Genomic DNA, 61,430 nt, shown 5'->3' with positions numbered 1-61,430 from the left:
ATAAATAGATCTTTTTTTTTTCTTCCCGAGACAGGATTTCTCTGTGTAGCCCTGGCTGTTATGGAACTCACTCTGTAGACCAGGATGGCCTTGAACTCAGAAATCCACCTGCCTCTGCCTCCCGAGTGCTGGGGTTAAAGGTGTGTGCCACCACTGCCTGGCTGAAATAAATAAAACAAAACAAAAACCCCATGATGGTTCAGGCCTTTAACCCTGGCACTAAGGAAATAGGAAATCTATGAGTTCCAGAACAGCCGGAGGTACTCAGTAATACCTTGTTCCGAACGTGTAGCCCTGGCTGTCCTAGAATTCTCTCTGTCGACCAAGCTGGCCTTGAACTCACAGATCACAAGCTAAAAAAATGCCAACCCCCCTGTTAATGACTCCTGCATGCTGGGATAAAAAGTGTATACCACCACTATCTGGCTTAGATGTGTTTTTTAAAATATTATTTATTTTTATGTATATGGGTCTGTTACCTGCATATATGTCTCTATGCTACATGCATGCAGTGTCCAAGAAGGACAGAATAGAAGTCCTGGTACTGGAGTTACAAACTGTTATTAGTCACCATGGGGGGTGCTCCTAACCACTGAACCATCTGTTTCTTCCTGTTCCTTCCTGTTCCTCTCCCCGCCCTCCCCTCTCTCTCCCTCCCCACCCCCTACTCTCTCTCTCTGACACAGGGTCTCATTGTGTAGCCTTGGCTGTCCTGGAACTCACTATGTAGACCTTGCTAGCCTAAACAGGAGAGATCTGCCTGCCTCCGCCTGCAGAATGCTGGAATGACGGTGGTGAACCACCGCTGCCAGCCTAGCCTTTAATACTGGTCTTTTGGATTTCTGTCTGGGTCTGTGTAAGAACACATTATCGAGTTTCCTTGCCTTCAGGGTTGTTGTCTCATCCCACCCACTGTCGGTGATTTTCCAAGATGATCATCTGAACCTGTCACTTTCAATTAAAAACCCTGCTGTGGCTTTCTCTTGTCCGCCAGATGAAGCCCAAACTGCTCCCGTTACGAAAGCCCCTTATGATTCTGTGTACAGCCTTCTCCATCTTCACTCCACAGACAAGGTCTTCCTCTTCACATTCCTCAGAGCCTTAGGCTGCAACACTTGAGCTATATCCCCAGCCACTTCCCCCATCCCTGCCCCCACCCAACCCCTGACATTTAACCTGAAGCTGTTCTAAACTGCAGACATTTGACAGATTGCGAACAGGTTAGACTTGAAATGTCAGTTTTTTAGCCTGTAAATCTGTAAGCCTACAGTGACTAAGAAGTCACGAACACGGAGCTCCAGGCTGGCCAATGTTACTCAGTGAATCCCTGTCTCACACAAAGAAAACGCCACTCAGACATCATTTTTGTAAAGCCTTTTCCAGCAAATCTTTCTAAAGTAGTAGATGCCCTCTCCACATCCCTTACTGGCCATTGTTATTTTATTTACATTTATACATTTACTGTCTTCTCCCTGTATTTCTTTTGATTTTCCTTGTGCTTCAATATTTGTAGCCAGGCAAGCATTCTACCATCTAAACTGAGATAGGGTTTCATCTTCAGCCCCACTTTTTAAATGTTTTCTTTGAGCCGGGTGTAGTGGTGCACGCCTTTATTCCTAGCACTTGGAGGCAGAGGCAGGTGAACCTCCAAGCATTTGAGAACAGCCAGACTATGTAGAGAGACCCTGTCTAAAATTAATTAAGTTTGCTTATGAGCTGGGGTGTCAGAGTGTTGCCCCAACAGACCAAACTTGCTTTTGTTTTTGTTTTTGTTTTTTTCGAGACAGGGTTTCTCTGTATAGTCCTGGCTGTCCTGGAACTCACTTTGTAGACCAGGCTGGCCTCGAACTCAGAAATCCGCCTGCCTCTGCCTCCCGAGTGCTGGGATTAAAGGCGTGCGCCACCACGCCCGGCCAAACTTGCTTTTTTATTTTTAGCCCAGCGAACACATGAAGCTGCACCTTAGCTTCTTGAGAAAATACGGTTCTAGGTTAGCACCCCACATCTGGACTGACCCACCCCACATCTGGACTGGCCCACCCGACTACCTGCAGTCCTTCCTTTCTGTGTGGGTCTTGGGATGTAGCTCAGTGGTAGAGTGCTTGCCCTAGATGAGATTCACAGCACCATAAGTAAAAGAGAAAAGGTTCTGTGGGCATCAGCAAGGATCACACATAACTGTCCCCAAACTTAAGACAATAAATTATCATCTCCAAGTTTCTGTGGGTCAGGAGTCTGGAGTTGCTTAGGTGAATGGCTCTGGCTCAGGTCTCTCAGGATATTGGATATGATCCACACGGCTGCTGGCAAGCGGCACCAGCTCTTTGCCCCGGTGTGCTGTTCCTGGGTTATTTCCTGATGATGCCCCATGGCTTTCCGCCAGAGCAGGTGCTCCAAAAGAGAGCACAAGCATGAAAGAACCTCAAAAGACACAGAGGGCAGTTTCACAATATCCTATTAGTTACAGTGACCTAGCAGAGGAGAGCCAGGCACAGGACACAAGCCTGTGATCACAGCTCATGGAAGATCCAGGTAGGAGGATTATGAGGTACAGGCTGGCCTGGACAACCTAGAGACTGTCATGCAATAAAGTAAAAAAAAAGTAGGGATGTGGTTGCATGGTCTTGACAATAGTTCCTTCTTTTTTTTTTTTTTTTTTTTTTTTTTTTTGATTTTTTCGAGACAGGGTTTCTCTGTATAGCCCTGGCTGTCCTGGCACTCACTTTGTAGACCAGGCTGGCCTCGAACTCAGAAATCCACCTGCCTCTGCCTCCCGAGTGCTGGGACTAAAGGCGTGCACCACCACGCCCGGCTACAATAGTTCCTTCTACTGTGGAACAGGCCATCCCCTCAGGACGTACTCTGTCCCCTTAGTTTGAGCTCACGCATCCCTCCTGAGTGGTGGTGCCAGGTTCATTTACTGCCAACACTCACAACGCAGAGGCACGTAGAACTCAAGAGTTCAAGGCCAGCTTGAACAAAGCTCTACAAAGCTGGGGTATGGCTTCAAGCTGGAGGTTCAGTGGGTTCAGATGGGTGCATGTTTCCTGAGGACCCCGGTTTCATTTCTTGCATCCACATCTGGTGGCACACAACCACCCGGCCTCTGTGCATGCACATGGTGGGAATAAACTCACTCAGGCACGCAGACATACACATAAGTAAGAATCAATCTTTTAGGGCTGGAGAGATGGTTAAGAGCACTGACTGCTCTTCCAGAGGTCCTGAGTTCAAGTCCCAGCAACCACATGGTGGCTCACAATCACCTACAATGAGCTCTGACGCCAGCTTCTGGTGCGTCTGAAAACAGCTACTATGTGCTTATATATAATAGATAAATAAATCTAAAAAAAGAAAAAGGATCAATCTATTAGCCAAGTATGATGACACATGCCTTTAATCCCAGCACTCTGGGATCTCTGAGTTTGAGGCCAGCCTGGTCTACAGAGTGAGTTCCAGGACAACCAGAGCTACACAGAAAAACCCTATCTCAACAAAACAAAACAAAACACAAAATAAGGCTAGAGACAAAGCTGGGCGGTGGTGGCGCACCATTAATCCTTGCACCTTTAATCCCAGCACTTGGGAGGCAGAGGCAGGTAGATTTTTGAGTTCGAGGCTAGCCTGGTCTACAGAGTGAGTTCCAGGACAGCCAGGCCTATACAGAGAAACTCTGTCTCGGAAAAAAATAAAACCAAACCAAAACAAAACAAAAAAGAGCTAGAGACAGCTTAGTGGCAGAGTGTTTGCCTAGCATATCTAAGGCCCTTACTTCAATCCTCATGTGTACAGAAAAAATTGGGAAATTAAAAAAAAAAAAAAAAACCCAGAACCTACCACAGCTGCCAAACTGGCTCTGGGAGTCTGGGTCCTTGCTGAGAAGCCCGGTAATGGGCCGAGTTCAATCATTGAGCCAGAACCCGTATGTTGGAAAGAGAGGATGAACTCCAGAAAGCTGTCTTCTGACCCCCCCCTCACAGAGCATATACGCACAACATACAAATAATAAGTAAATATACTATAAATAAAAATAAAAATAAACAAACCAAAAACATGAAAACAATCTGCCAGTAAATACGAGAGTCACTAGATGGCGCTCTTCCCTCTGGGGATATTGGGCCTCTGCGCAGGTTACTCAAAAAAAAAAAAAAAAAAAAAGAGTGAGTGGTTGGATCCTTGTGTGCTGGAACCTTGCTGTGTTCTTAAAGGGAGGCAAAAGAAATGTAAGGCCCAGGAGTTTACAGGGCAGCCGGGAAGGATGTAGCAACAGGCTCCAAGGAAAAATGTAACAATGTTTCTTGCTTTTCTGTCCCTTAAAGATTTCCACAGATGCCGGGCAGTGGTGGCGCACGCCTTTAATCCCAGCACTGGGGAGGCAAAGGCAGGCGGATTGCTGAGTTCGAGGCCAGCCTGGTCTACAAAGTGAGTTCCAGGATAGCCAGGGCTATACAGAGAAACCCTATCTCGAAAAACAAACAAATAAATAAATGCAGGGCTGGTTACAAATCACAAAAGGGGCCAAGTGGTGCCTTTAATTCCAGCACTCAGAGGTAGAGGCGGGAGGATCTCTGTGAGTTCGAGGCCATCCAGGGCTACACACAGAAACTGGTGGCGCACACCTTAAAGCCCAAAACTGGAGGCAGAGACAGGCGTATTTCTGAGTTCCAGGCCAGTCTGGTCTACAGAGTGAGTTCCAGGACAGCCAGAAACAAAAAACAAAACAAAAGAACACACCCTTCCCCCAAAGGAATCACGGATCACAGTTGTCTGTAACTCCAATTCTAGGAGATCCCATGCCCTCTTCTGGCCTCTACAGATAACCAGATACATACAGACAGTTTTTGCTTTTTGAGAGAGTGTTTCTCTGTTTAGGCTAGCCTGAACTCAGAGATCTGCCTGCCTCCGCCTCCAGTAGTGTGTGCTACCATGCCTGGCAAGAGACTGTCAGGTCCCCTGGAAGTAGAGTTACAGATGGCTGTGAGTCACCATGTGGATGTTGGGAACCAAACCTGGGTCCTCTGGAAGAGTTGTCAGTGTTCTTAACTGCTGAACCACCCCTTTGCTTCTTTAAAAAAAAAAATCATTATTTATAGTCAATTTTGTATAAGTCTGTGAACACAGAGCTGGCCTACAGAGGCCAGGAGAGGGCATCCGATCTCTTGAAGCAGGGATCAGAGGAGGTTGTGAGCTGCCTGACAGATTCCGGAAACTAAACTCCATTCGTCTGAAAGGCAAGCAAGCAGTCTGAACCATCTCTCCAGGCCCTCCTCATTTTCCCAGCCTCGAGAGAGGGTCTTATGCTGTAGCTCAGTCTGGCCTCGTATTTCCTACCCTCGGGTCTCCTCTATCTCTAAGTGCTCAGATTAAGGACATGTTGCAGTAAGCCCAGCCTTCCTAGAGACCTTTAACACCGTTATTGTTGCTTTCTTAAGCTCTTTGCCTGCTGACTCCAATGCCTTCAGCATTTGTGGATCTCCTTCTTTTGGCTTGTCTTTCTCTTCCAGACAGGTTACAGTTAACTGCTGTTGTTAGTTTATGCTTTTTAAAATTTAATTATAAATAAATGCAGGTGTCTATGTGTGGGTTTGTGCACATGAGTCCAATGCTCATGGAAGCAAGCAGAGGTCATTGGATCTCCTGGACCTGGAGTTATAGGCTTGTGAGCTCTGACGTGGGTGCTGGCCACTGAAGTCAGGTCCTCTGCAAGAGCAACGAGGGCCTTTAACCACTGAGCCACCTCTCCACTCCTGAAGTTTACTGTTTTGCTGGACATCTTACGTCCACATGCTACACTGGATGTGGGAGAAAGAGCATCTTGTTTTATGAAAGCTTTGAGTTTTATTGTAGACAAGAGCTATGTCACTGTTAGATCGTCTCAGCTTCTCCAAGCCTTGGTCTTGATGCTCATTTCCATATTTGGAGTCCTAGAAAGAAGAGGAATAGGAAGGAAAATGCTTTTAAAGAACCACTACCCAGGGCTGGAGAGATGGCTCTGTTGTTGGGAGCACTGACTGCTCTACCGAAGGTCCTGAGTTCAAATCCCAGCAACCACATGGTGGCTCACAACCATCTGTAATGAGATCTGATGCCCTCTTCTGGGGTGTGTCTGAAGACAGCGACAGTGTACTCATATACATAATAGATAAATAAATAAATAAAAATAGTTTTTTAAAAGAAAGATAAAATGGGAAAAAGCACCCATATATAGCTGCGCATCCACAGGGAACTAACAGAGAAAATAGCATCTACCTTGGAGCTGGGAAACAGAAGAACTCCATCTTCGAAGGGAAACAAGTCAGGGCAGGAGGCAGAGCAGGGTGTTTCAGTAGGAGGCTGTGGTGGGCTATGACCCGGAGATGGGGACTGGGGGAGGGGGCTGTGGGCCTGGTGAGAGAGACTGCAGTTACTATGGCTGTACACCATTGCCAAAACATTTGGAGCCAGGGAATAATGGCACACACCTTTAATCCCAGCACTCAGGAGGCAGAGACAAACAGATCTCTGTGAGTGTGAGGCCAGCCTGGTCTGTTGAGTGAGTTTTAGGACAGCCAGGGCTGTTACACAGAGAAACCATGTCTCAAACAAAAAACAAAACAAAAAACAAAACACCTGACTTGGTTTTTAAGACCAGGTCTCATGTGGCCCAGATTGGCCTTAAGCTCAATCTGCAGCCTCGGCTGTCCTTGAGGTCTTATCTCCCTGTGCCTGTGCTCTGGAACTGAGCGCTGCTTACACCTATGCCCCGCCAACCGTGGCTGGAGTGTGTTTGCAATGAGTCACGTTAAGTACATTAGAGGAGCAATCTACAGCAGGGAGGGAAGGTTCAGGATGAAATTGGAGAAATCATGAGGCCAGAATGGTGCTTTCTGTGTCCAGGAGGACAATGCACCGTGCATGGTGAATTGAAGAACACAGCAGTGCCCTATGGGCTAGGGCCAGGCATAAAGGGCCAGTGCGGAACAGGCGTGACCTTTCTGACATTCGTTACTGAGAACAAAGCGTCCTAATTACTTTTCCATTGCTGTAATAAATACCTAGACAAAACAACTTGAAGGAGAAAGAATTTACTTTGGCTTACAGTGCTGGGGAACTGGGTAGACACCATCCATTCTGTTTTGGAGAACTTGGTGACAGAAGCAGAAATTAAGAAGTGGGACCAGGCTATAAACCCATAAGGCCCATGCCCAGTGACACACTTCCTCCAGCAAGGTTCTCCCACAGGAAGGTTCCACAACCTTCCGGAACAGCCCTGGCAGCTGGGGACCAAGTGTTCAAACACACGAGCCCATAGAGGACGTGTCACACTTAAACTACAGCATTAACCCCACAGCTTTCCATTCTCAGTTGTAGACACTCCTGCAATGGTGCTTCCAGGAGAAGAACTGGACAGCTAGAGAGGGAACGCATACGCAGAAAATAAATCTTTTTAGAAATCTTTTTCAAATGCTGGTATGCTTCTCTGAGGTCACTTAAGGTGAGGCAGCATTGGGGAAGAGCATCAGGATGTGTGGCCTCCCTTCCCCCAGCCTGGAACCTGCTTGCTCAAGGGTGGAGCTACCTGCTCATTCATCCTGCCACGCCTACTGCTGGACCCTGCCTTTGCTGCCTGGAGGCACACACGTGTTCGTCCTGCTACTGGACCCTGAGTTACTTGGCGGGATATTGGGTTCCCTCCCCCTTCCTTTATAACTGAGTGTCTGAAAATAGTAAAATTGAGCTTTGATCAGGATGTTGTCTTAGCTCCATTCTTTCTTCCACCCCGTCTAGATTCCTCTCTTTTCAGCGAACTGCCATTCTCAGTTGAACCGTTCGTGTTGTGGACTGCGGGCAGGCCGCAACAGTTGGCGCCAGAACTGGGACCTGAAGAATGGCAGAGGGATGCTAAGAGAAACGACTGCTGTGTGGAGCTCCACAAGAAAGGAAAGGATCTTCGTATCGGAGCATCGGAGCAACGAACAGGTACACATGCTAGCGCTAGCCTAAAATTTCAGTTTTGTAAAGTGTTGCTGAGGATGCGGTAGGATACGAATCAAGTTTGAATCAGTGCTAACCCAACACTGTTTCTGCTTGGGTCAGCAGCTCGTTAATCGGAACTAGATACGGAGACAGGCGGTGTGCCGCAGCTTTTTAGAAAGCTGCTTAGGTGGAAGAAGGAAGGGTTTAAAGTCATGGATCAGGCGGTTGTTTTTAGTTTTCAGGAGTTGTTTCAGGCCAGAGGAGTAAGGCTTGAAGTACAATTAGTAAGAAATTTTTTAGATAAGATAGATAGCTGTTGTCCATGGTTCAAGGAAGAAGAAACGATAGATTGTGGAACCTGGGAGAAAGTTGGTGAGGCCTTGAATATCGCTCAGACAGATAATTTTACCCTAGGTCTCTGGGTGCTTGTAAATGATGCTATAAAAGATGCAACTTTTCCAGGGCTAAATTGCCCTCAGGCGGAGCTTGCAGTATCTCAGGAGGAGTGCCTATCAGAGAAGGCCTCCTCAGAAAAAGATCTTCTTAACTCAAAAATTGATAAATGTGGAAACTCTGATGATGGACTGAATTTTAACAAAAATCACTCAGATAGAGGAATTGCCCATTACCTTAATGAGAATTGGTCCTCTTGCGAATCTCCCGCTTCACCTATAGTCACCACTTCGGGAGGTGCTACTCATAGGGACACACAGCTAAGCGAGTTAGAGTTTGAGATTAAGCTTCAGAGGCTGAGTCTCTTAAGATATTTCTAGTTTAGATAATGATTAATGTGGTTCCTATCCTAAATAGTAAAATTTAAGATAAGATATAAAGCAATGCCTCTTTATTAAAGCGTTAAAGCTTGCTTTAATAGGTATTCATAGGTATTAATTGATATCCAAACTTCGTAATATGATAGTAATGCTTCTAATATTGATTTTAACAGTGATAAATTGTTTTAAACATAGGTTTTGCTTTCCCAAAGTTGTAGATATTATCCTAACCTTGCACAAAAACTTAAAAATTATGGTTAAAACTGCCATTGTTCCATTGACTGCAGCTTGCAGTTTGATTGCAAATTTAAGATTAATGCTCAGATTAAAAAGTATTTTACCTTTGAGTCAATACAGGGCTCTGGGCAGCCCCAGAGCGGCTTGTGGCCCTTTCTTTTGTTTTGCAAACAATGCCTAAAAAAGTTTTTCCCTGTGTTCAAGAAAATTTCTTTTTAACAGTGTTACAGATCTATTCAGATGTTTAAAATAATGCTTAAATTCAAAGATTTTTGCTTCTAGTAAACTGGTAATCACTAGAAAATTTTGCCTCTACGTATGGCTAATATAGCTTTACATTATGTAAGAAAAAATGTTTATTGTTTCTGCTTCTTTACAAGAAGCCAAAAGTTTTAATCTTTTAGTATATATTGTTTCCTAAGTGGAAAGTATTTTATTAACTAATGCTTCTCAAGGGAAGTTTACCTTAAATCCTTGCTCTCACCCAAAAGATTCAGAGACAGTATCCTTTTATTATTTAGTGTTTTAGTTTACTACAAAAGGTTTTACAAAAAATAAAGAAAGCTTTTATAATTGTTGTTAATTGGTAATTAAAAATTAGTTGTGCCCAAGACAATTCTTCGGCCAGAAAAAACATTATTGTAAAGTCATTTTTCTCATCCTCCCAGCCAATCGTTGGCCCACGTGGGCCCAACTAGCTGCTGTGGGGCAAAGTCTTAAGACACACAGTTGCCCCTGTTCCCAACACAAATAATCTGGTTGTGTGCTGTAGATGGTGTTTTAAAATGCTGAACAATCAAACCTTAATTTATATATTAATAGTCAATGCTATATCTCTGAGCTCATAATTACTTAAAATTGTTCGTCCCTCAGATATTATTTATTCTCAAATTTACAATTGCTTATACATATTTCTAGTTAATAAATAAATAAATTATGCACGTGTGACTCTTAATAACTTTTCAAGCTTGCTAGTTACAACCGTTCCTTAAAAAAAAAAAAATGATTGAAAGTGCAATTAGTCACTGCCCCTTTACAGCCAAATATTTAAATGTTTTGTCCAACAAGTTATTAATTCAAAAGGTTAGATATTGTAAAATTTTAAACTTTAACCTTTTAAAAGACAAAAGAGAAAAATTGTATCCCCATATATACTATTTAGTGCATTTACATGCACACTATTTAAAACATACCTTTATTTTCAAAATTTGAGATTAAAATGTCAAATTTAATAAATGCTTTTTAGTATTTTAAAAGGGTCTACTTATTGGCTTATAGATTGATCCTAAAACAGCTACCTTATTAGGAAAGGGAAAAACAGGTTCTCTCCACAGAACTCTACAGAAGCATATTGGTAATTCGTGTGCTGCGCTGACAGGTAAGTTAACTCAGTGTCCTGATTAAAAGGACTAAAAGATTAAATTCATGTTTTAGATCCATCCTTGCTTGTCATTTTTCCAGTTTAGACTAGCTTCTAGCCTTTTAACTTTATGGCAATAGTACATCAGAGACTGTATATTCAGACTTAGTAAAATTAGTCATTTAATAGAGTCATAATGATTTTTCACTCTTCTTCAGTGTGACCAGCCATTCTAACTCAATCTTAGACTGGTCTAATATTCAGTTCAATTATTAGAGATTCCTATATTCTAAATTATCTAGCAAAGTTAATTCAGAGCATTTCCCCCAAGGTCACCAAAGGCTCATCTTGCCTTCACCTTATTTGTCCTAAACTTTTTGCAAACTGACATTAAAGGTCAGTCTGCAGCGGAACGCCACTGGCACCCAGTTACTTCTAATTCTTATGCATTGGTAAAATGGAAGGACGCCCTGACTAATAAATGGAAGGGTCCGAATCCAGTTCTAATCTGGGGAAGAGGCTCGGTTTGTGTTTTTTCACGAGATGAAGATGGAGCACGGTGGCTACCAGAGAGATTAATTCGTCAGGTAAACACAGATTCTGTCTCTTCTCGTAAGTATCATTCTAAAGACTAAAATTCCTCTTGTGCTTAGAATTCAGCTGGGAGTGGAAGCTCCGAGAAACTGTTTTCCTCTGAGCCAATTCCCCTACAGGAGGCCAGAGATTAGCTTTAGTTTTACAATTTGCATCTAAATAAAGTACCTTGACTTCTCCAAACAGAAAATTTACATTGCTACCCTCTCATTGTTTAGATTTCTTTCTTTTCTCAAGCAGGTCAATCTACATTCTCCGGTTCTCTGCCCCTAAGAGCAAACAGGTGGTACTGCTAATCTCCCTTCCAAGGACATCCCAGCATGTGGCTTTCACTCTAAGATAAGATTTAGATTTACCAGGAGAGCTAGGGAAGTAGAAATTTCATATATTTACAGAGATTAGTTCTTATTTTGATAGAGATGGGCTTAGTCCCTTAGCTGGCCTCTGGCTTTTCACCCTTGCTGTTACTGCAAGGTGTCCTTAGTTCCTCAGGCTAGGGAATAACAGGGATGAGGAGAAAAGACCTCCAGCTCCTATTTTAACCACAATCCATGGTGTTAATACTGACATAATTCTTGTCTAGGCCTTGCTAAATCTGAGGTTGACAAGTCTCATATAGAGACCGCGCATAACTCAGAATTGCGATACTGATTCATAATCATATGAATACAGTATGGGTACCGCTTGGCGCAGGAGATTACTGCGGAGGGAAGGTCCAGCTTGACCGTTTCTGAGTTCCCTGTGCGACACACCTGATTTGAAAGAGGTTGGTATCTGATTCCAGCTAAAAACCAAAAATACCTAAGGCTCTGCCTCCCCTCCCCAAAAGATACCAAGAGCCACAGATGTGAGTTGTTATAACACTCACGGGAGGAATCAGGTCAATGTCCACCCAAGTCAAGGTTAAAGGCCCACTCATCTATGGATGAAAAAAAAAATCATTTGATCACCTCTGTTAAGCATTGCCTATTTAAACTTAATTAATAGGGGGGAGAGAGGTTGGAGACCTTACTGTCGAAAGGGCAAGCCCTTCACTGCCTCCCACCCAAATAAAAAAAGCCAACTGGCCTTGTACTAAAGAGCTGGTCTTACCCCTTCTCCCTGTTTCCCTGGCTGTCATCCAAAATTGCAGAGGATTATCAGCTCAGTGTTATTCTAAATTTGTTTAGTTAAACTCAGCCAGGGTTCCAATGCCCTACTTAAATTGCAAACAGGTAGTTACCTATTCAGCACTAATTAGCATTATAAAGTCAGAGCCTATTCTGTTAGTGGTTTACTAGGATAATAAAGACAGTCTTAGCCAAATACAGTTTACCATTAGAAAAGTTAGGGAATCCCACGGAAACAGGTTTTTTCTTTAGCCCTAAGAACTCAGGCAGAACTATTGAACATAAATAATTTTTCTGTCTCAGGCCAGCCTTTTTTTGTTTGTTTGTTTGTTTGTTTTGTTAACTAATGGGAGGAGATGTGGCCTCCCTTCCCCCAGCCTGGAACCTGCTTGCTCAAGGGTGGAGCTACCTGCTCATTCGTCCTGCCACGCCTACTGCTGGACCCTGCCTTTGCTGCCTGGAGGCACACACGTGTTCGTCCTGCTACTGGACCCTGAGTTACTTGGCGGGATATTGGGTTCCCTCCCCCTTCCTTTATAACTGAGTGTCTGAAAATAGTAAAATTGAGCTTTGATCAGGATGTTGTCTTAGCTCCATTCTTTCTTCCGCCCCGTCTAGATTCCTCTCTTTTCAGCGAACTGCCATTCTCAGTTGAATCGTGTTGTGGACTGTGGGCAGGCCGCAACAAGGATGAATCCAAGCCTAGGAGACCATGCCTGTCATCCCACAGATGAGGAGGGGAGGGGGCGGATACTCGGAGGGCAATCTGATTGACACAGTGGTGTGAGGCCACCTGAGTGATGCAGAGAGACCTATCCCAGCTATCCCAAGTAAAACGGAGCATCATTGAGAGGCCCATGTACATTTTATTCATTTAAAAGATTGATCTTGATACCCGGGCAGATCCAAAAAGGCCTCCTCCCAGATGCCTGAAGGGCAGGCAGCCTGTTTCCACCTGTGTCTCTCAGATGTGCCCAGACCACCGGCGTCTGGAGGAGGAGCAGCCGAGGCTAAGCTGTTGCTGTTTGCCAGGACATTGCTGTGGAGGGAAGGGGTGTCCCAGGACAAAGGACTACAGAGCTGAGACAATGCCCCTGTGTGTGTCCCCATCCAGTGGGCTTCAGACAACTCCGGGGGACATTTTTGTTGGGTTGCTGTACACCCACAAATAGCTACTTAAAAAGAAAGAAAGAAAAAAAAGGATGATTTGAGGGCTATTTAGAACAGGCATTTAAAAAACTAGAAACTACACAGATGTGCCTGCTGTGCCTTGCAATAGACTCTGTCTTGTTCCCTTCGCCTCCGGTCTCTCCCACACTGGCCCATTCTGCACATTGTGGCTGGACTTAGAAGCTCTGATCTAGACAGTGGCGTCTGTTGTCCCTAGCCAAGCACTTTTGTTTATTTAAGATTTTATTTTTATTGTTAAGTAATCTCTCCCATGTGTGTGTCCCCATGCCTTCAGAGGCCAGAGACATCAGATTGCTGGAAACTGAGGTCGCAGGCGGTTATGAGCACCTGACGTGGTTCTGGAAATCACACTCAGGGCCTCTGGAAGAACACCGTGGACTGTGAACCATTGAGACCTCTCCCCAGTCCAACACTTTCTTTTTCAAAGCAGGATTTCTCTGCTGTAGTAGAAATCCTGTAGACCAGGCTGGGTTCAAACTCAGAAATCCGCCTGCCTCTGCTTCCCAAGTGCCAGGATTAAAGGCGTGCGCCACCACGCCCGGCCGGCTCTCTGTTACTTTTTAAATAATGAAGCACTGATGGTCCTCCCCACTGGAGCCTCCCTCTTCTTCTTCTCTTAGGTTTTTGCTAAGTGGAAATATCTCTATCCTGCATTTCTCTCTCTCTCTCTCTCTCTCTCTCTCTCTCTCTCTCTCTCTCTCTCTCTCTCTCTCTCTCTCTTCCTCTCCTCCCATTCTCTCCCAGGACTCACTCTTTGATGACAGTTTTCATTCTTCCTTTCCTTGTTATTTCTACCTGGGCACCTTTCCTGAGACCTCCTGCGCCCAAGGACGAGAGAGAGAGAGAGAGAGAGAGAGAGAGAGAGAGAGAGAGAGAGAGAGAGAGAGAGAGAGAAGAGAGAGAGTACGTGCTAGAGCTTGAAGGTTTCAGGCCACGGCTGTTTTACTCTGGTGTTGATTTTGCACCCAGGAAACTGAGCAAGAAAGTGAGAAACAGCAGGTGAATCTCGCACCCCCAGCTCCCAGGGTTTGCTCCGCTTTTCTTTCTGCCGTCATTGATGTGACCAGTGCAATTTACAAATGTACTTGCTCCATTCCTCAGAGGTGACACCACAGTAGAGCAGGGAGAGCAAGTGGTGCTGGGCACACACACAGAGACAGACACACACAGAGACAGACACACTCCCAACACACACACACACAGAGTCAATAATAGGACTTTTGGAAGAATACATAAGACAGGCTGGGGATGGGGCTCAGCTGGTAGGGAGGGGCCCTGGGCTCACTGCACAGAAAGTAAGTGTGGTGGCCCACACGTGCAGGCCTGTAGTCCTAGCAGTCGGAGGTAGAGGCAGAAGGATCTGAAATTCCGCCATCCTCAACCTCATTGTCTTAAATGTAAAAAGAAAAGGAAAGAAAAGGCGTCTGGGGAGAAGGCTCAGTGGATTAAGCGAGTTTGTGATGCAGGCACAAGGTCCTGCGCTCAGATGTGCAGTGCCCACGTAAAAAGGCTGGGCATGGTGGCTCACACTTGGAACCTCAGCCCTGGGGGAGGATGGAGGCCAGAGGCTCTCTGGAGCCTATGGGCCACCATCCCAGCCAAAAGAAAAGTGGGCTCTAGACAGTGAGAGATCCCGCCTCAAAGAGGACAGAGAAAGTCAACGGTCTCACGTCAGGACACTTGGCCTCCGTGCACATCTTGGTGGGTGTACGTACACACTTGCACACAGGTATATGTATAGACATGGAAGAAGAAAAGAAAAGAGAAAAAAAAGTCATGGCCGAACTGGGGGTCGGTCTTTTTTTTTATAATAATACATGTCCACATCAGACCTTTTGTTTCCAGAATCAACATACATAAGAGATTTTATGTCAGTGGCTAAGTGGGATGACGGTAATGGCGAGGAGCAGTGTCCTCCCTGTGCCCTCCGTCGGCCTCAGCTTGTGGCTGTTCCCCCTCTGACTTCGAGGAGCACCGGGACGACCGGTGCTTCCGGCCACAAAGACCCTAAGTCTTGTCTGTCAACTTGATTGCATTTAGAGTCTCTATCTTTTGTTTTTAAAAGCAAGGCACAGGATAGCAAATGATTTATGGTTTTGTCTGTAAAAATCTTTCAAGTCAATACTAAAAGAGGAAGAAGAACGAAATAAAAGAGTGGATTAAAAGCCTGAAAGGTAATTTTATAAGAATGATACTCAAGTGGCCACCAAAAAAATGGGGGTGGGAGGCCCCAAGATTTATCACGGAATACAGGTAAAAGCCACCGTGAGAGCTCATTGCACACACATCAGATGACTAAAAACTCGAGATTCTCAAAACAGCCAGCGCTGTGGAATGTACAGAGAAACTAGATCCATTTGATTTATTTTGTTATCATTGACCCAGTCTTATGTATCTTTTTAAATTTATTTTTACTTTATGTGCATTAGTGTTTTGCCTGCATGTATGTCTGTATTAGGGTGTTGGATCCCCTGCAACTGGAGTTACAGACAGTTGTGAGCTGCCATGTGGTTGTGGGGAATTGAACTGGGGTCCTCTGGAAGAGCGGCTAGTACTCTTAACCACTGGGCCATCTCTCCAGTCTCAGAGACTTGTGTATTTTAGGCTGGCCTGAAACTTGCTAGTTGAAGATGAACTTCTGACCCACCTGCCACCACTTCCAACTGTTGGGGTTTCAGGTTGTACCACCACACCAGGTTTCATGGGGTGCTGGGGTTGGAACCCTGGGCTTCATGCCTATTACGCAAGCACTCTGCCAAGTGAGCTATATCCCCAGCCAACAACCCTGTAATCCTCCTGCCTCAGCTTCCTGAGTGCTGGAATTGTAGGTTTGCAGTGCATGTTCAGATGGGAACTGGAGAAGGTCTGAGTGGCTGTTGGGTACACGTGGCCAGTGGTGTGTCAGGCACATGGTGGGAACATAGTTCATGGTAACTGTCACTGCTGGTGACTTGAGGTGTACACTGATATGTCGTACAACCCCAGTAGTTCCAGGTCCTTGACATCCCAGAGCCTTTGGTGTTTAGCTTCAGGCTACAAAACTTCATATTGTCACATTTGAATAACTCAGCAAGTTTCCTACCTCATAGAAACATTTAGCGTTGGCTTAGTATGTAGCCCAGGCTAGCCTCAAACGTGCAATCTTTCTGCTACCTCATAGAAACATCTAGCGTTGGGTCAGTATGTAGCCCAGGCTAGCCTCAAACGTGCAATCTTTCTGCTACCTCATAGAAACATCTAGCGTTGGGTCAGTATGTAGCCCAGGCTAGCCTCAAATGTACAATCTTTCTGTATCAGACCTTTAATTCTGGGACTATAAGCATGGGGCACCACACCCAGTTCAACAAGAGTCTTTTGAAAAGGCATTTGTTTGTTTGTTTGCTTGCTTGCTTTTAAAAAAAAAAGATTTGCTAATCTTTATGTATATTGCTACGTATGTCTGCAAGGGTGTTGGATCCTCTGGAACTGGAGTTGCAGACAGTTGTCAGCTGCTATGTGGGTGCTGGGAATTGAACTCAGGTCCTCTGGAAGAACAGCCAGTGCTCTTAAGCACCCAGCCATCTCTCCAGCCTGTTTGTTGATTCCTCTGTGCAGCCCTGGTCTGGCACTCACAGAGATCTGCTGGCCTCTACTGGGATTAAAAGCCATGCACTATCAGTGCCTGGCAGAAATGGTGTTTGTTAACACTACATGTAATTGAAATGAATAACACATACTGGATTTAAACATGTAATATCTTTCATTGATCCCATGGCCACTTGAAATAGAACCTGCCCCAGTATGAGAGGGAAATAAATGGGGCTGTACCATCCCCGGGTGAAATTGGGGGCCCTGTCTTCCTGTACTGAGGAGCCCCCTCAACTTGGACAGAGCCACAATGGGAGCCTTCCTGGGTTATCTTCATTACTGAGACGCAGAACAGTAAAGTTGTCTCGCTTGCTCCCGCCCTGACTGTCCTGCCCACCTCTCTCCTCCATTCCCAAGCATTAATTAGCAAGGGAAAACCTTCTGTGGGCAGGAGAGGTTCGTTTAAGGCTGGAACATTTGGGCTGATTTTTTTTTTCCAGTACTTGGAATGGAGAGACGGGCCTTGAGGAGCCGTGTCTCCGGTGGCACAAGGGCTTTGCTTACTTGTTTCTGTTTTGCTTTTGAAAGCAGAGCGTGTTCAGGGAAGCATTATCTATCAGGGCTTGTCCAGGGCTTCAGTGGGAAGCAAGTGAAGCGGGACACTGGGAGCACAGGTGGGTCAGAGAACGCCATCTTGGCTATGGTCATGAGAGTCAACAGGAGGCCACCAAAATAGCCTTTCTCCTACTTGCACCTGGGAAGCCAGATCCCTGTCTCCACACAGGACAGGGACAAGACTGCTTTGCTGTGCATCCATTCTCAGAGCAGCTGACATCTTTTGGGAAGGGTGGAAGTGAGAAGATACAATGGAAAGGTATCTGCCAAGTCGGGGCCGGCCCTACTTTGAGCCCTGGCTCTGTCTCCCCAGGCACGTGACTCTCAGCAGGTCCCTCCTCTTTGTGAACTGGAACCTCTCATCTGAGAGTGGAAAGAAAGATGACCTCCCAGACTCACAGAGAGAATGAAATTCTGAGATAACTTAGTAGATGCCCTCCCGGTGCCTGGAGAGTGGTGGGTATTTAAGACAGAAGGGGAAGATGACCACTGAGCCACGGTGAGAGTTTCCTAGGATTTTCCCACAGCCCCACAGCTACCCAAGGAGGCTTCTTTTGTTTTGTTTGTTTGTTTTGGTTTTTTTTTTTTTTTTTTTTTTTTTTTTTGGTTTTTCGAGACAGGGTTTCTCTTTATAGCTCTGGCTGTCCTGGAGCTCACTTTGTAGACCAGGCTGGCCTCGAACTCAGAAATCCGCCTGCCTCTGCCTCCCGAGTGCTGAGATTAAAGGCGTGCGCCACCACGCCCGGCTGTTTGTTTGTTTTTGTTTGTTGAGAGAGGATTTCTGTAGCCCAGGATGCTCCTGAGTTTTCTGTGTAGTCAAGGATGACCTTAAACTCTTGATGCTCCTATGAAGCTCTGTCTGCCTCTAAGTGCTGGATTGTAAGTGGGAGCCACCATGTCTGGGCTGAATCACTTAAGTATTTTTATCTCTCACTCTGTGTGTGAGTGTGTGTGTGTGTGTTTTGGCAGTGGTGCACACCTTTAATTCCAGCACTCAAGAGATAGAGACAAGTGGATCTCTGTTGATTCAAAGCCAGCCTACAGAGTTTCAAGCCAGTCAGGGCTACATAGTAAGACCTCGTTGTTTCCCTAAGACACACAAAAAAAGTTGTGTGTGTTTGTGTGTGTGTTGCATGTGTGTGGCATATGTTCCCTTATGAGCAAACCAGGTCAGATGAGGATGTCAGGTGATCTACTCTCTTCTCTTTCTTACACTTCTTTCTTTCTTCTTTCTTTCTTTCTTTCTTTCTTTCTTTCTTTCTTTCTTTCTCTCTCTCTCTCTCTCTCTCTCTCTCTCTCTCTCTCTTTCTTTCTTTCTTTCTTTCTTTCTTTCTTTTTTTTGAGACAGGGTTTCTCTGTGTAGCCCTGGCTGTCCTGGAACTCACTTTGTAGACCAGGTTGGCCTCAAACTCAGAAATCCGCCTGCCTCTGCCTCCCAAGTGCTGGGATTAAAGGCGTGCGCCACCACTGCCTGGCTGGCTGTAAATCTTTTTTTTTTTTTTTTAAAGATTTATTTATTTATATGTAAGTACACTGTAGCTATCCTCATATACTCCAGAAGAGGGCATCAGATTTTGTTACGGATGGTTGTGAACCACCATGTGGTTGCTGGGATTTGAACTTGGGACCTTTGGAAGAGCAGTTGGCACTCTTAACCACTGAGCCATCTCGCCAGCCCCTGGATGTAAATCTTAATCCTAAAATGTTTGTCCTTGTTTGTGGACTGTCTTCTGGCCCAGGGTCAGGGGTTGGCTGTCACAGAGAATCAGTTGATGGTGTTGTGCTTTGACTCTGCAAGGTGACAAAGAAGAATGCAGGAAATACAAGGTTTAATGGGTTCAAAATACTCGTCCCCAGAGGCGAGAGGACTGCCAGGGAAGCTTAGCAACCAAATAAAAGGGAGCCAGGAAATGGAGGGTCAGGGTAGTCTGCCTGGGGCAGCAGAAGGAGCCCAGAGCAGCTACCACACAGCCCAGGACCATGGGCAATGTAACAATTCTTATCCTAGAGCTAGCCTATGCTTCTCATCCTTGAGCTAGCCTCGGCTTCTCATCCTTTTTTTTTTTTTTTAAGATTTATATATTTATTTAATGTATATGACTACCCTGTAGCTGTCTTCAGACACATCAGAAGAGGGCATTGAATCCCATTACAGATGGTTGTGAGCCACCATGTGGTTGCTGGGACTTGAACTCAGGACCTCTGGAAGAGCAGTGAGTGCTCTTAACTGCTGAGCCATCTCACCAGCCCTCTGCTTCTCATCCTAGAGCTAGCCTCTGCTCCTCGGGGTACATCTTCTTTCTATTAATTCAGTAGAAGTTTTGAAGAATACTGATATATATATATATGTATATGTGTGTATTTTTTTTTTAAAGAGAAGCATCTCTGTATATGGTTAAAGCTGGTCCTGCAATCCCAGTGTTCCTGCTTTTACTGAGCACTGCCATGACAGGTACAGGCCACCTCATCCAGCCTCTGTACCCTTTGTTAAAGGGGGAGAGCGCTGACTGGCCATCAGGAGCTGGCTAGTGGCCATCTAGTACTGGATCAGTTAGATGCTATCAAGTTGGTTTTGTGGCTAGTTAGTCCAAGTTAGTTTCCCTGCATCTGGCTATGGGATTGAGGAAGCTGTGGACATGCCCTTAAGCTGAGATGCTCCCAGTGGCTCCCTGGGGAACACTCTCATTAACACTCCCTGACCCTGAGCAGAAGACTCAGATATCTGTCTGTCTATCAAGCTGTCTAGCTGTCGCGCTTGTGAGACAACAACCAGACTCACACCAGTTTCCCCAGCTCGGTGCTTCTTGTCAGGTAACAGAAGAAATGTCCTCAGAGCTTTGGTTGAGTGGCAGCAGGGACGTGGACATAGCTGGGGTGGCCAGAGCACAGGTGAGGGTGGCTTCAAGCTGCAGGGGCTGTATGAAGGGTGCCTCAGTTTACCCAACCAGAAAGAACTTGGTGAAGCTGCCAGCAGAGCAGACTTTCAGGTCATCAAAGTTCTTTGCAGAGAGGCAAGGATGGTGCTAAGGCAGGGTCACCGAGTCTCCACATGGACATTGGCAGGGTCGAAGGTTACAGTAGCAGGCTGCTGGCTGCCATTGCTGTTGGGGTCCAGGGCAGGAGGGACAGGTGGCTTTGGGCTCTTGGGCTCCAGCTCCCGCCTGGTCCTCATTCTCCTGTAACGAACGAGACGGTGAAGAATGGGCTCTGTAACCGTGGCTCATCATAAGGTCACACTGTTCAATTGCCACTGTTACAATTGGGAAGGCCCTTCAACATCAGCTTGGCTCACTGGGATAGTCTGTTTCAATTCAACCGCTAAACTGCAATCTGTCCCTGACAGTGAATGGAATCCGAGCATGGCCGCATTCAAGGCTAAGGGAAGCCGTTCAAGGTTTGCAGCATGAGTATGCATGCTAAATGTTTTGCTAAGAATATTTCAGAACATCTTATTATAATCGAGAAGAGAACTGACTTAAAATGTCTACAATCCCAGGACTTTTAAGGCTGAGGCAGGAACATTTGAGGCCAGCTTGGGCTACCTGGGAAGATGCCGTCTCAAACAAACTGGCAAACTGAGTATTCTATCTTCATTCTATATACCATAAAATTCAGTAGTTAACAATAATGAGTCCTGATGTGATATTTCATCCACTGATAGATCCTAACTCCTTAGGGGACACTGGAATTCAATGCTGCTTCCTTGTTTCCTATAGGTTCAAATGGTAACACCGCCAAGGGCTTTAAAAATAATACTTAACGCTACTATTGTTGTTGGCTTGGAGACAGGGCTTTATGTAGCCCAGGCTGGCCTCAAATTCATCCTGTACACTTCTGGTCCTCCTGCCTTTATCTCCTGAGTGCCACCATACTTGATTTATACGGTACTGGGAATCAAACCGAGGCCTTCACGGATGCTAGGCAAGAGCCCCACCTTCCAAACCTCATCCCCTGCCCCTGTTATTGTCACATGCTATGGTGGGAATATTTTCTTTGAAACCGCATGGTTTGGGTTTGAACCTCAGCTCTGACAAAGAGTTTGGGGGGCAGGGTCACCCATGGCAGGTGAGCTAACAACCTACAGGTGGAATGGGTGGGAGATCTGTGTATGGGGGAGGAGAACTGGCGAGTTCTGGGCCTCCGGTACCTGTTGTACATCTTCAGCAGGATCAGCACCAAGGTGACAATGATGATGACAACCACCACGATGGCAGCCACGATGGCTCCAGAGCCTGCAGAGAAGAGGGAACCGAAAGTGGGAGAAGCTCTTATCAGACACGTAGGAGTCCCCAGGAACCGCACGAGTCTGCATGGGGATCCCAGGGCTCCTGTGGGCATGGTGGACAGAGACAGGAGGACCCCCAGAAGCCTGCAGGTCCCCTAGCCTGGCGTATGCTGGGGTACAGTGGGGAAAATAACAAAGAGACCCTGTTACGGGCAAGGTAGGTAGAAGGGCAGGGCTGGTATTGAGGGTGTTCTCTGGCCTCTGAGTGTGTGTCACAGGGCACTCTTACACCAGTATGGACACACACAAGCAAATTCGTGCGTGCGCATGTGCGCGCGCACACACACACACACACACACACACACACACACACACACACCCCAGAAAAGGTAAATGAATTCAAATACAAAATAAGAGAGAACAGAGATGGTGAAGACAGGAGTTGACATACAGATTGGGGGCTCCCAGTCCACCCTTGTCATGCATGGCCTGGATCCGAGTGTCTGCCTAAATCTCACAGAGTGATGATGGTTTGTTCTCTGGCTATTGGACTGAGTTACTGATCATTGGCCCTGATCTAATCAGATTTAGCTATTGAATTTATAGTTTGAAGGCACTATTTCGAGGTGACAAGAACTGTATGGGAGAGGGGCCTGGTGAGAGGAAGGGGCACTAGGGCCCTTGAAGGTCATCTTATCATGTTTCTCTATCTCTGCCTCCCGCATCATGAGTGGGAGGCTCACCATGCTGTCTCTGTCCAATGCTACCTCAGCTCGGGCCCACAGCGGAGGAGCCAGTGATGGCCTCGAACTCCTGACTCTCCCCCTCTGTCTCTAAAGGGCTGGGATTTTCAGGTATGTGCCATGGAGCCTGCCTGACTCCTCCTTTCAGCACAGCTCTAAACATCTGCAGAACAGATCAGTACACCGTCCTCCCCTCTTTTTAAAGATTTATTTACTTATTTTATGTATGTGAGTACACTGTAGCTGTACAGATGGTTGTGAGCCTTCATGTGGTTGTTGGGAATTGAATTTTTAGGACCTCTGCTTGCTCCGGTCAACCCTGCTTGCTCAGTCCCTGCTTGCTCCAGCCCAAAGATTTCTTTATTATTATAAATAAGTACACTGTTGCTGTCTTCAGACATGCCAGAAGAGGATGTCCAATCTCATTACAGGTTGTTGTGAGCCACTGTGTGGTTGCTGGGAATTGAACTCAGGACCTTTGGAAGAACAATCAGTGCTCTACCCACTGAACCATTTCTCCAGTCCTCCCCCCACCCTTTTTTGATAATGTGCAATTAATGTGGGTTTTTTAAGATGATTTGGAAAATACAAAAATAATTAAAACATAGGCAAGAATGTTCACGGGTCTTCTACAATCCATTGGTGCAGCCCTGTGTGTGCACACCATAGTCTGGTAAGGTTTTAGGAACAGGCGCTGGAGAGAGAAGGCTCAGCAGTTAAGAGCACTGGTTGCTCCTACACAGGACCCGAGGTCAGTTCCCGGAACCCACACAATATCTAACACCCTCTGTGACTCCAGTACCTGTAGAGTCTGACACCCTCTTCTGGCAATTTTGGGCACTACTTGCTCGCGGTGTACACTCATGTAGGCAAAACACCCATATACATAAAATAAGAACAAATCTTTTAAATGTCAGTCTTGGGCTGGAGAGATGGCTCAGCGGTTAAGAGCACTGACTGCTCTTCCAGAGGTCCTGAGTTCAATTCCCAGCAACCACATGGTGACTCACAACCATCTGTAATGGGATCTGATGCCCTCTTCTGGTGTGTCTGAAGACAGCTACAGTGTACTCATATAAATAAAATAAATAAATTCTTTAAAAAAAAGTCAGTCTTCTGTCTGAAACAGCTGTCCTAAGGGAATAGTCTTACATATGCAGTTGTTAAAAGGACACCTGGATTTCCAGCTGTGGTAGTGCACACCTGGGATCCAGCTGTGGTGGTGCACACCTGGGATCCAGCTGTGGTGGTGCACACCTGGGATCCAGCTGTGGTGGTGCACACCTGGGATCCAGCTGTGGTGGTGCACACCTGGGATCCAGCTGTGGTGGTGCACACCTGGGATCCAGCTGTGGTGGTGCACACCTGGGATCCAGCTGTGGTGGTGCACACCTGGGATCCAGCTGTGGTGGTGCACACCTGGGATCCAGCTGTGGTGGTGCACACCTGGGATCCAGCTGTGGTAGTGCACACCTGGGATCCAGCACTCAAGGCAGAGGCAGAAGGACCAGGAGTTCCAGGTCATCTTCAACTACACAGAAAGTTCAAGTCCAGTCTAAACTACATGTCTCCTGTCCTAAAACAGAATAAAGCTAAATAAGGGGGCTGGGGAGGTGGATCTGGAGCTAAGAGTACACATTCTTCTTGCAAAGGACCCAGTTCTGGGTTCCTAGTACCTACGTCATATGGCTCACAACCACCTGTAACTCCAGGAACGCACGCGCACGCGCACACACGTGCACACACACAACACCCCAGCTCAGACAATTCCGTGTGTTATCTTATGGTATTATCACCTCCATCTCTCCATGCGTTTACCTGTTCTCCATGGTTTCAATGACTGCACATTACCATGTTTTGTTCATCAAGTTCCTACTGAGATCGTTTGTGTTTTCAATCTTTTGCTCTTACACACAAGGCTAGTATGCATGTCCTGTAGCGCACTGGGTCAGAGGCTAAGCCCAATACATTTTCAATGGCAGACTCCCAAATGTCCGAGAACAACATCCTTGTCAGAGTTTTGAAAACCTCAAGAACCACAAATACATCCATGCTTTAGGCTTAATCTGTCACTTCACAGCGAATTTCATACTTAGGGGGTAACTAATCCTCAATGTTGAAAGGCTGTTTGAAAACATCTGTTAACAAAATTACTGACATGCTAAGTGGGTTAATAAGGTAGTCCAGCCCATAATATACTTTGGAATGCTTTCAATGATGATTTTTGGAAACTATGAATTGCTCAGGGACACTTAATATCATCTCAGGCACGGAGAATAGAATACTACATTACAAAACACTAACATACTTGACTAGAAACACAAGGTTCAGCTAAAGATACCAGACACAAGACCAGAGAGATGGCTCAGTGGTTTGTAAGAACAGGCTGCTCTTCCAGGGGACCCAGCTTCTATTCCCAGCATCCACACCGGCTGTAACTCTAGTTTCTGGGTATCTGGCGCCCTCTTCTGGCCTCCACAGGTACGTACATGCTAGCAAACACTCATGCTATAAAAAAAAACAAATACAAAGAACACATATGGCTCTCTTCCCCATCATACAAGACTCAAAACCTTATGTAACTAATCAGTATGTGTGTGTGTGTGTGGGGGGGGGGTTCCTTTGGGGAACAGGACCTCGGAGTCATTGGTATCCCTCTGTTCTTGGTGTCATGGTGAATGCACTTGGCTGTGGAGTTACCTCCATCTGATCAGCCTGTGGGCCTTTGTCTGCAGGGCCATTTTCCTGAATAATGATTGAGGTGAGAGGTCCTGGGTTGTGTCAGTAAACAGGCTGAGCAGGCCATAGGAACAGGCCAGTGAGCAGCACCCCTCCCTTGTCGCTGCTTCCGTTCCTGCCTTCCTGTTCCTGCCTCTCAGGTTCCCGTGATGATAAACTGTAAGCCGTAAGCTAAAATAAACCCTTTCCTCCCAGAGTAGCTTTTAACCATGGTGTTCATTACAGCAGTAGAGACATAAACTAAGATTCAAGGTCTTGTACAGCTCAAGTTGTTCTTGGACTTAATGTGTAGCTGAAGATAACCTTGAACTCTCAATCTTCCTGTCCCCACATCGCCAGTGCTGGGAATAAAACCCAGGCCTTTATGAGGGTCTGCTGGGCAAATGCTCTACCAACTGAACGTTGGTATTGCACGTCTTTAATCCCAGGACTCTGGAGGCAGATCTCTGAGTTTAAGGACAGCCTGGTCTATAGAGTTAGGTCCAGAATAGCCAGGGCTCCACAGAGAAACCCTCAAAAACAGCGGGCAGGGGGAGAAAAAAATAGTAAATGAGCTGTTACTTTTTAATTCTGTTGTTGTCATCTTCAAGGCAGAATCTCCCTCTGGATAGCCCTGTCTGGCCTTTGAACTCACAGAGATCCTCCTGCCTCTGCTTTCCCCAGTGTTGGAATTAAAGGTGTGCACTACCAAACTTAGCAAGCAGTTAACTTTTCAAGGAGACCCACTTCAGTCTCTTGAGAGATTCGAACTTCCGTCCCTCCCTGGACTCCAGGACTTGCTGGAGACAAAGAGGAGCAGCAGCCCATCCTGCCACGGTGCTTGGGGTGGGGTGGTTAATGTGCTGTGCATATCTACAGGAACCAGGCCCTTCCTTCCCGGGGCTCATTTACACTCTCACAACAACCTCTTGCAGGGAGGATGCACTGTCTCACAGGTGAGGGAACTGAGGCCCAGGACAAAGCAGCCATGCACAGGGTTGGCAGGTGATGGGACCAGGAAGCTGACCCCAGAACTGGCCTTGGCCATCTTCCCCCAAGTCCACCTTACTCTTATACAGGGCGTCCTCTCCCCTGGTCATGTTCAGCGAGAAGACGGCGTCCCCCAAAGTGGTGGCTGTGGTCATCTCGACCCTGCTGAAAACAAAGGAGAACTTTTGCTTAAAACTTGGATGAGGCTCTCGGTCTTAGCACCACCTTCCTTGAGATTCCTGCGCCATGAGAGGGAAGAGGCAGAAGAAGAGAATGCGCAGGCTGAAGCGCAAGAGAAGAAAGATGAGGATGAGGGCCAAGCAAACCGGCCCGTGACCCCACGACGCCTGCGGGGGCAGAAGTGAGGGATGCTGAAGGCCAGGACACCGGAACAAGCTGTCTGGACTGTGTGCTGCTGTCGGTAATAAGTCTCAGGAGACCCGCAACGTCACCTCACCACGATCACCTGGGAAAATGACTGCCTTTCTTATGACCAAAACAGTCCTGCTGGTCTTCTGCCCTGGCTGGACCTTTGGCACTCTGAACTAGTTCTCTTCTTTCTTGTGGCCAAGTGTAACTCGTGCACAATAAATCCTCTTGCTGTCAGCTGAAAAATCAAAAAGCAAACAAACAAAACCAAAAAACCTTGGATTAGTCTTGCCACGCCTGTGCCACGCTTGTGCCACGTCTGTGCCACGCCTATTCAAAGCCTCTTTTCCTCATTTCCTGGATGGTTCTAGAATTCTCAAACACAGTTTCTTTTCACAGCAAGTAAAGATGAGGCCTGTTCCCAAAAACAGTACCCCAGAAGTGTAAGGAACGTCCCTCCCTCCCTTCCCTTCCTCTCGCCTCTTCTGACAGGGTCTCACATAGCCTAGGCAGCCTCCTAGCTCCATTTATAGCTGAGGGTGACCTTGAACTCCACCTCCCCAGTGCTGGGATCACAGACGTGTGCCGCCACCTTGCTCGGCAAGGAACTCGGAACTTGGTTTATCTTTTTGAAATATTTTTAATTTATTTAGACTTACTTTATTTTTTGGATATGAGTCCTTTCACTTGTCTGTCTGTCTGTCTGTCTGTCTGTCTGGTGCAGGTGGCAGTCAGAAGCAGGCATAAGACCTTTTAGGACTGAATTTACAGATGGCTGTGAGCTGTCCTGTAGAGTCTGGGAATAGAACCCAGGTCTTCAGGGAGAGCAGCCAGTGTTCTTAACCACTCAGCCATCTCTCCAGCCTAGAAACTTGTGGGTTTTTTTCAAAGCAGTGTGAATTCATTACACTTCTCCTAGGTCACTACTAGGAAGACAAACTCAACCCAGTAAGGTCAGGGTGGGTTGGGAGGTGCACAGTTAGATGTCTCGCCACCAGGAGGGAATGCCAGGATCGACCGAGCATGCCTCGGAAGCAGGCTGGTGTTCTAAATTGGTTGTTCTGAACTACAGGGGTCAGGAAAAGATGGGAAATAAGCAAAATTTCACTTCACTATTTTAGAGCCTGAGGATCTAGCTCAGTAGTAGAGCAAATGTCTGGTATGTGAAGCCCTGGGTTTTACCCCTATATATCCCTATCTATAGATCTACAGATCTAGATCTAGATAGACAGATATAGATCTGTAGATAGATAGATACATAGATGTAGATAGGTAGATAGATAGATAGACAGAGATAGACAGAGATAGAGACAGAGACAGAGATAGCTGTACAGATAGACACGGGCCAGCTCCACTGGATTGCTGAGACAAGGAACCTGCCCTCTCCTCTTGTTTCTGTTCTGGCTGCCTCAGGTTTCAGCCCCCTACTCTCTAGACCAGTGGCTCTCAACTTTCCTAATGCTGTGATCCTTTAATACAGTTCCCCATGTTGTGGTGACCCCCAACCATAAAATTATTTTCGTTGCTACTTCATAACTGCAATTTGGTTACTGTTAGGAACCGTGATGTAAACATCTGATATGCAGGATACCTGACAGGTGACGCTTGTGAAAGGGGTCGGGACCCACAGGTCAAGAACCTTGTTCTATGGTAAAGCCTCCCAAGCCCTTCTACCAACATTCTCCCAGCTATAATGGAAACAGGGACAGGCATCTGCCTGAGACATGAGGGAGGCCATCTTCACTCACTTGGAGGCTCTGTCAAGTACTACCATAAGACGGCTCTTGGTGGCCTGGCTTATAATTAGTGATTAATAATTTTAAATAGTGGATGTGTTTTTCGTATGTTTGTCATTAGGTGTGTTTCTGTAGTTGAATTACAACGATGATTTTTCATGTCATTAGTCCCCTGTTCATCTATAGGCCAGGCTCTCCCTTCAGTTTCTTTGCCCCACTGCGAGTTCAGGGTCTTGACTCCCACCCTGGTTCTTGTGATTTTTCAGGGCCTTCCATGGCTCAGCTCCCCCTCCAGGAAACGTATAGGACTCTACAGACCTCCCCTGTCTTCAGTCCCAGGCTCTGGTCACCTGATTGCCTTAGACAAGCTGAGGTGGGCCACATACTCTCCAGCAGGAAGAACACAGCCGCAAGTCACCACCCTTCCCTGAAGACTCCCACCCAGACAGCGTTAGCAAGATTGTTCTCTCTTGTCCCACAGCCTCTGTGAGTCAGAAAGCACAGCTAGTGTCCCTGCCTTGTCTTTGCACACTCCCGGTCCCACCTTGAAGATATAGCCACTTCTGGTTCTTCTTTAGCTCTGTCTACCAGATACAGCCTCATCTCCCCGTTGCCAGTGGGAGGAGCACAGGAAGGGACAGAATCCCTCCCAGCTTCTGCTTGTCTGTAAATTGAAAGGCCTGGCCCTAAGGGAGCTGGGGAGTAAGCTGTGAACACTACTTTTTGTTTTTTGAGATGGCACTTCATGTATTCCAGGTCGGCCACGCATCCACTCTATAGCTAACGATGAGCCTGAACTGACCCTCTGGCCTCCACGTCTCCAGCGCTGCTGGGATTATAGGTGTGTGCACTGAGCCTAGGGCTTCACGCTTGCTAGGCAAGCACTCTGCCCACTGAGCTACATCTCAAGTCTGGAATGTGTTGCTATTAGGAGTTCAATGAACCTGGGCATAGTGATAATGCCTGTAATCCCAGCGCCCAGAGATGCAGGCAGGACGGTCAGGATTTCAAAGTTATCCTCAGCTCCAAACAGAGTTGAAGCTAGCCCAGGATAAGTGAGATACTATCTCTAAAGAAATAAACAAATAAATAGGCTAAAGATGAGAAATCAGGATGGCGGGCTCCCTGCTTGGCTCTTGAAGACAGACACCTGCCTTTGACGCCACAGTGAGGCAGACATGCTAAGACGCATTTGCCCAAATCTTCTGTCTAACCCCAGTACAAGTACCTGCTCCCAGTACAGGATGCCACAGAATACAGGGTTTCCTTTCCCATGGCTTCCCATCGGGACCTGAGGCTCAGAGCTACAAAGCTCACTCTCGTGCTCAGTCAGTCTGCAAGCTGAAGAGCAGCCCCGTGGAATGCCTGTGTTCTGTCACCTCCCTGCCCTGAGATGCACCTGGTGAGAGCAGTGACCAGTCATTGCAGTAACACTCAGATGCACACATACACACACACATGCATACACATGCCCACTCTCACCCATTCCCCGATTCACACAAACATGCACACATGTGTACACATGCACACATATAAACACATAGCCACACATACATACACCCTCATACCCACTCCCACCCATTCCCCTATAAATACACACACGTGTGCATATGCACATATAAACACATATACACACATACATATGCCCTCATACTCCCTCGCATCATTACAGATTCATTCAAGCATACATATATGTATACACATAGATACACACATGTATAAACACACACACTGACCACTGAGTAGTCTCCCAAGGACACAGGACACAGGTTCCTCCTCAGGTCCGTCCGGGTTCACCTCCTCGGTGCTGGGTTCCAGGTGCCGGTGGCGGCCAGTCACTCCTCCTTCAGGAAGAACAGTGAGCAACCCAAGAGCCGATCTTGCCTCGATCTTGCCTCATGCCGGCAGCGACAGCTCTCAATGGCATCTCTGTTCCTGCTACATCAGAGAAGGTGGGAGGAGGGCGGTGAACACTGATGGCTACGGGTGTGGATGCTTTCATGTGTGGGGGCCCCAGCAACCGTAGCTAACCAAGCCAGACCCAAGACAGGGGACTGTGCATGCCCAGTCCCTTTCCAGACCAAAGCTAATTTCACAACTACGGTAATGAGCATGGCTCTTGGCCTTCCCAGGCAGGATCCCATTCCACCCTCATCCTCATTTTGGAGGGGAGGGTGCAGCCACGGTGCACACTGCACAGAGGAGGCATCTGAGGTGCAGAGTGGACAGGAGCCCCACCTAATGTAGCTGTTAGCCAAAGCTATACCAGGCCAGAGGCTGAGTTCTGGGACGCCCAGCCAGTCTCCGTGAATCCCCTTCCCCCTCTTAGACTGCTTCCCAGAGAACACACACAGAAGAGATGGCCTTCGTGAGTATTGAGATGGACAGAAACCCAAGAGGGCTAAGGAGCCAGAATGCTTACTCCAGCTTTGATCTCAGCTCCTACCGTGCCGGCTCTTAAACACACTCTGACATACTTCAGCCTAACTTTACTCAAGCTAGCGTCTCTGTCTCCACAAGAGCCGGTTGTTCCCTCTGCTGGTTAACTGGTCCTGTGTGGGGGCTGGGCTGGGAAGTGTCGGAGGTCATGACCCTTTACATACTGACTCATCCTCCCTTTGACTCCCCTGGGGGTCAAGTGTAAGAAGTGTTATCAGGGCCGGGCGGTGGTGGCGCACACCTTTAATCCCAGCACTTGGGAGGCAGAGGCAGGCGGATTTCTGAGTTCGAGGCCAGCCTGGTCTACAAAGTGAGTTCCAGGACAGCCAGGGCTACACAGAGAAACCCTGTCTCGAAAAACCAAAAAAAAAAAAAAAAAAAAAAGAAGTGTTATCAGGAGGATAACTGCTGTCCCCCTCCACCACCTCAATACATCTCTGCCCTAGCCCTCCGCTGTGCGCCCAAGCTTCTCCCTGGAGAAGACAAGAAAACCAAATCCCCAGCAGACAAAGTCACAAATATCCACCTGCAACCCAGAGTTTCAGTAAAGCTTCCATAGGTGGGACAGAGCCCAGTAGGTAACACATAAGAAGCAGCTTCAGGCCAGGCATGATGGCACACGCCTTTAATCCCAGCACTTGGGAGGCAGAGGCAGGCAGATTTCTGAGTTCGAGGCCAGCCTGGTCTACAAAGTGAGTTCTAAGACAGCCAGGGCTATACAGAGAAACCCTGTCTCGAAAAACCCAAAAAATTAAAAAATAAAAATAAAAAGAGCAGCAGCCTCAGGCTCAGTCCTCAGCACTGTATAAACGGTGTGCACACCTGAAACATGGAAGGGTCAGAAATTCAAGGTCATCACTGGCTACACATTGAGTATGAGTTCAGCCTGGGCTACATAAGACCCTTACCTCAGCAATTAAAAAAAAAAAATTAAAAAGTGAAATCGGGGCATTTGCTGCCAAACCTGATGACCCAAGTTCAACCCCCACATGATTTATGAAGAGGGGGGACTTGTACAAGTTGTCTTTTAAGCTCTATCCATGCATCATCAAACATACACAAAATAAATAAATAATTAAGAAACCTAAATGAGATTAAAGAAAAGTTCCGACTTTCCGAATACTGGCGCTCTTTGGAGCTACAGACAATGAGGATCACTTTGTCGTCACCCCACCCCCAATCCCGCAGCTGCCCCTATTCCCTTTTGCCTTCTTTTCCATAAACCAACCCTGTCAGGTTCAGGAGCTCTGCTCTGTGTGAAACCGCATGGATTTCCTACTGCTGATAGCAGCATGGCAATTCTACCTCTGTCCAGTAGGTGGCGGTATCAGCTAGCTGTAGGTCGGTAACTAGCCTGCGGAACCCAAGCGTCTAAGGATTTTTTTTTCCTACCCTGGAAAAGAGCAATTCTATGGTCTCTGAAAACGTTCTTCTGGGTTAAATATCTTCCATTTCAGCAATCCTTAAAGTGGGCTATCGGGAGCCTGAAATATTTATAATGGCTTTTATTTTCTTTTCAGAAACACAGACTTGTGAAGCTGTGGCTGTCCTGGAACTTTTTACATAGAGCAGACTGGCTTCAAATTCCCAGTCATCCAAGAGCCGTGCCCTCATGCTAGGCTCAGAATGACTTTTTTTTTTTTTTTTTTTTTTTTGGTCCCTGATCCCTGCCTGAATTCTGTCATTACAACCAGGGCCTCCTTACCCACTGTCTTCACAGTTCCTGTTTGGACCTGTTCCAGTAGAGCTTTTCCAGTGGTCTTGTGGGGATTAGATTAGATGGGAACTGTAGCTGGGTGTGGTGGCACACACCCAGGACAACACTCGGGAGGATCGTGAGTTGGAGGCCAGCCTGGAGTTAGAAGGCTCTGTCTAACAACAACAACAACAACAACCCAAGCCGCAGTGTCTGGGGTATAGCTCACTGGTACAATGCCTCACTGGCCTGCTCTAGGGTCATGCCCTGGGTGTAGTGGTAAACCTAGCACTCTCCGACACAGAGCTATAGGCAGGAGAATCAGGAGACAAGGGCATGTACCTGGGGTGAGATGTCTGTCTGAAGGGAGTAGGGAGAGAAGATTCTACCAGCCAAGGACACTCCCCACTCTCTGGACAGACAGATCGGCTGCTGGGGTTTGGTAGATGAACTACAGCAGAATCCAAGCTCCCCGCCAAGGCCAAGGGAGAGATCTTCACTTCTACTTCAACAGTGCTTCCTCATCTGCCACATCCTCCATGAGAACCCCAGGAGGCAGCTGCTCCTGTGTCCACGGCCTTCTCCTTTACAATCAAGGAGACTGAGGACCAAGAGGGCCTCCGGAAGCGTGGAGCAGGGTACAGCAACAGCAAAGAGAGGCATAAAATAACTCGCCCTTGACCCACAGTAACAACCAGGCCTGTCGAGAACCCCCACCCCGTTTCTCTTTTAGTGCCCTGCTGTCGTGGCAGTATTGCTCCCATGAAGCAAGAGAACTTGGAGTTACTTAGTCACTTACTGAAAGCAAGATGCAGGAGAGAGAAGTCAGCAGGTAACAGTGCTCAGAGCGCAAGCCTGACGACCCAAGTTCGATCCCCGGGACCCAGAGTGGAGAGAATCGACTCCCCAAAGTCATTCACTCTCCCTTCCCCCCACTTCTCTCTCTCATATGCACACACACATGCACCCACATGTGCACACATTGCACACATCATATATACACATAATAGTAATGTTTTTCCCCACCCCACAGTCACATACAGGTGTGCGTGTGGAGGACAGAGGTTAACTTGGGTGTCATTCCTCAAGTGCGACCCACGGGTTTTATGAGACAGGATCATTTGCTGGCCTGAAGTTCATCACATACCGGCTTAGGTAGTGAGCCCCAGGGATCCTTTGGTCTCTGCCTCCCCAGCTCTGGAATAAAAGGCACTGCCTGCTTCCCAGCTTTTTATGTGGTTGCTGGGGCGTGTCAAACTCAGGTCCTCAGGCTTGTGGGGCAAGCATGTCATTGACTGAGCCATCTCTCCAGTGCCCCACCCCCATTGTTTTTAGATGTATTGATCTTATCATAGTGTGTTTATGCACTACATGCTACCTGGTGCCCTCATAGGTCAGAAGAAGGTGTCAGAGTTCCTAGAATTGGAGTTATAGATGGTTGGGAGCCACCGTGTGGAGGTTGTAATTGAACCTGGGTCCTCTGAAGGAGTAACCAGAGAGCTCTTAACCACTGAGCCATCTCTCCAGCCTGTTTTTGTCTGTCTTAAATAAGGCCTGGGGCTGGTGAGATGGCTCAGCCGGTAAGAGCACTGACTGCTCTTCTGAAGGTCCTGAGTTCAATTCCCAGCAACCACATGGTGGCTCACAACCACCCATCATGAGATCTGATGCCCTCTTCTGGAGTGTCTGAAGTCAGCTACAGTGATCTTATGTATAATAATAAATAAATCTTTTTTAAAAAAAGAAAAGAAAAAGAAATAAGGCCTGTTAGAAATGGAAAAGCTGGGCTGGAGAGATGGCTCAGTGGTTAAGAGCACTAACTGCTCTTTCAGAGGTCCTGAGTTCAATTCCCAGCAACCACATGATGGCTCACAACCATTCGGAATGAGATTTGATGCACTCTCCTGGTGTATCTGAAGATAGCTACAATATACTCACATATAATAAATAGATAAATAAATCTTTTTTTAAAAAAGGAGATCACTATAATAATTCCAGTTACTCGACAGGCTGAACTGCTACACGTTTGAGTTCAGCCTGATTTTACTATGTAACTCCACCCCTTACCTCAGTTTCCCAAGTACTGGGGACACAGAGCCATGTATCGTATCGTGTGTGACATTGTCTGGATTTGGGTTCCTGCCTCTCCTTCTGCCATTCCTGAGGACGTGGCAGGCTCCAAGTGCTTACCATGCATGACTTACAGAGAGGAAAGCTCACTGGGGTGGGGGTTCTCAACCCGTGGGTCCTGACCCCATTGGGGGAACATCTCATATCAGATATTCTGCCTATCAATCAGATAGTTACACCACAATTCATAACCATAGCAAAATTACAGTTATGAAGTAGCAAGCAATGAAATAATCTCAGGGTTGGGGTCAGTACAACATGAGGAACTCTATCAAAGGGTCGCATTGTAGGCAGATTGAGACTCACTGCTCTGCTCAATGGAGACAGGGTGTCCCAGGAACCCAGTGCTCCAGTGTCTAGGCAGGCCACCCTTTCAGGGAGCCCTTATCTCCTGATCTGTAGCCTCACATGGGAGCATGGCAGAGACCCTGATAGCTGGAATGTTGGCCTGAGAGGGAGGGAGGGGTCCTGGATTTAAATCTTACCTTTGCTGCTCATTGGCTGCGGGACTGTTCCAAAGTCACTTGTTCCCTCTAGAGTGCAGCGTTCTGTCCTGTGGAATGGGACAGTCGGGACCCAGTGACCTTCCTCTCAGCTGCTCACTACCTTAAGACGTTGGGCTTCCTGAGTGGTTCAGGGTGTGGCCCCTCACCCTCCCCACACTGGCTTGCCTAGCACAGTCTCCATTCCAGAGAGAACACACCCCCTGTTTCCTGCCCAAGTCAGAACCTGGCAGGGCAGGGCTGCAGCGAGGACTGCAGAGAGACCAATCCCAACTTCTGAAGCTGCCCGCGGTGAGAGCTGGACGGCTGCCAGTCACAATAGGCCTCAAGGTACAGAGGGGCATTTGTCCGGGGACCGGAGCCTCATGTAAACCTGCACTCTTGCTTTGGCAAGCCACCTCCTTTTCTCCACAGCCTCTGGGGCTGCAGTAGCAGCTCCTGCTTGGCTGTGAGGGGGGTGGGGGGATGGGCATGCCGTGTGGATCCCTCTGGGGGGCTGGAAGCTTCGGGAAGAAAGCAGATGGGAAGAGAGGCAGACCACCATTTGTGCAGGGTCACACTGAGGGTCACAGAGAGGGTAGAGGATGGCACAGTGGAAGACCGGAAACGCTCTGAACACGGCCAGGGGTGGTCAAGAGGGCCAGGGACTGGTTCTGGACTCCCTCACTGACTAGACAAGAGACTGTGGGCACAGAACTCCCTTCTCTTCTGGCCTTGGTTTGTTCTGCTGTAAAATGGGGTGACTGTCTCCACCTTAGGCTGAGAGGACTCTATCAAATAAAGTTATTAGTGAATACCCAGTGAGGTATAGTAACGATAACAGTTTGGACCCAGATGGGCTTGGATCTTCATGCTACCTGTTAAGCAATTCAACTGGCAGTGTTTACCTACAAGGCTGTAGCTCGATCCCCATCACAGCATAGATTGGGCAAGGTGGTGCACACCTGTAATCCCAGCACCCCAGAGGGTGAAGAAGAAGGGGCAGGAATTCAAGGAGCTCAACAAAAGACAATATTAGTTCCTTGCTTGCTGCCGTGACAAAACTCTTGACAAAGTCAATGTAAGGAAGGGCTTATTTGGCTCACGGTTTGAGGAAGGGCTTCTCACCCTCAACAGCTCATGGCCCTGCTGAGGGTACAACAGTCATGGAGGGGAGGGGCTGGTGCAAAGAGGTGGCTGGCTGGTCAGGCTGTGTCTGGAGTGAGGAAGGAGACCCGTCAGGAGTCGATTGCATGGTAGTAGCTGCTGGCAATCAGGTGACATCTTCCCTTGCTCTCCCAGGGTACCCCGTGGTGCTGGTAAGATTTCAGACGGGTCTGCTCATTTTACTTATCCTAGTTTAGGGACGTCCTCACAGACAGGCCAAGAAGCCTGCTTCTTGTGAGATTCTTTTTTTTTTTTTTTTTTTTTTTGTTTGTTTGTTTGTTTGTTTTTTGGTTTTTCGAGACAGGGTTTCTCTGTATAGCCCTGGCTGTCCTGGCACTCGCTTTGTAGACCAGGCTGGCCTCGAACTCAGAAATCCGCCAGTCTCTGCCTCCCGAGTGCTGGGATTAAAGGCGTGCGCCACCACACCCAGCTTCTTGTGAGATTCTGTCGAGTCAATATTTCTCACCGTGCCTCTAAGGACTTTTTATTTTTTAACGTGGGGGCCACATGTTCTTCCACCTTAAAAAGTGCTGCCCAGTTTCTTTTTTCCTTGTTGAGACAGTCTTATGTCATAGGCCAGGTGAGCCTGAGATTCACGATCCTCCGACCCCAGCCTCCTATATTCTGAGATTCCAAGGGGGAGAGCCCACAATTGTCCATTCCCCAACCGTGATTTGATTTGATTTTACTTTATTTGTTTGTTTGGTTTGGGAGACAGGGTTTCTCTGTGTAGCCCTGGCTGTCCCGGAACTCACTCTGTAGACCAGGCTGGCTTTGAACTCAGAGATCTGCAACCCTGAGTACTGGGACTAAAGGCATGTGCCACCACTGGCCCGGTTTCCCTATCTTTGACTTTAAAATAAGCTATAATCTCAGTATAGGGCCTTCAAAATATTGTGGGGCTCCCTACAGTACCTGGTGGCTCTCACACGGGTTCAGGATTCTCTAGGTGCCTGTCTGTCTGGGCATCCTGTCCTGTATCTGCCGGACCCCGTGTCTTCACCTCTGAGGATCCTCTCCAGAGCTCAGAGTCCTGGGACCTGATGCCTCACTCTCTGCAGAGCTGAGCTCAGAGCCTTGGTTTGTGAAAAATGTCCTCTTTTCTGCGTGGCACATATTCTGGTCCCAGAGGCTGAGTATATGCTGTGTCTAGAGGCTGATAGGATCCCAAGAATTTCAGTTGTGGGCGGGCCAGCCTGCTGTGGCCAGGGCCTCCATGTATTTTAGCTGGAGTGGCCATGGTGAGTACTCATAATGGCTCTGCGCCTGAGGCCTCACACTCCCATCTGTCTGAAGCCCCATCGCATCCCCTTTACCTCACACCCAAGGACCCTTAGGTTCCAAGAACCTAACTCATCATGGCCGCAAGGATCAGAGCAAGACCCAGGCACCTTGTGCTTCCCAGAGCCCCCAGCATCTCCCTCAGCAGGCTGTAGGGACTATGGAAGATACTCTGAGGTGTGCAGAGACCAGACAAATGTATTGGGCACAGAAGAGGCTGGGTAGATGCCCTGGATGTGTCAGGGTACTGAGCAGGGAAGGTACCCTGTCGCTGCACGTTTCTGGGAACTGTGTGTCCCCCACTGGCTCCGAGTGTCAGGGAACCCTGGCCAGGAGGGGCTGTTGCTAAACAGGCTAGCAGGGACTTCATTTCCTTACCAAGAAGTCCAGAGTCACGTGTTTACCACAGAGCAGAGCGCTACAGAACTATGGCATGGACTCTGTCCATTCAGGTGCCTTTAAGTAGCTATGAGGGAGAAGCTCAGAGTCTTAGAGGAAAGGGGTGAAGGCAGAAGGCCCTGGATCCAAAGCTTATGTTGGGGGCTTATCGACAGCATTTACTCTACAGAGATTGGTAAGGCAGAGAGAGGAAGAGAGATCTGGCTGGGCTCAACTTGAGAATGCAGACTGGGTGGGGGACGGGGACATTCAGGAAGGGGAAGAGGGTTGCCTGGCCTGGGATTCTGGACTATACAAAAGGAGAGGGGAACTGTCACGCTCTGCTTCCTGACTCTGGATGCCGTGTAACCAGCCACTTCCACATCCTACCACCATGCCTCCCACGCAGTGATGGACTGTGTGCCCTTGAACCCGGAGTCAAAATAAACCCTTTCTCCCTAAAGTTTGTTTGTTTGTTTGTTTGAATAGACTTATTTATGTATGTGAGTACACTGTCCTACCTTCAGACACACCAGAGGAGGGCATCAGATCCCATTACAGATGGTTGTGAGCCACCACGTGGTTGCTAGGAATTGAACTCAGGACCTCTGGAAGAGCAGTCAGTGGTTACTGAGTCATCTCCCCAGTACCCCACAAAGTTGCTTTTTCATCGGGGTGCTTTATCATAGCAGCGGGACAGTAGCTGAGACAGCATGGGTTTGCTGTTAGGATAAAATGAAATGTGTACAAAAAGCCCTCAGGTGGCACAGAGCCTCACTGGACAGATCCGCTTCCTTACCGAACCTGCTGGAAGGTCTCTACGCTCGCCCAGCTTGCAGTCCAATCCAGACAAAATCAGAGCTGGGGTGGGGGAGGAGAGAGGGTAAGGGGGAGGAGAGAGGGTAAGGGGGAGGAGAGAGGGTAAGGGGGAGGGGGGGCGTGGTGCTTAGTCAGTCAAGCACTTGCCTCAAAAGCATGAGGACCCAAGGAAAAAGGCTGGGTGTGGAGGGGTATATCTGTTTGTCTGTCTGTCTGTCTGTCTGTCTGTCTGTCTGCCTGTCTGTGTATAATTTCAGGGATGGTGGATTGGGGAGTAGAGGGGAGTAGATCCCATATATAGATCCTGTATAGAGCACCGAGTGCTGTGACACACATGGAGGAGTTGTCTAACAAGGAGGAGTCCCTGAGTTCAGGTGACAGCCAGGTAGAGGAGTGTAGAAACTCACAGGCTTCAGACCCTGAGCATCTCTTTTGCCTGGACTCAGATCAAAACCTAGAGGGCATCCGGGGAGCAGCGGCAGGTGGATCTCTGTGAGTTCCAGTACAGCCAGAGCTACATAGAGAGACTCTGTCTCAAAGTCAAAATCCAAACAAAACAAAACAAAACAAAAAACATAAAAGGACACTGGAGGCTGGGCAGTGGTGGCGCACGCCTTTAGTCCCAGCACTCGGGAGGCAGAAGCAGGAGGATTTCTGAGTTTGAGGCCAGCCTGGTCTACCAGAGTGAGTTCCAGGACAGCCAGGGCTACACAGAGAAACCCTGTCTCGAAAAACCAAAAAAAAAAAAAAAAAAAAGGACACTGGAGGCCCGGCAGTGGTGGCGCACACCTTTAATCCCAGCACTTGGGCAGCAGAGGCAGATGGATCTCTGAGTTCCAGGCCAGCCTTCTCTACAGAGTGAGTTCCAGGACAGCCAGGGCTACACAGAGAAACCCTGTCTCAAAAAAAGAAAAAAGAAAAAAAGAAAAATCAAACCAAACCAAAACCAAGCAAACAACAACAAAACAGGAGGCTGGAGCTGGGTGTGGTGTTACATGACCCTAATCCCACTAACCCTAACCCTGATTCATGACTTGGAGACAGGAGGAGCAGAAGTTCAAAGCCAGTCTCAGCTATATTGTGAATCTGAGACCCTGTCTCAAAAAAAAAAAAAATCAGGCTCCCAGGGCTGGCAAAATGGCTTCGTGGGTAAGGACACTTGCCTGTAAGCCTTAACAGCTCCCTACATGTGTGCCATGACATATGGACCCCTCCAAAATAAATAACTGTAATAAAACATTAAAATCAAAACAGCATCCAAAAGATCTCAGTGGGCAGTCACAATGCAACAGTCACACCGATGGCACTAAACGAGATGGGTCACATAACAAAGCCAGAAGTCATGAATCTGGGAAAGAGACAGACAGGGAGGAGGGTGGGGTGGTGGAGGGATGGGATGGTAGAGACCCATTGGGGGGGGGAGGTGGGGGAGGGGAGAGGCAGATAAATGTATCATAAATAAGTGTTAAACTGTCAAGGAACTAACTTAATCAAACAAAGGAAACTGGAATTCTGTACTGGGAAGATGGCCCAGCCAGTGAGGTGCTCGCCTGAGTTCACACCCTAGGACCCGGGTAAAAGCCGTGCGTGGTGTTGGGGAGATGGAGGGAGAAGAATCTCTGAACCTCACTTGACTGCAGGCTTAGCCTAATGGATGGGCTCTGGGGCAATGAAGAGTGGTGTGTGCCTGTAATCCTACCACCCAGGAGGCAGAGATCGGAGGGTCACAAGTTCAAGGTCATCCACTGCTACAGGGCCAGGCTTGGCTACCTGAGATCTCCCCTCAAACAACCCAAACCAAACCAATAAACAGAAATAACAACAACAACAACAACAGCAAACGGGTTGGAGCAAGAACAACAGCTAGCGAGCTGGAGCGAGAAGAAAGCACAAGGTCCTGAGTTCAATTCCCCCAGCAACCACATGGTGGGTTGTGAGCCACATCTCACAACCATCTGTAATGGGATCTGATGCCCTCTTCTGGTGTGTCTGAAGACAGCGACAGTGTACTCACATACATTAAATAAATAAATAAATAAATAAATAAATAAATAAATAAATAAATCTTTTAAAAATAACAACAACAACAAAAACAAACAAAAAACAGAGCAAAGCAAGGGCTTTGGTGACCCTGGTGACCTTGGCAGGCAGGGTTAGCACTGGCACAGCTGAGCTTCTGTTTCCCTGGATGGAGCCCAGCCATAGCAAGCCCTTGGCTTAACAGTTCCTGTGGCTGTCATTCTTGACCAGTGGCTTAGGCTGCCAGGCTCCCAGGTGGGCCCATTCTCAATGGTCATGTCTCAAACAAAACTTAACCGCTTGCTCTCTAAAGTGCCGAGCACCCTCCACCCTGCTCTCTGCAGGGTCGCTATTGACTGTTTTGTTTCATAGTGGGTCTTGATGCTCCACCTTCGGAGGCTTTGTTTATTTGCCTAGGAATGATTTCATGCTGAGTTCATGTTTGGAGGACAGTTTGGCTGGCGTTGGGACCACAGATTGAATGGTTCTTCTCTTTCCGTTCCGAGGACAGCGCCACCTCTGCTTCCTTTATCAGAGTGGTTGCTGGGATTTGAACTTCGGACCTTTGGAAGAGCAGTCGGGTGCTCTTACCCACTGAGCCATCTCACCAGCCCCCTTTTTTTTGGTTTTTCGAGACAGGGTTTCTCTGTGTAGCCCTGGCTGTCCTGGAACTCACTTTGTAGACCAGGCTGACCTCGAACTCAGAAATCCGCCTGCCTCTGCCTCCCGAGTGCTGGGATTAAAGGCGTGTGCCACCACGCCCGGCTTTTTTTTTTTTTTTTTTTTTTTGCAGCTACTGCTCTTAACCTCTGAGCCATCTCTCCAGCCCTCACTTTTTTTTTTTTTTAATAAAAAGGTCTACGTTCTATAGAGGCATGGAGACCAGAAGAGGACATCGGATCCCCTGAAACTGGACTTTTAGATGGTTTAAGCCGCCATCTGTGTGCTGGGATTTGAACCCAAGTCCTCTGGAAGACCTTCCCGTTCTCTCAAGCGCTGAGCCACTCCTCCAGCCAGTCCCTTATGGTTCCAGTCTCACCTTCACTGTGATGGAGGCTTATCTCACTATTGGTTATTCTGAGTCTTTAATATGTGTTCATGCAAATCCCCCAGTCGTTTTCAACCTGTGGGTCTCCACCCCTTGGGGGTAGAACTACCCTTTCCTTGGGGGTAGCATATCAGCTATTCCGCATAGTGGATATTTATAATTCATAACAGTAGCTAAATTACAGTTATGGAATAGCAGCAGCAAAATAATTTTACAGTTGTGTGTGGGGGTCAGCAAAACATGAAGGGTCTCGGCATCAGGAAGGCTGAGAGCCATTGCTCTCTCCTGTCACTTCTGAATTTTAAACCTGAGTTCCTTTCTCGGTGATTTCCTCGTTGACCTCTTTTGGGGTTTCTTTTCTTTTCTTTCCTTTTTTCTTTTTCTTGACAGGTTCTTACATAGCCCAGGCTCGCCTTGACATCTCTATGTACTTGTGGACAACCCTGAAATTCTGATTCTCCTGCCTCCACCTTCCAAGTACTGGGGTGACAGGTGGACAGCGCCGTGCCTAGCGCCTCCCTCCGCTGGGTGAGGGTAAGCTGTCCATCTCCTTCTGTGACTTGGCTTTGCACATGGATAGATTATTATTGTCTTTCTATCACAGAAATCATATCAGCTGCTGCTCTGCTCTGGGTCTGAGATGTCCCTGCTTGAGTCACTGATCGAGTGCACCAGCAGACGCCATGACCAAGGCAATTTACAGAATAAAGCATTCACCTGGGGGCTCACAGTTTCAGAGAGAGTGAGTCCATGACCATCATGGTGGGGAGCATGGAGGAAGGCATGGTGCTGGAGCAGTAACCAAGAGCTTACAGCTTATATCCTGATCTGCAGGCAGGCAGGCAGGCAGAGAGAAAGAGAGAGAGAGAGAGAGACAGACAGACAGACAGACAGAACAAGAGACAGAACGAGAGAGAGAGAGAATGAGAAAGAGAGAGAGAACTCGAGAGACAGCAAGCACACCTGGCATGGGCTTTTGAAACCTCAAAGCCTACCCCTAGGGACACACCTCCTCTGGCAGGGATACACCTCCTAATCCTTCCCAAACAGTTCCACTGACTGGAAACCAAGCATTCAAATAGCAGAGCCTACAGGAGCCGTTCTCATTCAAACCACTCCCCCAGCAAGCTCACTGTTTGAATACGTAGTCTCCAGCTGGTGGCACTGTTTGGGGAACTTCTGAGTGTGTGTGGATCCCTGCTGTCCAGCTGGTGGCAGTGAGTCTCTGGGGTGGCCCACGAAGGTTACAGCCAGCTGTGGTTTGAAGTGAGTTACTCCTCAAGCCTCCAGCATTACAGGTGGAGCAGCCATCCTTCTCCATGGTGAAGTAGCTAGACAGATATTAACAACCCCACAGACAACTGAAGATGGATTCCGTCCCTCAAGGTCCACGTTGGACTCCACCTCCCATCACTCCTCTGCCTTAGGATTTAAGTACCACACGTGAAGGGCAGTTTTATTGAAGCCCATTAGGGAAAAGCTAACCTTTTTTTTTTTTCTTTCTTCTCCCTCCAGCCCTGCTCACTCTGGCGGCCCAAAGATTTATTTACTTATTATATGTAAGCATACTGTAGCTGTCTTCAGACACACCAGAAGAAGGCATCAATCAGATGTCATTACGGATGGTTGTGAGTCACCATGTGGTTGCTGGGATTTGAACTCAGGACCTCTGGAAGAGCAGTCAGTGCTCTTAACAGCTGAGTCATCTCTCCAGCCCAGGGGGTGGGGGGGGGAGGAGGTAGGATGAGGAGGCTAAATCTTCCCAGTAAAAATTAGAATCTGAATTCCACCTCTGGCTATGACACTCTATAACTACCTGGAACATTACACACTATTGTCTCCTTCCCAAGCAAATGGTTACTTTCAAGAAGACTTGCTGAGAGCTTCTGCAGTCAGTTCTGTGTCTGCAGGGTCCATGGGCATGAGCTCAGCAGGTCACAGCTGAATATACTCAGAAATAGGCTGGCTAGACGGCTCATGGGGTAAAAGGGCCTGCCGCCAAGCCTGACTACCTGAGTTCGATCCCTGGGGACCCACATGATAGTAAGAGAGAACCCTCTTTCAGAAGTTGTCCTCTGGCTAGACAGTGGTGATACACGCCTTTAATTCCACAACTTGGGAGGCAGAGGCAGGCGGATTTCTGAGTTCAAGGCCAGCCTGGTCTATAAAGTGAGTTCCAGGACAGCCAGGGCTACACAGAGAAACCCTGTTTCAAAAAACAAAACAAAACAAACAAACAAACAAAAAACCAAACCAAAAACAAAACAAACAAAAAAAAAAAGTTGTCCTCTGAATGCCGTGGTGTGCATCCCTCCCTGATCCCCTGTACAAATAATAAGAATGTAATGAAAAGACCCATATCTAGTTGTTATTCCCCCAAACAACAGTTTTACAATTGCTTATACTGTCTTAGGTGTTTAGGCATCAGCAGAAATCTAGAGATGGTTAAAAGTTTGAAGAAAAAAAAGTTTAAAAAAGTTGGATGGTGGTGGCCCATGTCTTTAATCCCAGTACTCAAGAGGCAGAGGCAGGCAGTTCACCGTGAGTCTGAGGCCAGCCTGGTCTACAGAACAAGTTCCAGGACAGCCAGGGCTACTCAGAGAAACCCTGTCTTAAAATAACACAACAAACAAACAAGTATGGAGGAGATTGTGTTTATGCTTTGCTATTTTACATACAGGATATGACTGTCATAGGTGTTAGTATCCGTAGGGGTCCTTGAACTCCCATGGTCATCTTTGGCTATGGAGCAAGTTCGAGGCCAGCCTTAGATAGTCTGACTCAGGCCCATCCCTGGGAACTCCACCTGGGTGTTCATACTTCTAAAGCTTGTTTGTGCAGCTGAGGGGGTGGGGGTGGGGTTAGGAAGGGATGAATGTCCCATCCATAGAGCACCTGAGGCTTTTGGAGGAATTCAGCTGAAGGCACAGGCCAAATCCGGGCCCACTGGCTGCTCTCAGGATCACTGCTAATGTCTCTAGGACCAGACACTGCAGCTGGATGAGGGAGGAACAGAGAGGAATCTGCCTTTGTCCTCTGGGCATCCTTCAGGTCTGCAGCTGGAAAGAGAGCTGAGGTGTGGCTCCCAGAACGTTTGAGAGGACTAGAGGGTCTGGCCTTCTCGAGAAGTTCCGGGTGAAAGGGTCCACCATGCTCAGTGGTAGGAAGAATTTTAAAATTTCAAGGCAGCATGCCCTAAAAATTGTCACAGCAGGTCCTAGACCCAGGTTTCTCCAAAAGGGGGCACTGACATTATTAAGTAATTGCTGCTGATCGATAAATCAGGGAGTGGTAGCTCGGAGACACGAGGTTTAAGCCCGATGCGGACACTGGGCACAGTGTAGGGTAAAGTCCCTGCTGGTCTTCCCCTCCTCAGTTCTGGCACAAGGCCAGCTGAGTTTCTAGGTCCTTATGATTCCCCAAGGTGCCCAGTCCTTACACCTCCCACTCTGCTGCCACTGGGATCCTGCCTTGGGGTCTCATCAGCTCAGGCATGCCTGGCACAGACAGGAGGTCCTGAGAACAGGCTCCAGACTAGCTATAGAACAAGCCTTGTCTCAGAGACAGACACACCCTCTTTTCCACCCTCAGACCGAGCTGTAAAGTTGCTGGAGAGTTTTGGACCACAGAACTTCTCCTGGATCTGCTACCCTGCAGCCGGCTCCACCTTCCCCGGTGCCGCACTGAGTGGGGGAGCATGGAGCCCCACTACAGGTAAGTGACTCAACTCTGACCCCCCCTCCCTGACTTTCTGCCTCCTGCCTACCTAGCCTCACTGTGGATCAGGAATTCATCTGAGGACAGGGCACAAACCTATCCCACCAGATCTTAAAGCAAAGATGGAATCCAGATGGGTCATATGCAGAAGAATGGAGATGGAGAACCTGCTGGAGTGTTGGGGGGGGGGGACCAGGGGCATGGAAGCCAGCTAGGGGAACCCACGTGCTCTATGTAGCCCTAGCAGTCCTGGAACTCAATTTGTAAACCAGATTGGCCTTGAACTCAGAGATCTGCCTGCCTCTACCTCCTGAGTGCTGGGAGTAAAAGCGTGTGCTACCACCCCCTGGTCGACCTTAAAATTCTGATTCTCCTGCCTTCCCTGGTTCTGCCACCCTGCCCCACATCCCAGGGCAGGGAGGCAGAACCATCATGGCTACCTCATGTCTGGCCTTTCTTGAATATGCCCATGTCCAGCAGAGGGCTGTTATTTGAGAAGAGCCACTGGCATGGGGAGAAGCAGAGGTGTCAGATGAATGAGAGGGTGTACCCCTAAGCTGGGGGGACATGGGTGAAGAAAATCACAGTTCTGCCAGGACTGCCTCAAAGCCAAGAGCGCAGGTCTACAGTTCACAGAAAACTCCCCGAGTATCTGCATGTCCCCTGCAGTGCTGGGGGTGGGAACAGTGAGGGGGGCACTCAGCATCCATGCTCCTCCCTGTTCACTTAGAGTTCACAGTGAGACACAGGTGGGTTCGCTGTATGTATGTATGTATGTATGTATGTATGTATGTATGTATGTTCTGCCTGCATATATGCCTGCACGTCAGAAGAGGGCACCAGATCTCATCATAGATGGTTGTCAGCCACCATGTGGTTGTGGGACTTGAACTCACGACCCCTGGAAGAGCAGTCAGTGGTCTCAACTTCTGAACCATCTCTCCAGCCCTATTTACTTATTTTTAAGGATCGTATTACTATCTAGCCTGGGCTGGCCTTGAACTTGAGACAAGCCTCACCTTTCACCCTCGAGAGTACTGAAATTACAGGCATAGGCTATCATATCTGGCAAGACCCAAGTAAGTGCTACAAAAGGCCTTGACCTTGCCTTTCTGGGGGACCGTGTCCCTGTCTCTGTCCCTCTGGATGCCCGCACTCCCTCCAGCCTCAATCCTCCACGTCAGATCTTTGCTACTCACGTTATCACATGGCCACCTGGAGGTCACCAGAACCAGAAAGGCCCGGGATAGTGTTTACTGCTGTTACATACAAGCCTGTGTCCAGCCTGAGCTACAGTTCAGGTGGTGATATGAGTCCAGTTGGAGAATTAGGAATTAGGTGGGCAATCCCAACCACAGAGACCAGGGGAGCCTATCTATCTTCAAGCCCAGCTCAGCCGCCCGCCCGTGCCTGCTCACCACACACACCAGGAGGTGCCCAGCTCCACCCAATGCTGCCACTCTTAAGCCCCTGGTTTAACTACGAGCCCAGCTTTACTGGAGCTGGTGAGGCAATGGTGAACCAGACACAGTCCCTGATCCTGAGGAGCCAGTCTGGCAGAAAGAAATAGCTTACATAAAACCAAATCACCGGTTCGTTTAGATACAAGAACGTTTCACTTAGGTACAAGAAACCGAATTGGTTAAGAAGAGGCTGCCTCAAGGCGACAGCCAGCCAGGCCAAGGCGGGGACCATTCCGGCTTCTTTGCTCCTTTCGCAGCTTCTCAAATCCCCCAACCCTTCTTCCAAGAAGAATCTTCCTCCCGCACCCCAGGGCTTCCCCACCCAGCCCCTTTGGAGGCAGAGATCGCAGTCATTCCCTTCCACCTCAAGGTACCCAGGACTGGAGTCTCCCACTATCAAGGAGCGGCTGATTCAACATCTCGCTTATTGACTTTGGTAGGAGCCCGGGCCCCTTCTCCGGGTGCTGGTCTCATTGGACTGCACAGCTCCTGGGGCCTCCGAAGGAGCGCGCTCTCCTGGATGCCCAGTTTATAAACCAGGCGAGCTCAGGACCCGAGGGGGAGGGGAGTTCAAGGCTCCTACCTCTCGCAGGCTTTTCTTCCGGGAGTCCAGGTCGCTCCCGGTGACTTCGTGGGAGCGGACAAGGAAACCACCAGCTTTCCGCATGCCAGAGATGTCGCCCAGCTTCGGGGTGCTTCTCAGCTTGCACCCTGAACACCTCTGTGCACCGGCGTCCGCAGACAACCGGGAGATGTTGCTGACCTTTCAGCTACCGGCTCACGCCAAGGCGCGCGCCAGGCTGGGGACCCCTGGGGGTCAGGAGAGCTATCTTCCGCGGGCCTGAGCCCCTGTGCGCTGTCCTTCCAAGCCCCCGCGTTCCGTGCCCTGTGCCCTACCTGCTCCACACCCCAGCCCCGCCTCTTGCAGCCGCCGCTGTCGCCTCCAGGTCCTGTCCCGCCCCATCCCGCCCAACTAGTGACCACCCTCCCCCATCACCTGCCCAGCGCTCCCGCCCCGCCCCGCAGTGTCCCCTCGTCGCTCTCTCCTCCTGCCGCTCAAGGGGACTTCAGGTCTGGCACCCCCGCACCCACTTCTTCCAGGTTGGAATTGTGAGAAGACAAAAGAGGAGGAAGGGACCTCGCATAGACGGAGAGCGGCATCGGATGAAGCGAGCTGATGGAGTGAAAGTGTGGACCAGCTGTGGGAACCGAGGACCTGAGGACTGGCAGGTGACAGAAATTCCTCCTTAGCGCGATTAGAAACTAATTTTCGAGTGGTACACAGGCAGCAGAGGCAAAGGGATTGCTGCGAGTTCAAGGCTGGCTCCAAAAACATAGTACGTTTCAGCTAGCATGGGTCAGTGGGTGATGTGCTTGCCTAGCAAGCGTGAGAAAATTCCCCGTTTCCTACCTAAAAATCAGCGCGTAGGGTGGGGTGGGCTTAGAAGATGCGCTTAACAGAAGTTCGGCTCCCAGCACCCACATCAGGAAAGGCACAATTGCTTCTAACTCCATCCCCTCCCACATGAACACATGCACACACAAAATTTAAAAAAAGAATTACTGGGCTGGTGAGATGGCTCAGCGGTTAAGATCACTGACTGCTATTCCGAAGTTCAAATCCCAGCAACCAAATGATGGCTCACAACCACCTGTAATGAGATCTGACGCCCTCTTCTGGTGTGTCTGAAGACAGCTACAGTGTACTTATTTATAATAAATAAAATCTTTTTTTAAAAAAAAGAATTATTGCTTCCCCAACGAAAATAAAAAACAGCACCCCCACTTTCAACTAGGCTGTGTGCATCTTCACGGTCTCCGGGGAGCCACACGGTCTCTCTGGCACACAGTAGGCTCACAACCAGATTGAAGAGATCCTTGTATAAACAGGGAAATGAAGTACCAGGAAGACAAGGTGGGCCTCAGGTCCCCAGAAGGTAAAGTGGCAGGCTAGGAGTAGAGCCAGGAAATGACTGGGTCTGGACCGAGCACCCCCAAGTTGCTTCCATGGCTCCCAGTGCAAAGAGTTACTTGTACTTTGATAGGAAACTCCGTCGTGGGTTTGTTGACACACGTTGTTAGACAATACCATGCATGATTCACTGCTTCACCAAAGACGGAGTGGCCACACATGATGGAGGAAGGCAAGGTAGGGGGCACTCCTGGCTCTGAGCTCCAGTCCCAAGGAACTAGAGTAGGGTCTCTTAGGGATATTCTGGGAAGTTTCCAGATCCTCTTCTGGGTATGGGGACAAGATCTCAGTAGTTAGATGGCCTTGGGTTCAAATTCTGCTCCATGGTTTACTAATTCCAAGACAGGTGTGGCTATGGCTATGTGTCTTCAGCTCCGTGCTACTATGGCAAGGACTAGAAATGGGATGCTTCAGGTGATGGGCAGGCTGGGGACATTTATATTTATTCATAGAGCCAGAGAGAAGTGTACACACACACACACACACACACACACACACACACAGAGTTCCCTCTGAGAGATCTGTTTATGGTCCTCCTATCTTCTGTATCTCTGTCCATCTCTCCCTTTCTCCCCTAACATACCACATCAGAACAAGTTCTCACACTCCTATAATGAAGGGATGCAGGGACAGACCCTTTCTCTCCCCCAGTTTTTTTCTTTTTTAAAATATTTACTTTTATGTGCATTGATGTTTTGCCTGTATGTATGTGTATGTATGTCTCTGTATGTCTCTGTGAGAGTGTAAGATCTTGGAATTACAGATAGTTGTAAGCTGCCGTGTGGGTGCTGGGATTTGAACCCCGGTCCTCTGGAAGAGCAGTCAATGCCTTTAGTGCCTTTAACCACTGAACCATCTCTCCAGTGCCCCTCCCCCCTTTAAAACTATAACCAAGACCAGCCCCTAGAGCCAAGCCTCTAGGCAGCCCAAGTGTAGAAGACTCAAGGCGTTCTTTATCAGCTACTCTGGTCCAGCATTAAAGCCCTGGAATATTCACTCTGGGTTAGCGTCTTTGAGCGATGGGCATCACCACAGAAGCCCTGCCCTGCTTAATGGACCTCACCTCCAGTGAAGTGGGGTTTGGGGGTGGGGTACAAGATGATTCATCTACAAAAGGGAGACAACCGGAGAAGTTCTGTGGAGGAAACAATACCTTCTGTCTCAGAACATTTCAGGTGGGAAGGCAGTGACCTCTCTCCACAAGACAGGGACAGGCTGTGGGAAGCCACATACGCCATTACAAGGTGGCGCTGGCTACCACCGGCCACCACCCATAAGTTTGGGTAAACAACCAATGTGCGCATGTGCAGTAGAGTTTTTTTGTTTGTTTTGTTTTTTTTGCGGAGTCACTGCCTGGCCCAGGGCATGTAAATGAGGTACCGAGAGCATAACCAATTGGGTGTAGACATGTAAATGAGGTACTGAAAGCATAACCAATCGGGTGTGGACACGCCTCTCCTAGGCCTATATAAGCAGCGCCAGTTCTAGGCTCAGGGTCTTTTCGCCTCTGCAATCAAGCTCTCCCAATAAACGTGTGCAGAAGGATCCTGTTGTGGCGTCTGTTTTGCTGGCGAGTCGGGCGCTCTCAACAGGCAAGCACCGTCTTAGGAGCACAGAGGAACAAGCTGGGACAGGAAGGACAACCTGGCTGTGTCATGTGTGGGCAAAGCCTATAAGCAGAAAGTCACCCAAGAGGGGACCCTGAGGGGAACACTGAGGTCAGAGGTCATGGCGAGGCCTTATCCTGACAGGGGGAGGAACGCAGGCTTCATTTTAAGGACGGGGTTTCCCCCTTAAAGCCGGGAGGGTGAGAAGGAAGGTCACACTCTGGTCTAGCCCTTGTTCCAGTAGATCACTGGAGCTGGTGCCAGGGATAGAGAGAACTAGCTGGAAAGTGGTGTGTGTGTGTGTGTGTAAGGAGTGGTTGGGACTTATCTGGAGGAAGGCAGGCAGGGGATGCTATTCTAAGACAGGCTATGGTAGCCTGGCCACTGATGCTACAATTCATGTCCCCTGCTTTCGAGGCTTCTGGGCCTAGAACCCCAAGGCCTTGTGCACACTAGGCAACTAGGCAGGTGCTCACCACTGGGCCACACCATCAGAATCTTGACCCTTCTTCTGGCCAAGGGAGTATACACCCAGAGTCTTTGCTAGAGGGGTGGAAAATAAGCCTGTGATTTGTGTGCCTGTCGAATAGAAGTACTTATTGGTGACAGAACTGGTGGATCTCTGAGTTTGGGGCAGCCTGATCTACATTGTGAGCTCCAGCCAAGCAGCACAGCATATTGAGTCCAGTACTGCTGTGGTGCTTGATAACCGTATTCTATATTGAGAACTACAGAACCTGAGGCAGAAGGAGAGACCCAGACTGCCTTGGTCTGCATAGTGAATTTTAGGCAATCCTGGGCTACATAATAAGACCCAGTCTCAAAACAAAACAAAAGACTCCAAACAAACAAAAAGGAGGAGGAAGAAGAGAAAAGGAATTTGGGGAGGAGAGAGATGTCCCTTTTCAGGGGAAAGCCCCCAAATGCATCAGACTCCTTCCAAGTTTGTTAGCACAGGATGCCTCAGGGAAGCTCCGTTCTTGGGCACTGGGGTGTTCCGTTTTGAGAAATAGTCTCACTGGTGCTAGGGATGGAGCCCAGGACTTTGTAAACACTAAGAGAACACTCTCCCCGCTGAGCCCCAGCTCCAGCCTGGCCCTGGAGGTTTTATCTCAGTTAGGATTGCCCAGTCTCTTCTCTCAAAGCCGTGGTCTGCCGTTTATGGCTTTGAAGACGGTTGCTGGGGAACAAGTACACATTGTACGGGATTAAAGTGTAGTCTCAGTGGGGAGACAGCACAGACCCAGAGACACCTACGTGTACAGTGATTACACTAGAACTAGAGTGTGTGGGAGCCGGTTTTCCAGGCTTTTGAAATGAATTCTTTACCTGTCAGCCAAGGAGGGGGCAGAGGCAGCAGCAGAGACGCAGAAACTCAAGGTATGTTTTTTTTGTTGTTGTTGTTTTTGTTTTAATTATTTTAGGCTGGAGGGATGGCTTAGAGGTTTAGGGCACTTGCTGTTCTCGCAGAGGACCTGGGTTCAATTCCCAGCACCCACACAGTGGTTCATCACCACCCCTAACTCCAGTTCTAGGGTGATCCGATGCTCTCTATAACCTCTGAGCACCAGGCACGGACATAAGCACATACGAACAGGCAGGCAAAACACTCTCACAGGAAGTAAAATGGGTAACTTTAATAAGCAATGTTTTAAAGATTATTTACTATTATCAGTAGTAGTAGTAGTATGTGTGTCTATGTGAGTTTGTGTGTTCAAGTATATGTGTCTGTTATTATTAGAAGTGGTGTTTGTGTGCATGTGTGTATACATGCATGTATTATTAGTAGTATGTGTTTGCGTGTATATGTATGTATGTGTTCTTATTAGCATGTGTGTGTAAGTGTGCATGTGTATGTGTAGGTGTTATTAGTAGTGTGTTTGTATGTGTGTGCATGTGTGTGTTATTAGTGGTAGTATGTATGTATGTGCATTTGTGAGTGTGTGCATGTACGAGTGTGAGTGCGTGTGTGTACATGTCACAGCTCAACGTGGAGGGCAGAAGGTAACGTAGTGGAGTTGGTTGTCTTCTACCTTTGCGTGGGTTCTAGGCACTGGATTCAGATACCAGGCCTGCGGGGCCATCTCTCCAGCCCAGGTGAGGGGTGAAGAGCTGGAGGGTGGTGCCCCAACAAACCATGTGACCTCTCTGGGCCTCTACCCTCTGTGTCTGTGTGGCTGGCAGGCAGACTGTGTAGTGTCTTCGACTCTCCCCCGTGGTAAGTTTGATTTTCTTTTTTTTTTTTTTTTTTTTCGAGACAGGGTTTCTCTGTATAGCCCTGGCTGTCCTGGAGCTCACTTTGTAGACCAGGCTGGCCTCGAACTCAGAAATCTGCCTGCCTCTGCCTCCCAAGTGCTGGGATTAAAGGCGTGCGCCACCACGCCCGGCTAAGCTTGATTTTCTTGACCGTTTCAACCAGCTCAGGCAATCCTCTGACAACTTCCCTGTTTTTGTTTTTAAACACTTTGCAGTCCGGTCCTTTATTTCTCTTTTGCACATTAGGCCATGAATTCGTATGCAGTGGCTCCAGCAGCTCCGGCTCTTTTCTGTTAGTCCTCATAAAATGGGCTTCTTTGGTGGCGTAGGCTGGCACTTCAGCTGAACCCAGGTGCCCTTCTCTTTGGCTTCCTTTTTTTTCTGATCGTTCTCCTTCACCCCCTTCAGGAAGCTGTCTCTGCTCTGAGAGTGCCTGATGTGCTCAGTCCGCACATTGGTCCTCTTGGCCAGAATCTTGCCCTTAACTTGCTTGTTTACAATGATACCCACGGCCTCCTGGACTCTTCCAGCTTTGCCATGGTAGCACTGATGGGGCATTCCTTTTTGAACAGTGCTGTCTACAATCTCACCCTTCTTCTAGATTCGAGTGTATGTGGCCAAAGGAACAACTCCATGTTTCCTAAAAGGCCTAGAGAACATGTACCGGGTGTCTCTTCTCTTTCCCTTTGTGTTCGTCATTTGGGAGAGTTACTGGAAGATGGCTGCCGTGGCCGTCCCCATTTTTTTTTTTTTTTTTTTTTTTTTTTTTTTTTGGTTTTTCGAGACAGGGTTTCTCTGTGTAGCCCTGGCTGTCCTGGCACTCACTTTGTAGACCAGGCTGGCCTCGAACTCAGAAATCCGCCTGCCTCTGCAGGCGAGTGCTGGGATTAAAGGCGTGCGCCACCATGCCCGGCTCCATTTTTTTTTTTTTTTTAATGCTACAGTTTAGGACTCTGTGTAAGCTGCTTGCATGTTTACTAGAGGGAAGCTGCTTTTCTATTCCCAAGATGGCAATGAGAAGCAATGAATGAAGATCAGCCTCCAGACTCCTCACCTCGAGGCCCTGTGGCTACATCTAGAGAATTCTAGGAGCTCTTCCTGGGTGCTGTTAAGTCCATCCAGAGCCATCCAGGCTGCTGAATCTGAGTACCACGTGGGACCCTAAGTCGGAGGAGAAAAGACATGGAGTTGATGCAATTCCGCATCTTCTCTCCCTGTGTGCTGGGTGACACCTGTCAGCTCTCCTAGCCTCTCTGGGCTCCAGGATCTTCGTCCAGAATCCATTCAATCAGCATTCATTGAACGCCTGTGATGAACCCAAGAGTTGCCAGTGCCTGCTGAAGCTCCCTCCCCGCTCTAAGATCCAACAATAATAAACAGGCCAATGAGACCAACGTGGGAGGCAAGTGCTCCGGAGGGAGGAGGGGTGAGGAGGAGCAGGAAATGACATCAGCCTGCAGCCCACTAAGGAAAAGTGCAGGAGTCCACAGTGTTACTTTGTTACAGCAGTGGACATTGCAAAGGAAAACTGTAGTTTGTAAACAAACATTCTGTCCAAAGGAAAGCATCTACAACTGCTGTAGGCCCCAGGCAGACGGGGTGGTCCAGGGGGCAATCACTGAAGATGAGGTAACCTTGACCGTCCTTGACCCCAAGGCCTTCAGTCCTGCTTGTACCTCAGACTCCCCTGGGGACTTGAGCTGGCAAGATGGCTCAGTAGGAAAAGGTGCTTGCTGCTAAGGCTGAGACTTGAGTTCAATCCCTGGGAGCCTACATGGTGGAAAGAGAGAACCGAATCTACATATTGTGATTTGATCGCCTCATGCACACACGGGGGTACCCACACACAAGAAATAAGTAAATGCAATAAAAGATTTTATTTTATTTTTTAAAAGATGGGCATGGTGGCATACTGTTTTAATCCCAGCACTTGGTAGGTAGAGGCAGGTGGATCTCTGTGAGTTCAAGGCCAGCCAGGTTTACAGAGTGACTTCTAGAACAGCCAGGACTGTTACACAGAGAAACTCTATATTGAAAAATTCAAATAAATAAATATTCGGCAGGGAAGGTACTATTAGTGCAATTTATACCTGAAAAAACCCAGGGCTTTGGACTTGGCCAAAAAAATAAAAAATCAGAACTGCCCCCCACAACCCCTGACCACTTAGCATTGTAGGAGCCCTGGGGAAGGAGATCGAGATCTGGCAGGTCTGAGGGTCACAGTCCTGAGCAGCCATGGCCCCACCTTTTGCTCTCTGCTGGCTGGGTGGAGTCACCCCAGATATCACTCTCAGGGAGCCTCCTTTCCCAGCTTCCCCTGCGCTCCACCCTTCTCACACAAATGCTCTGGAGTCACTCTGTTTCTTAAACACCAGCACCTGGGCCAGCCTGTGACCTGTCACCTGGTCACCTGTCTGTTGTCAAAGCCTACAACCAGAGCACAGAGGACCTATCCCAAGGAAAAATAACCAGACACATCAAAAGGAGTCTACAGAATGATTGGCTATTATGGGACAGCTGCAAGGGCAGGTGGCAGGTCCCTGCATAAGACTAGCAGTCAAAGGAAAACGTGTTAAAAGATTTTTGTTAAGGTTTATTTTATGTGTATGTGTGTTTTTCCTGCATGCGTGTCCTTGCACCACATGTGTGCCTCTGTCCGTGGAGGTCAGAAGAGAGTACTGTATTCCCTGGATCTAGTGGTTGTGAACTACCTTGTGGGTGCTGAGAACCAAATCCGAGTCCTTTGCAAGCGCAGCAAGTGTCCCTAACCACTAGGCAATCCCACCAGCCCCACTCTATCTTTAGGCTTTCCTCTCTGCCTCCTCAACCTGTTGTCACAGTCCTCCCTTGAGCCTGGCTTCTGGTTTTCTCTTCTCCATCTTCCTTAGTACAGTGTGGTGCTCTTTTGAGTTATCCCTTCTGTGGTCACTGCTCACTGGCATAAATAAAAAGTCTAGAAACACCAGTTCCCGCCCCATTAACTACGAGATGATGATGATGGTGATGTGTTTGTGTGTACATGCATGCACATGTGTGAGTATATGTGTGTATGTGGCCTTTCACAGGGGGAACTACTAGTGAGCCTAGGATCACTTCACACTCAAAGGCAGCTTCTCTAGCTTTACCAGAAATTTCTAATGGGCTAGAAATCACCTCAGAAATGACTACAGTAGCCCAGGAAATCAGCTAAACAGTATTAGAAACCTCAGCTCGTGAGAGACGGAGCAAACACCAGCTTGCTCACTTCATGTCCTCTTCTAGGGGGCCGGGAGGGGGGAGGCTTGACAGAATCCCATAGCCAGGAAGACCAGAGAACTCGCCAATCAAGACCTCAGTTACTCAAAAGATGCTGAAGGCACATGGCCCTGGGCCAAGACCAGAGTCGCCTGATTACTTCTCAAATTGTAGGGAAATTGTGACTCAGTCTACCACCCACAGAGAGCACGGAGTGACACTGTGTTTTCCCGTCCATTTGGAGTAAATGATTTAACAACGAATCCAAAAAACAAACAAAAAAAACCCAATCCCCCCATACACACACACACACACACACACACATGCCCATCTATATACCCACCTATATACCCATCTATATTTCTGTATTAGTTAGGGTTTTACTGCTGTGAACAGATGCTATGACCAAGGCAAGTCTTATAAAAAACAGCATTTAATTGGGGCTGGCTTACAGGTCCAGAGTGAACTTCAGTCCATTATCATCAAGGTGGGAGCATGGCAGTATCCAGGCAGGCATGGCACAGGCAGAGCTGAGAGTTCTACATCTTCATCTGAAGGCTGCTAGTGGAAGACTGACTTCCAGGCGACTAGGGTGAGGATCTTAAGCCCACACCCACAGTGGCACACCTACTCCAACCAGTTAACACCTATTCCAATAAGGCCACACCTCCAAATGGTGCCACTCCCTGGTCCAAGAATATACAAACCATCACAATAATAAACCCATCTATAAACCCATCTATATACCGACCTATATGCCCATCTATATACTCATCTATAAACCCATCTATATACCGATCTATATGCCCATCTATATACCCATCTAGCCACAGACTGAGCACCACCGGGCACTCTTCTGAAATATTTATCCTCAAATAAAAGGCACAAAATTCACCCAAAAAACACCTTGTATTTTATTTAAAGATATCACAGCAAAATATTTTCTTACAGCAGAAGAAAATATCATGCAATCATTAACTCGCCTTAGCTCAGTGGCAAGGCAGGAAGAAGGCAGCTGTATTAACAGTTTTGAAAAGAACTTATGTTGTTTTGGAGCAGTGAGATGGCTCAGTGGGCAAGCCTGCTGACCTGGGTTTGATCCCTGGAGCCCACACAGAGAAGAACCTTCCAGAATTATCCTTTAATCTCCCTGTGGTGCAGGTACACAAACACACCTGCAGGTGCACACACACACACATGCACACACACACCTGCAGGTGCACACGCACGCACACACACACACACGAACACACACACACATGCACAAACACACCTGCAGGTGCACACACACAAACACACCTGCAGGTGCACACACACACACACCCCCCTCTGTAGCCACACACACACACACACCTGCAGGTGCACACACACACACACACCTCTGTAGCCACACACACACACACACACACACCACACACCTCTGTAGGCGCACACACACATACACACACCTCTGTAGGCACACACACACATACACACACACACACCTCTGTAGGCGCACACACACACATACACACACCTCTGTAGGCACACACACACACACACCTCTGTAGGCACGCACGCACACACACACACACACACACCTGCAGGTGCACACGCACACACACACACCTCTGTAGTCACACATACACACACACACACACACCTCTGTAGGCACGCGCACACACACACACACACCTCTGTAGGCACACACACACATACACACACACCCCTCTGTAGGCACACACACACACACACACACTTCTGCAGGCACAACACACACATGTACACAGAAGAATCACACTTTTTTGACAATTTTAAAAATGTTTCTTCTTGGGCTGGAGAGATGGCTCAGCAGTTAAGAGCAGTGACTGTTCTTCCAGAGGTCCTGAGTTCAGTTCCCAGCAACCACATGGTGGCTCACAACCATCTGTAATGGGATTGATGCCCTCTTCTGGTGTGTCTGAAGGTAGCTACAGTGTACTCATATAAATAAAAATAAATAACATTTAAAAAATGTTTCTTCATTATTATTGTGTGTGTGTGTACATACGTGCCACAGCAGACATGTGGCAGTAAGTTCTCTCCATCCACCATGGGTCCTGGGGGTAGAACTCTGGACGTCAGGCTTGGCAGCAAGCATTACTATTCACTGAGCCATTGCTCCAGCCCTGTGCTAATAGTGTAAGTCCCATAGGAAGGCTGGGTGAGACCTAAGAGGAGATAAGATTTTTCAGTTATGGCACATGGTTCTTGAGCTGTCCATGGGTATTAAACAGTGGTTGTCTTGTTTTTCTCTTTGTGCAAGATCTGTTATTGTCTGTTTTGCTTTCCAAATATAGGATCTATAGAAGTGACTCACACCCATTTTTAAAAAAAAGATCTATCTATCTAATGTATGTGAGTCTATCTATCTATCTATCTATCTATCTATATATTTAATGTATGTGAGTACACTGTTGCTGTCTTCAGACACATCAAAAGAGGGCATGAGATCCCATTACAGATGGCTGTGAGCCACCATTTGGTTGCTGAGAACTGAACTCAGGCCCTCTGGAGGAGCAGCCAGTGCTCTTGATTGCTGAGTCATCTCTCCAGCCCTCACGCCCACTTTTGCTACAAAGAATTATCATTGTTTTAGACAGGGGTCTCTTATGGTCAGGATGGCCTTGAACTCCTGACCCTCCTGACTCTACATCTCAAGTGCTGTGAATACAAGCCTGGGTCACCACACTGGCCACTCAGCTGTTTTCAAGATCAGCTTGTATCTGCCTTGCTTCTCATAGCTTGCTCGGCCTGGCTTCTTTATAAACCTCAAGGCCACTTGCCCAGGGACTGGGGACCAGGAAATCTGATGGAGGCAATTTCTCAGCTGAGATTGACTTCGCAGATAACTCTAGCTCGAGTCTAGCTGAGCTGTCAAAAACCCGACCAGACCAAGAGGATTCTTTTGATTACACTAATTGATTTGAGAAGCGCCATCTCAGTTGTGGGCAGGACTCTTCCTTAGGCAGGGAATCCTGGACTGCTGGAGTGAGAAGAGTGGAGAAAGCAAGTGGAATATTAGCATGCATGCAGCACTCCCACTCTCACACATGGAGCACTCGCATGCATGAAGCAGATGCATGCATGCATTGCTCTCTCTCTCTCTCTCTCTCTCTCTCTCTGTTTTTTGTTTTTCAAGGCAGGGTTTCTCTGTGTATTCCTGGCTGTCCTGGAACTCACTCTGTCGACCAGGCTGGCCTCGTACTCAGAAATTCGCCTGCCTCTGCCTCCCGAGTGCTGGGATTAAAGGCGTGCACCACCACGCCCGGCGCATTGCTCTCTTCTGATCAGGGCATAGCCCAACTGGCTGCTTCAAGACCATGTTGTCGTGATCTCCCTACCATGATGGATTGTAACATGGAACTATGAGCTAGAAATAAGACTTTTCTTCCTTAAGTCATTTAGTCAGGGTACTTTATCACGGCTGTAATGAAAAGAAAGGCAGGCAGGCTCTGAGGGAGGGTTATGACATTTGAGAAAGCCGGGACAGCAGTGTGCTGTATCCCTCCATGTGTGAGCCAGTGATGAGACATATGGGATGGCTGACAGACTGAGCAGACCTCCTAGCAGTGTTATAGCTGTCTTAGCATTTCTCAGAGACCTTGTCCTCATGGAGAGACCACTGTATTCCCAACTGTATGGGTTTAGAAGGTTCTAGAAACACTGTAATAGTGCTGGGCGTGGTGGCGCACGCCTTTGATCCCAGCAGGCGGATTTCTGAGTTCAAGGCCAGCCTGGTCTACAAAGTGAGTTCCAGGACAGCCAGAGCTACACAGAGAAACCCTGTCTAGAAAAAACCAAAAAAAAAAAAAAAAAAAAAGAAACACTGTAATAGAGAAAGTGATTTTTCTGAACATTTCGGGCCTCAGACCCCTAGATAACACAGATTCAACCCCCCTGAGGTGGTTTGGACGACAATGCCCCATAGGCGCATATATTTGTGTGCTTAGTCACCAGGGCACTCTTTGAGAAGGATTAAAAGGATTAGGAGGCGTGGCCCTGTTGAGTGCATGTGTCCTGTCAATGGAGTGGGCATTGAGGCTTCAAACACCCACACACACCAGGCCTAGTGCCTGCCTGTCTCTCTCTGTGAGTTTATCTGTGTCTACATCTTTCTCCTGCCTGAAGATCAGGATATAGTTCTCCTCAGCTACTTCGCCAGCAGCTCTACCTTTATGCCACCATGCTCCCAACCGTGATGACCATGGAGTAAGTCTCTAAAACTGTAAGCAAGCGCCCACCCAATTAAATGCTTTCCTTGATCAGAGCTGCCTTGGTCCTGGTGTCTCTTCACAGCAGCAGAACAGTGTTCTAACCTTCAGAGCAGTTCTTTGCCTTGGAAGAGCAGAGGAACCTTGGCAAGATTTCAAATTTTCCCTGTGGAGGCTATCAAGGGTCAGGGCTGTATGCACACATGGGTTTCTCTCAATGCTGATATTAATGGTTGTGTCTAGTGCTAACAGAACTCTGACACATACTGACGTACTTTTTTTCCTTAATATTTAATATAAAAATAATGTATTTTTTTGTTTTATTGAGACAGAGTTTCACTGTCCTGGAACTCACTCTGTAGAGCAGGCTGGCCTCAAACTCAGAAATCCACCTGCCTCTGCCTCCCAAGTGCTGGAATTAAAGGTGTGTGCCACCACTGCTGTATGAGTAGCTGTACAGATGGTTGTGAGCCATCATGTGGTTGCTGGGAATTGAATTCAGGACCTCTGCTTGCTTCAGTCGGCCCTGCTCACTCCGGTCAACCCAGCTCACTCCAGCCCAAAGATTTATTTATTTATTTAATTTATTTATGTTTTTTTGCTTTTTCAAGACAGGGTTTCTCTGTGTAGCCTTGGCTGTCCTGGAATTCACTCTGTAGACCAGGCTAGCTGTCTTCGGACACAGCAGAAGAAGGCGTCAGATCTCAATACAGATGGTTGTGAGCCACCATGTGGTTGCTGGGAATTGAACTCAGGACCTCTGGAAGAGCAGTCAGTGCTCTTAACTGCTGAGCCATCTCTCCAGCCTGCTGATGAGCTTTGAAGTCAGCTTATTTTTAGGAGGGTAGCTTTGAAGTTAGATTTCATTCTTATATTTTCTAGTCTGTACTTTTTCCTTTCATGGCTTTTAGAGGTAGGATTTCATGGAGCACAGGCTAGCCTCAGACTTGTATATAGTTGAGGGTGACCTTGAACTGATCCTCCTGACTCTAAATCCAAAGAACTGGCCTTTTAGACATACATGACCATGTTTAGTCCTATCCTGTACTGTTTTGTTATTTGGAGACACGGCTTCACGTAGCCCAGGCTGACATCATGTAGCCCAGGCTATGAACTCCTGATCCTCCTGCCTCAGAAGTGTCAGGATTATAGGCCTGTGCCATCCACGGTGGCTGGGGATCCAACACAGGGTCTTGTGAAAGTTAGGAAAGCACTTTGCCAGGTAAGTCACACCTCAGACCTCTGGTCTGTGTTTTCAAAAATGGCTTCTTTTTTGGTTTGTAATGCCCTTTCTGCTTACTGTTATC

At 48.0% G+C, this 61,430-nt stretch overlaps 1 protein-coding gene and 1 pseudogene across 2 annotated transcripts; one reads left to right on the top strand and one right to left on the bottom strand.

Moving 5' to 3' along the window:
* Positions 1-19,225: 19,225 nt before the first annotated feature.
* On the bottom strand, positions 19,226-47,539 carry Ncmap (non-compact myelin associated protein). Of its 2 annotated transcripts, XM_085838388.1 has the most exons (5): positions 47,406-47,539; positions 29,920-30,027; positions 26,158-26,240; positions 21,550-21,634; positions 19,226-20,578 (listed from the first exon to the last, which is right to left on the bottom strand). In XM_085838388.1, the coding sequence occupies exons 3-5, from the start codon at positions 26,231-26,233 to the stop codon at positions 20,437-20,439; spliced, it is 303 nt and encodes a 100-aa protein (XP_085694514.1). In that variant the 5' UTR covers positions 26,234-26,240; positions 29,920-30,027; positions 47,406-47,539; the 3' UTR covers positions 19,226-20,436. The 2 variants fall into 2 exon arrangements, with proteins under 2 accessions (XP_085694514.1, XP_085694515.1); XM_085838389.1 differs by lacking the exon at positions 29,920-30,027 and having other exon boundaries at positions 47,406-47,508.
* Positions 47,343-48,000, top strand: LOC147004197 (uncharacterized; annotated as a pseudogene).
* The last annotated feature ends 13,430 nt before the right edge of the window (positions 48,001-61,430 follow it).

This window comes from Mus caroli, unplaced genomic scaffold, assembly GCF_978045245.1.
Source record: "Mus caroli unplaced genomic scaffold, Mus_caroli_1 scaffold_6, whole genome shotgun sequence".
Lineage (NCBI taxonomy): Eukaryota > Metazoa > Chordata > Mammalia > Rodentia > Muridae > Mus > Mus caroli.
The sequence above is the reverse complement of the archived record's forward strand: the minus strand, read 5'-3'. Positions and strand labels throughout refer to the sequence as shown.

Coding starts and splice junctions, on each gene's coding strand:
- Ncmap (XM_085838388.1), bottom strand. CDS start 26,233: ATGACCACAGCCACCACTTTGGGGGACGCCGTCTTCTCGCTGAACATG. Junction 21,635..26,157: donor AGAGGACGCCCTGTATAAGA/GTAAGGTGGACT, acceptor TCTTCTCTGCAG/GCTCTGGAGCCATCGTGGCT. Junction 20,579..21,549: donor CTGCTGAAGATGTACAACAG/GTACCGGAGGCC, acceptor CGTTCGTTACAG/GAGAATGAGGACCAGGCGGG.